This window comes from Lathyrus oleraceus, chromosome 5 (assembly GCF_024323335.1).
Source record: "Lathyrus oleraceus cultivar Zhongwan6 chromosome 5, CAAS_Psat_ZW6_1.0, whole genome shotgun sequence".
Classification (NCBI taxonomy): Eukaryota; Viridiplantae; Streptophyta; class Magnoliopsida; order Fabales; family Fabaceae; genus Lathyrus; species Lathyrus oleraceus.
In genome coordinates, this window is record NC_066583.1 from 635,360,820 (window position 1) to 635,431,350 (window position 70,531).

Sequence of the window (70,531 nt, forward strand, 5' to 3'; positions counted from 1 at the left end):
AAACTTTCGTCGTCGATCAACTTTTTTGTTATCAAACCTGCAGAACAAATGTCTTTCCCCATCTTTTGGTGTGAGGACTCATCAAAAGCAACATGAATAGATTCTTCTAATGCAAAAAAACTTTTAACGAAATGAGAATTTAATGAAAAAAATACTTTAATGCAACTAAAGTATTAGTTTGTTGCAAATGAAAATTAACTTTAATGCATTTGCAAAATTATTTTAATGCATGTGAAAATTTGTTTTGATGCTAATAAAAAATATTTGAATGATTACGATGCAATGAAAATAATTATATATATATATATATATATATATATATATATATATATATATATATATATATATATATATATATATATATATATATATAATGCAATTACACGAGGATAAAGGAGAATGAAACAATCATACCAATTACAACGATCTAGGACTAATATGATTTGATACTTCTTCCTTCACTTGTCTTGAGAATCCATAGAGATTCTTAGACACTCCTGCATAAAACAAAAATAGATAGAACTAGGTATCTAGTTTTAGTTGGGTCCTTTGGGGTTAGTTGAGGTACACTTAGAAATCCATGTCATTTTTGTATTGGGAACTAGAACATTCCTAACATGACAAAGAGGCCTAATGTCGCTCTTATCTCCACAATAATGGCAAATAGCTTTAGATGAAATGTTTATTCTATTTGTTTTAGTGACATAAGGGTTTTTCTTAAAAATCTTCCCTCTTTCACTCGAAGAACTAGAACAAGTACAAGATAGTAAAGTAGCATGTGTTAGTTGTCCTTTAAGAGTTTCAATTTCAATTTTTAAAATTGGAAATTCAACACATTCCGCAACTTCTATCTTTTCAATCAAAGTATCTGAAATATTACAACGCTCATCCATTACAGATGTATGTGTTTCCTTAAGAGATTCTAAAGCACGATTAAGATGATTTATCTCCTATTCAAGTTTTAAAATCATTTCTTTTTGGAGAAAATGTCTCTTAAAAACTTTTAAAGAATATGCATACATGTCATTGAATGCATTCGACAATTCACTATAAGAATACTAATTTTTGGAATCAGACTTATATACCTCTGAAGTGTCACCTTTCTTACATGTCATCAAGCAAAATTTGGCACACTCATCATCTGAACTCGAGCAAGAATTTAAGGAGGAGACCTCATCCTCTTCTTCCTACGTAATGTAGGCTCTAAAATCTTTGAAACTTTTCCCTTTCATCTTGTAGAAATCCTTGTCTTTACTTTTATGATATTTGGTGAGACTTGGACATGTGGTTCTATAGTGTCTCAATTTCCCACATTTGTAACACGTGATATCATCATCACCTTTCTTGTGATATTGGTGGATGAGTATTTCTGAAATTTACTAGACCTTCGTCGGTATGCTTGAGCTTGTTTGTCTTTAGGTATTTATTGTAGCGTCTGACAAATAAACATATTTCTTCCTTTTAGTAGACTTCTTCATCAGAGTTTTCATTTTCTTCCTTTGATTTATTACCTTTAGAAGATGAAGCTTTCAAATAAAGATCTTGTTTCTCTTCTTTACTTTTCTCTTTCTTTTCGACTTTATTTCGCTATCAGCGAGTCGTTTCAGCTTATTCCCATGCTCAGCTAGCTTTCAAAAAAGTTTTGTAATATTGAAAGTACTAAGATCATTTGATTCTTTTATAGTAGTGACCTTTGGTTGTCACTCCCTGCACATAGATCTCAATATTTTGTTAGTACAATCTTTACTAGAAAAGGTTTTACCCAAATTATGCAGTTTGTCGATTAAATAGAGCAATCTAGTTTGCATAGAATCCACGGATTCTCTGGGTTCCATACGAAATAGTTAAAACTCATTTGTAAACATATTGATTTTTATAATCTTTGATGTCATCCGTTCACCCATAGAGAGTTTATAGATTGTTCCACATACGCACTCATATGATTGAAATCGAATAGAACACTTTAGCGCTTAAAGCATAAATAAGTATGTCCCTCCCTTTCAAATCATATTAACCATTTTTGGTTTCAACATCATCCCAATATTTTAGATGTTTAGCAACGTTGTCATCGTCCTTGGGAATAAATGGTCCCTCAGTGACGGCACGCCACTGGCTTTTGTCAACCGATAAAAAGTGTACATACATATTCACTTTCCAATAAGTATAATTTTTGCCTTTGAAAACATGTTATATATTATAGGCTCTCTTAGGATCGCCATCTTCTGCCATATTCACAACTTTTGGATGTCGATTACACACAATAAAAAAAACCAGGCTCTAATACCAATTGTTGGATGTGAATATGGGAGTAGAAAAACGGTTTATAGGGGGTGAATAGATCCAAATAAAATGCAATCGTCATTTTAAAAAGTTATCAGAGTGTTTTCAAAAAATTGCGAGCAGAAGGTTCGATATGAAAATTATACTATTAAAATTTTTGATCATGTTAACACTAGATCGCTTCACAAACACCAAAGGTAAATATGAAAAAAATATTAGGTATTCAATTTATTCGATTGTGTAACCACGAGGTGTGTTTACATAGTGATTCAATGTAAATATTTCTAACATCAATTGTTTATCGGAATTTTAATCACCAATTCAACTTAACAAGGTATGCAATTCCAACAAAACCTAATGTTTATGTAATAAATCGCTATCAATTGAATCAACAATAAACTACACTAGAATTGAAAAATCAAAGCATGCAAATATTGTGAAAATAAATGCAAGAGTAAGAGAGAGAGAGAGAGAGAGAGAGAGAGAGAGAGAGAGAGAGAGAGAGAGATGTGTCATACCCTAAATTTTACCCTAAGTTTTTTCACTTGCATCAGCATAGCATAATCTATCCATTTTATCGTGTATTTCATCAGTTAAAAGCACTCATCATGATTTAGATGAAAATTCAGGAGCTCTGACACTTTATCTGGTTTTGATGACATTCATTGAGTCATCTGTTGATTAAGAAGTCAAAAGATTTGATTTCTCAGTCTCAGTGCACGGTTTAGATCCATTGCATCGTGTTTCAGGGGTTTAGAAGGTGACAATCAAGAGTATTATCGTCATCTGAATCTTCATAGGTTTTTGTTCGTATTTGAGAATCAGAAGTAAATGGTCCAAGAGAGATTCATTTGCATTTGATTGTCTGATCATGGTTATTCAGTCGGCGATTCAGTTTATTCACAAGACACTTGCATTTTATACTTATTACAACATGTATTTTGTTTCGTATAAGACTTAAAATGACGCTCGAAATAATTTTTCGAATCTACAAACAGATCAATTGAATCATTTCTCAATTGTACATCAAATTAGCGTGGGGAAATTTTAAAATTGAACTTGGAGACGTCTGTTTTATTAATCTACGTTCCGCGTAGTTTAACGTAGTTTGCTTGTTTTAATTTTTCGACTACTTTTTCAGTCACATTTTACTCAATCTGAGCCTTTAACCAAACAATTTTTATTTCAAAATTTTATCAAAACCTGTATATTTCCGAGAAGTTTATTTTGTGTCGATCATTTAAGTGAATTCAATTTATTTTTTGGACATTTTACGCCCGATTTTTGTTATTATTATTTTTTTTCCGATTATTTTTATGTTTTAGCCAATTTAGTTAGTAAAACTAATTAAAATTATTTGTGTGTTAAATTCAATTTTATTTTTATTATTTTTATTTTAATTAGTGAAGTTTAATTTTTATTATCATTTAATTTAAGAATTAGAAAGAATATAAAATATCTTCAAATTTCTCCTTTAAGAAGGAGTCACTTGGCGCATGGTTGTGGAAGGTTCGTGGCATGTGATCGACCCACATGAATCAGACAGAACTTCTTTAAGTATCATTTCTTCTTCTTCTTTAAATTACATGATACTTGATGTAAAAAAGAACAGAACAAAACACATTCTTCCTCCTCAAGAAAGACTAAGATTATTTTCTCCAAAACTTCATCCATTCATCACTTACCACATAAACCTCTTATCTCTCTTTCACTCAACTCCACTCATGACAACCATAACCTCCGTTTAATACCAACAACACAAAGCCATCATTTAAAAAAAAAAGAACACACAACAACCCCTGATTCAATAACCAAAGAAGAAGAAATTCAGCTGGAGCATGTCATCGAATACTTGGTGTGCGACGGCAAAGCGGAAATACTGAAAACAATTTTCCGTCAATTTTCGACCCAATACGGAGCATCATCAATAACAGTATGACAACAACAATACAAAAAAAGGAAATCAAAGGAGAAGAAATGGAACATCAGGTTCGCTTAAGACGTATAACTGTTATTGCTCAGATCATCACCATCACCGGCGAACAACATAACTATCTGCGACCGGATACCACGGCTCTGCTTCGCACTGTGGCGCTCACATCCAAATCGAGCCAAAATGCAAGAGAAGGGTTAACCTGACACATAGGTTGTGGTCTCCGCCGCAGTTAGTCGTGCGCTTATTGAAGAAGAAGAAGAACCGTATTTTTCTTGACGAGAACACGAAACTATTTTTGCAAGAAGCACGGTCCCGAGCCACAAGAACTGTAATCATCACCGTATTCACTTTGATTTTCTTTTCCATCGCGTTTGCGGAGCTTTCAGATGGGGTCGTAGTCGTGCACGGTATTGAAAAAAGAAGAACGTTACACTGCAGTACGTTGGTTTTTCTTTTCCATATTTTACTGTTACTGTAGCTTTCCATTTCATGTGCAATGGTTTTCTTTGTTTTGCTTTCATTTCATACAGTTTTTTATAATTTAGTTTTATATTAAAAGAATTAATATAATATATAATATAAAATTAATATTTTAGAAAACTAGTACTAATTAAAAGCAAATCTAAAATTAACAAAATAATTAATGACTAATTAGGATTTTAGGAAGTAATTAGAAAGTTTTAGATTTTTAATGTTTTTCTTAAAATTTAGCTTCGTTTTCTTTCTTTTTAGAATTAGAATTTAAAAAGGGATTAAAAAAAATTAGGGACTAATTAGAAAATTAGAAATTAATTAGAAAATTATAACATAAAAAAAATATCAAAAATAAAATCTTGTAAATAAAACTAGGTATTTCATCCTTGTACAAAACTATCAATTTGTAAATAAATCGATTTTACACAAAACAAACTTTTTCATCAACCCTCGTACATAATCAAACATTTCACATATCACATCAAAAAAAATTCAAGATCAATTTTAAAATCAAAATTGAATTAAACACTTGATCCAACGTTAAGTTGCTTTGCATTTTCAAAAGTTTCTTTTCCATAATAAATTGGAATGAAAAAGAAGGTGATTGGGTTTAGACCTCTTCCCTTACCGAGTGTTTGGATACTGTTGTAGAGCTCTATATCTGAACATTTGTTTTCCATTATAAAAAACATGTTAATTATTAGAATTAAGTTTGGTTCTCCTATAGAAGAAAAAGGTTGGTTGGGTATCGACCTTCTCTTTTCCGATTATTTGGACATTGTTGTAGAGCTCCCTGTCTAAATAATCGTCTTTCGTTAATAAACCATGACTTTATTCGTCACACATTCTTTCATAATACTTGAGAAGAAAAATGAATGATTGGGTTTAGACCTTCCTCGGTTTCCGATTATTTGAACATTGTTGTAGAGTTTCCTGTTTGAATAATCGTCTTCAATTCTAAAACATATTCAAACAAATCAAACTTGTATTTTCTCGCCCCCGCCACATCCAAATTATTTTCATAAGTCAGCTTCTGACACTTGATCCAACGTCAAGTCGTCCCCCTGTTTTTTAAATCTTTTCAGAATAAAAATGGAAGAAACTGATTAAATTTAGACTTTCTCTGCTTCGAATGTTAGGATACTGCTGTAGAGCTCAATGTTCAAACATTCGTCTTCCATATTAACATACAGTAATTACCAGAATTAGGTCATTTCTCTTATAGAAGAAAAAGATTGATTAGGTATCGACCTTCTCTTTCCCGATTATTTGGACACTGCTGTAGAGCTCTTTGTCTGATTAATCGTCTTCCGTTAATAAACTTTGATCTAATTTGCCACACATTTTCATAAACAAACTTTAGGATGAAAAAAGAGTGATTGGGCTTAGGCCACTTCCTTTTCGAGCATCTGAGTACTGCGGTAGAGCTCTCTGCTTGGATGCTTGTCTCCTCTTAAAATCAACTCAAACTCATCAAACTTGTTTTCCGCCCTTGTGCGACTCCGAAAACGTTTTCAGAAAAGAGTATGCAATATCCATTTTGACGCGAAACAAACAAAGACTTCAGCCTCCAAGAGCGAGCAACAAGTAAAGGTTTAATCGCTCAAATGTGATCCAAGCATCACTCTCTTTAAAAGCAATCCACCCAATAGTTCTCTTTGAGTAGAACTACGTATGCCTTGAGTTCTTCATAGCACCTGAAGATACGTAGGAGCAGGATTGCGAAATCTTGTCAGGCACATTAATATTAAAAACCCTAAGTCTTTCCTTTCTTTCTTTCTCTTTACTTACCCGATAAGTAGAAGATCGCAAACGATATCAGTCAGTGTGCTCATGAACATGTCCACTAATTCTCGATCAGTCATAGGGGGTTTGACTCTGCCAGCCAAATCTCTCCATTTTTGAGCATATTCTTTGAAGCCTTCTTTAGATCCCATAGTCATATTCTGCAACTGTAGCCGAGTAGGCGCTAGTTCAGAATTATACTGGTAATGCCTGTAGAAAGTTGTCGCCAAATCAGTCCAGGTGCGGATGTTAGAGCTCTCGAGCTGATAATATCATTCTATCTGTGTGCCAGACAGACTCTCTTGGAAGAAATGGACCCATAGTTTCCTATCAGTGGTATACGGCTGAATCTTTCTCACATAAGCTCTCAGATGCATCTGAGGACAAGACGCACCATCGTACTTAGTGAAAGCGGGGACCTTGAATTTGCGCGGAATGACCACATCAGAGACCAGACCTAAGCTTTTGAAATCCAGATCGGGCGCCTTCTGACCCTCCATAGCTAGCATGCGTTCTTCCAGCAACTTATACTTGTCATCTTTTGGAGAGTACTGTTCATTCTCATAATCTTCATCGTCGCCCTCAGGGTTGAAGGGATCAGCATTCTCCTCTTCCGAATCATTCTCTGTCTCCTCCTCTTGATCCTTCGGAATTCTAATCTTGACTCCTGCGGCCTGTCCTTTAAGCCTTCTTCCCGGGTTAATGTAACTCACAGCTTTCTTGTCTTTTTTCTTCTCGAGCAAGAGAGCCTTCAGTTCCTCCTGCCCCTTGGATAGGTTCAAGAACATCTCCTGGAATTGAGCATTCTGAGCTTGGAGATCTTTGACAGTTTGTTCGAGGGCATTTTTCTGTTTACAGGAAAACCGTGAGAACATTGATCCCTTTAGAGTACCTGTTATGCGATGTTATGTTATGCTATGCAATGTAGGAAATGTTTTCAATGTTCAAAGTCCTTGAAATGGTTAGTACAATGCCATGATGTTATGATGTTATGATGTTATGATGTTATGATGTTATGATGTTATGATGTTATGATGTTAAGTAAATAACAAGCACAACAGGCGCTTCTCTTTTAGTCATTTCTTCTCCTTAGACTTACTCTTCTTCAACCCTAGATGGGGTTCATGGTTTTTAGGTCTATCACCTTTCACAACAGGCGCTTCAAAACTTTGGTTAGTGCGAATGGAACTATTGTCCAAAACTTCTCCATAAACCTTAGCTTTGGTGTTATCTTTCTCAACTTTGGCGCTATCAAGTAAGCGCTCTTCCAACTTATTGGCCGGAGGTGGCTTTGATGTGTTCTCTTGAACACAACTGGTGATCAAGTTAACCAAACAACAAGAATCCCTCAATGAATGATTTTTCAAACATTTTGCTAGTATAAACTTGATCTTCTCTTCTCCTTCATCAAAAGTCAACTTCCCTCTCTTGACATCTATGATGGACCATGTCGTAGATAATAATGGCCTACCTAAGATTATCAGGATTTGGAAATCCTCATTAATGTCCAATATCACAAAGTCTACTGACACATAGTACTCTCCAACTTAATCGATCTATCTGCAAGTTGCAAATATAAATTATTCGGTTTCATCTCCGCCATGTCTAACTTCTTACACACAGATAAAGGCATCAAGCTAACGCTAGCCCCTAAATCACAAAGTGCTCTCTCAAAGTCCACGATGCTTATTTGACAAGGGATAAAGAAACTTCTGGGATCTTTAAGCTTGGGTATTACCATATTTTGAATCACAACACTACTATCAAGAGTCATAGCCATAATTTCATGATCCTCTAACTTACTTTTATTGGAAAGAATCTATTTTAAGAACCTAGCATAAGAGGGAATTTGAGTCAGTGCCTCGGTGAAAGACACATTGAGGCAAATCTTTTTAATAAGTTCAACAAACCTTTTGAGTTGGGACTCCACTTTGCCTTTTACAAGCCTTTGTGGGAAATGGACGATAGGTTTGTAGGGAGGATGAGCAACATAGGGTGCTTCCTTCTCAACCTCTTCAACAACCTCATTTTCAGGTGGTATTGGAACTATCTCTTCAACCTATTCTTCTTCTCTATCACTAGAACTACCCACTTGTTTACCACTACGAGTTATCACAATATTCAAATGTCCCTTGGGATTTTGCTCGGGTTTCCCCAGAAATGACTCGGAAGGGACAAAGGTAGAAGCTTGTTATAGAGAAAATTGGGAGATTTGAGTCTCCAACATTTTGTTATGGGTGTCAACATTGTCAATCTTAGTGGTCAACTGCCTAAGCGTCTCACTGGTGAGGTGGTTTTGATTTCTAAATTCATCGTTTTGATGAGTTTGCATTATCACTAAGTTTTCCATCAAAATTTCTAAGTTGGATTTATTAGGCTCAATTGGCGTAACTTTTTGAAAACCCAGTGGTCCCATAGATTACCGAGGGTTATTGTTCCTATAAGAGAAATTAGGATGGTCTCACCATCCTGAGTTATAGGTGTTAGAATACAGATTATTCCACTGGTTGTTGTTCACAAAATTGGAATTTTATTGGGTGGATCCTCCGGCAAGGATCATATGGCAATCTCTATTAGCATGCCCATTAATTCCACATATCTCACAGTAGAGAGTGATGGGGGCAACAGAAGCAACAAGGGAAGGAGTAACAAGTGTGGAAGGTGTTAAATTATCTATCTTTTGGTAAATGACGTCCACTTTTGTGTTCATATAATCAAACACATTATTCTCATAAACACCAACGGTCTTAGGGGTATATTTAGCGGCGACTTATTGCACACTTCCCCATAAGTGGTAATTTTTAGCCATATCTTCTATCAATCTATAGGCTACATCTTGAGGACTATTCATGAGAGTTCCGCCAGAAGTCGCGTCTAAGGTCATCCTTATGGAGTAAAGGATATCGTTATAAAAAGTGTAGATAATCATCCACTTCTCAAGCCCATAAAAATACCATTGTCTTAACAAATCTTTATAACGCTCCCACGAGTAAAACTATCATTCCCCCTCTTCTTGCCTAAAATTATTAATCGCATTCCTAACTTGAGTCGTTATTCTTGGTGAAAGTACCGCGCAAGAAAGGCCGCTTTCAACTGAGTCCAAAAAGTAATTGAATTGGCGGGAAAAGATTGGAGCCAAACCCACGCACAATCTTTCATAGAAAAAGGGAATAAATAGAGGCGGATAGCATTTTGGTCAACACCATTAGACTTAACAGTAGCACAATAATCAACAAATATATAAAGATGAAGGTTCGGGTTTTCATACGGTAACCCGGAAAATTGATTTTCTTGCACCATACCAATCAAATAAGGTTTCAATTCAAAATTATTTATCGCAATTGGCGGGTGCACAATACTAAAATGTGGTTCCTTTTCAGTAGGAATCGCATAATACTTAAAAGGTTTGGTGTCAACTATTGGAACAACCATGGCTTGCTGTCTAAGATTTCGGCGTCTCTCATATAAGAAATGCTCAATTTTATTCACAGGTTCAACTAAATTCCTAGCATAACGAGTTCTTCGCATAGATGAGCAACGAGAACTACAACAAAATAAATAGGAAATAAATCTCTAGTATATATGGTGAATAAATGGTAATTCAATATCAAACACAACTCGTCCCCGACAACAGCGCCAAAAACTTGACACACCGCAAGTGCACGGCTATGCAAAGTAGTACAAGATTATCGGACCACAAGGACCAATGGTTTAAGTATCGAACTTTATTCTATCGATGTATATCTAGAGGAATCAATAATTTGAGATTTAGTAAAAACAACTTAAATAAAAAGCACTTATAGAAAAACAACTTAATTAAAAATCACTTAAATCACAATGGAGACAAACAGGACTTAGGGTCATGGTTCTCACTCTGACACATTTGTACGATCTGAGTCACTTCTATTATGTGAGTCTTGACACAATTTATAGAAAATAGATAAATATGGACAACACCTGCTTTCATCAATGTGTTGCCCTATCAATGATGAATAATTTGTTGGCGTTCGCTCGAATGTATTATTTGTCAGAGATTCGTTATTTTTTCTCAGCTATAAAAATTAGAACTTTCTCAAATTCATCCAAGCGCTTTCGCTGTATTTGACTTGTTTGTTTTAAAATATGCGCTCCGATACCGATACATATCCTTTCAGATTACGACCGGTATTTGAGAATACTTTACTTTCGTACAATGGTTCGAGTGCATGAACTCAGGTATTAAAATAAATTTGGACAAAAAACTCTCATAATCGACTTGGACAAAAAACTCTCATAATCGACTTATGGCAGATAATACAAACGGTCATAAGATGATCCCCATAACCCCTAGTCCCTGATGGACTATTCACTCATGGTGAGGAAAAACACACTCAACTCGATATTCATAATCAAGTTCATGATAAACAATTGAGTTAAACAAGCAACTGTAATGAAAACAAATAAGAAAACCTGAATTGATAAACTTTAATCTAATGCTCCAATGGAGACTTGAGTATAAAGAAAAATAGAATACGTAGAAACTTAACTTAAATCCCCTAAACACACAACTAACTGTGAGTTTTATAGAAAAACCCAAATTGGGATCAATATCTCATTGTTCAGTAGCCATTACATCAGAATATCTCACATCTAAACATGCTAAATTCCAAAAACATGTGAAATCGGTCTAAAAATGAAAGAATCAAAACATGTCTTGCCCTCTTGCTACGGGTGGCTGTAACAAGCCTATGCTTTTTGTACTGGACCATCAAAGGGAGAAAGCCCTATGGCATTGCTATTATGGCCCGTAGAAGCCCTCTATATTTTGTATGAGGAAACTTTTGAGGTTTTTTCGCACTTTGCTCGTTTTCAATCTTTTTTCACCTTGAACACTTATTGAATCCTGAAAACAGTAAAAACACACAACCAAAGCATAAAATACGATAAACGAAAACAAATTGGAGAAAAAGTGATAAAAATGCTAAGGTAAAACGATTAGTAAAGACGGTACGAAAACCACTTATCAAACTCCTTCAAACTTAGATTGTTGCTTGTCGTCAAGCAACAAAGCTTGCTTATACAAAATTTCAGATAAAGCGGTTCACTACATGAAAAAACATACAAAAATGAAGCTAACGGTACTCGTACGTGAGTTTTTGTTCCGATCGACTAAGTCTAGTTCTATGGATAATCACTTGACACCAAAGGTATTCGCAAGAATACTAACCGCAGTAAGACCACAAACATAAGTCCTCCTTTTCAGACACCTCTCCAGCTATACTTTGTGCTTAAATTTCTTTTTCTATTTTTCCTCCCATTTCATTCGGACAATTAAATTAAGGCAATTGGAATTATTTTTGTCGTCACATGCAAAAGACCGGTCGGGAATTTTTGTTTAGACATCATTTTTTATTTTTTTATTTTTTTTGATGAAATTAGACACTTTTGTGCGTTTATTTGTCTACTTTGACACAACGTTTGAGATTCAACCACCGTTAAACTAAATAGTTGAATGAAGATTATCCAACTTAAAAGGTGTTGTTTTCTTTTACCGTATTTTCATCATTTTCATGTTAAAATTATTTATTTTTCAACCAATTATAAATATATGCGAGTCTAAATTATGTTATTAAGCTAAATTATTTATTTCAATTAAAATTAGAGTATTTTATTTTGTTATGCTGATTATATTTTTTATATTATAGAACTTTTATAATAATAATATCTACCATAAAATCTTATTATTTCAAAGACTTGTTTTTATAAGTTGTCTTATTCTAATTTTTTTATTGTTTATGCAGTTAAGTACTAGTCAGTTTTTAGTGTTGAAAAATGGGATTACTTTAAATGCGACACAAAGCGAACAAATCACTACTTTTAGCAATGGAAAGAGCACTCTTAATCTTACGGATCTGGACTTTTCTACTTTATCAGTGGAACTGATCATCATTGCAACAATGGCCAAAAACTGCTTGTTGAAGTTATGGCGCCGCATACAATTCCAGCATTGCGGTTCCGCCTGAAGGCTCGTCATCGCCGATGATTACAATAAACCTGATTCTGATTCTGGATAATTTGTCTGCAGAATCTGTGCTGGATGCAATGCTGAGATTGGCCATGGGTGATTTTTAAGGTTCATGGGAGGTGTCTGCCATCCACAATTTCTGCTGCCATGCTTGCCGATTGCCAATCACTGATTATGAGGTTAGAGTTTCTTTATGTTTTCTTGCTAGACAAAACTGAGTTTAATCAAAACAAGTTGAAGCTTTTGTATTGTATTGAAATATTCATGATCTAATCTTGTCTTTCCCTTTTATTTACATTTGTTTCTGTGTTGAAGCATTGCATTAGTCTATATATTATGCACTCCAAAGACGGAACCTTTGGATGTTTCTACTTAATCGCAGAATTTTCCATTAATTCCATGACGCATAAGCAACCAGAAACAATTCAGCATTCAAACTATAATTAATGCTAAACATTTCGCCCAAAATTTCGTTTGCAAAATGACTTTGATATTAATGAACAAATTTTCTACACATAGTACCTAATTTTTTTCAGTTTAGGAGCCGAAAAATTAATCAATATGAATGATAACCTTGTAAATAAGAGCTTTGAAAATCTGAATTCTCGCTTTCCTTATCTGAGTCTGCATTTTCATTTCCACTTTCCTTTTTTCCCTTTCTCAACTTAAATTTCCTTAGCCAGTGTTCAACCAACATCACCGTAAGACCGATGAAGATTGTTCCTAAAGAGCCGCCACCAAGTGCTAATAGCACAACAGATAGCCATTGCATCCCATGATTATGTGGCAAAATCACCCATGTTGCTGCGACATAGCCAGTTGCCATAAATGCCACAGCAATCCACATAACTTTGTGAGCAATGATCAATAGTATTGTTTGTGGTTTTCTTCGAAACGGAATGATACTAACAAGAACAATGACTACAGATAAAGAGGTGAAGAGTGCTATGTTATTGCTTATTGCAAATACTTTAAAAGCTGTTGTTTTACCCACCATTGATTTTCCTTTCATTGGTCCTTCTTGGTACACACCACCAGGTGGAGTAATACCAGCAGCAAAAGTTACAGTAGCAATCAAAATAGCCACTAATACTATGGTGTTTCTTGCATTAAGTAATGCCTCTTTGTGCATCTCGTGGTAGTTTTTCCTCTTAGTATGGTTCATGTTTTCCATTTTTCCTTTGTTATTATGATGATGTTTGTGTTTCACTAAATTAGTTGGTGAAAAGTAATATGGATTGTAGGTGTCATTTATTGGAAGCTGAGGTGACCTAGGTTCAGTGCTTTTGCTAACTGGTGGAGGGCTTAGACAATCATAAGATACCATTTCATTTAGTATTTCCATTTCGGTTGGTATATAACGTCGCGATGGAGAAAACCTAGATGGAGGTGAGGGAGAATAGGCCTTGTCAAGTTCAAGTGAAAAAGAGGAAGATTGAATGCTTCTTCTACCACCAGCTCTGATGAATGTTGCTTGTATTTGCCTATTTTCTGCACTGTCCATAGCTTGATCAAGAATGTCAAGAGCTGTGATCCCTTCACTATTTCTAGTATTTATATCCAGCTTTGTCTTGTTGATCAAGAAATCTGCCATCTACAATTAACATAAAACCGTAAACTTTCGGAAAAATCTTTATCATTACTTTTCGTTAGTTACATCGATCCAGTTTAATGCAACCTCCTGAAACTGCAAAATATATTCATAACTCAGGTCAATTTCTTACCTTATGGCGACCGCCTGAAACTGCAAGATGTAAGGCAGTGTTGCCATATCTATCTTGACAGTGCAACAGATTTGTGCCATTGGCAATTTGGACCAAGAAAACCAAAGCATCATAGCATCCATATCTCACAGCTATATGAAACACTGTCTCTTCTTCTCTTGTGAGACAGTGAAATGAAGCAGAACTTCCCGACACAAAATCATTGAGGACTGAGACTTTCCCATTCATCACTGCAAGATGCAATGGTGTATAACCATTGTTGTTGTATTGTAAAGCAAGATTTGAATCGCGTTTTAGTAGGATCCATACAATCTCTCTGTGTCCTTTATTACAAGCATGATGCAATGCCGAATTCCCATTCTCGTCGATAAGTTGAGTAAGATCTGGCCACTTGTTCAACAACTCTCTAACAACATCTGCATACACAATCAACAGTTTAGGTAGGTGATAGCTTACGTCAACCATATATAGATACACAGACAAACAGATAGATAGATAGACCGACATAGTAAACATAGTGAAGAAAAGTCTTTATGCGTACCTGAGTGCCCTCTTGATGCAGCAATATGAAAACAAGCTTGATCAAAACCTGCTACTTCTAGCCCCACATTCTCATATAGATTCACCAAGAGATTCACCAAGTCAAGATGACCATGGAAGCAAGCTACAAAGAAAGCACTTTTGCCACTAGGATTAACCTTGCAAGCAGCCATGGGATTGACTTCAAGCAGCAACATTAAAACCTGAACATTCTCTTGTGTACAAGCCTCATGAATTGGAGTCTCCATATTTTTATTCTCAGCAGAAACCATGTCAGGGCATAATCTAATAATCTCAGACACAATTTCAATGCAACCATACTTGGAAGCAAGGTGTAATGGAGTGCTTAAGGTATCATCTGTTCTCTGGTTGAGGATTCCTTCTCTCTCTTTAACTAAGTTTGAAAATGTTGTCATGTCATTTTTCTTAATAGCATCAAAAAACTCTTGATCCATATTGAATTAAAAGGCTTTTTAGAGAGTGAGGGAATAATTAGTTAAGCTTTGTGAATGTGATCCATAATTATAGTACTAAAGTTTTGAGGAAATGTTTGAGAAATTATAGTAGTGACAAAGATCATGGTATTGACTTTTGAACGTGTGTTTTGGAGTTCAGATGAAATTGTTATGTATCAACGCCTTAACTTTCAAGGAAAATTCCTCAAGAGTTTTCTATATATCAAAAGTCAATCTGTATCCACATCATCATTTTCAGTGTTGCTAAGAAGCTTCCTAGTACCAACATAGATTGGTTTGAAAGATAGATGATCATGCATCTTAATCAAGTGGTCCAAGGGTTCAATTTCTAGATCCTATACACGTACAAAATATAGTTGGAAAGGGACTATCCACCTTCACTCTTTTTAGATTTTTATGCAAAAATTATTCAATGTGAACAATAATAATATTTCATCAGGATCAGACTCATCTCACATCGACGACCAGAATTCAACACAACCTTTTAGCATATAAGTCAACTCTTTATTAACATAGTCAACCTTCATTGACTAAAAATAGAAATTTCATGTTCTACGGATCAAGTCAATCAATCATTTTAGCCTTCAAAAATATAAAACTTTTAAGAATTAAAAATATTTTATATTTTAATATTTTTTTAAATTACAATTAATAAAATATTATTTAACGTTTCAATAAAATAACCCGAGATAAATCTTCTTGTATCCGGACATAGATAGATCTTCTTGTTTCCGAACATTAAACATAATTTTTCTCTAAGGAAGAGATGAGTTTGTTGATGGATGAATAATATAGATGGAGGTCAAAGTCAATGATACCATGAACATATTGAATAATCAGTTTCAAGGTAATGTGAATTGTGTTTTTGGATCAGGCATAAATAAAAACGTATATTAAACGATATAGAAAATATCGGGTCTAGTATATGTGAAGTATTGCAATGCTCCAACAAGACTACGATATTCAGTTGGATCATGATAGGGATTGCCTAAAGAACCATTGATTCCCACATTTATGTCCACCAGTGTTGATGATGGCTTGCAAGAGAACATACTAGTGCATTCTATAGTTTATGCTACATATTTCTTTTGAGCAAGAAAAAATTCTCTGGAATGTCTAGCAAAATATATATCCAAAAAATAATTGATAGGAGTCATATTCTACAGGGAGAGTTTGAAACTAAGTTGTGCCATAATAAACTCACGAAGAGTGTCGGATGAGGCAGCAAGAATAATGTCATCCACGTATAAAAGATTATAGGTGATGGCATGATCATGATGATATATAAATAAAGCTTGATTAGAAAGCATTGTACGAGAATCTCATTGTAGCTACATAATTAGTAAAACATTGGTACTAGGTATGATGTGTTTGTTTGAGTCTAGAGAGATATTTCTTCAGATAATACATCTGATATATTCATAAAATCAGTTACCGGTGACAAATTCAAATATTATTTGAATTTGTTACATGTTTCTCAATGTTAAGTAGGATGTATATCTCCCCAGTTTTTAGGATGAATCGTTATGCATGGAGTCTTCATAGGGGTTTGATATTCGTCAATGTGGAGATTGTTGAATATGACTCGTATTAGTGAGATATTTGTGGATTGTTGAGATACTTATGGGTTGTTGAAAGTATAACTCATATTGTTTAGATAATTATGGGTTGTTGAGATAAATGTAGGTTGTTGAGAGTATAACTCATATTGTTGAGATCATTATGGTTATATATAATGGTTTATTGAGGGAAATAATGGATTAGGGTTTTAGATACTTTTGTGTGTTTCTCTATAGTCTGATATGTATTTGCGTTATTGTTCTAACAATTGTTGACATGAGCCTTGATCCATACTAGGTTCCTCCACCGAGCCAATCAGGACTCTGATACAATTTGTTGGAGAATCCAGGGAGCGAGGCCCGGAAGTGTCAATGAGACAAACGTTCATGGTTATAAAATATTTTGACACCGGATATCTACCCAAAATCTTAAGATAATGGGATATGAGTCACCTTTCTTATAAACTTAATATTTCCTCCATTTCTGATTGATGTGAGACCTTACCACTCACATTTGAAATCCAACAATATGGGTGGTTTGACATCCAAGAAGAGAGGAATGTATTGTTCTGATAATTGCTTTCAAACTTCTAGAAGTGGAGCTAAATGGTGATTGTATCTGGGTTTTAGTAGTTTTATAGGCAATGCTAATAACACTCATGTTGAGTTATTGGCTATTTTTCTTGGTGTTAAGCTTGCTAAGTCTATTGGTCGTCGTGTTGTGTGTTGCTAGCACAAAGTTAAATTTAAAATATTAAAGTTAACACAAAGTTAAAGTATCAAACACAACAATTCATGATTGTCTTTTTTTTCTTCTTCCAAAAAAAGATTAAATTATTATAGTGTATTTATTGCTACATAAGGTGCTTCAAAACATTGAGAATTAGAGTAAAAAAACACAATCTCAACTAAAGCCATAAGCAAAAGTTGATTATATTGCAATATGACGTGTGTTGTGAGGAAGAGTAAGATGACCCTCCTCCACAAACGAAGCAACGCAATCATCAAACATTTCTTCAACAGATTTAAACTTGAATCCAAGACTCTCAATCTTTCCTGTGTTTAATTCATAATGTGGCCTATCTAGTTTCTTGAACCTGAAAACCAAATAAATTATACTAAGATACTCACATTATTTTCTTAGTAATACTATATTAAAACCGATTCAAACTGCACCGGGAATATGAGTAGCATTAACCAACCTTTTAGGAATCGGAAAACCGGGATAACGAGTTGCTAGCATGGAAACCAATTCATCATTTTCCATTATTGTAGAACTACAAAGATATCTACCATGAGAGGCTTTGTTCTCATAAAGAAGGATGTGGCAAAGTGCAACATCATCAATATGAACATATCCCATTCTTCCATGCCATTGAAATTTCTCAGTTTCTCCTGTATTACTTAATTAGCAATACTAATCATAATTAAAGAAATACTAATCAAATTAAGAGGTTTGTGTATGTATATGTATGTACCTTTGAACAAGCCTAGAACATCAGAAGCAGTGGAACATAAATCTTGTGGCAAACTAGGTCCAATGATGAATGATGGAAGAATAGTGACCAAGTCTATTCCATTCTCTTTGCAATATTCCCAAGCTGCTTTTTCTGCCATTATCTTCGACATCGGGTACCATGCCTTAATTCAATACATGTATGTCACAATAAGTTCGATAATAACTTAATATTACATTCTGTCTATATGTAGATCAGATGCATCACTAAATATGTACCTTGAGTTTCTCGCATAATTCCAAGGAGCTCCAAGAAGACTCGTCAAGTGGTATGTTTGAATCAAAACCATCTCTTACTCTAACAGCAGAAGACGATGAAGCCAACACCACTCGAACTAGGGTTGGATTCTTCCGACAAGAACGCAACACATTTAGCGTTCCTTGGACCGCAGGTTCCAAGATTTCCGACTGTTTTTTTTTACAAAATCGATAGCCATATTAGACCTTATCTAATTCGTATGATTCTAATATTTTAAAAATCACTCATAGTATGGAATTTGAGAACTTGCAAGACGGACTATCGCAGTGTCTAAAATTTATCAAGTTAAACTGAGATGATGGCTCTGATTGCCATATTTTTCATGCAAATAACATACCTTGGGATCATCTGATATATGATTGAGTACAGGAGAAGCAATGTGGAAGACACCTTTGCATCCCATGATAGCATTGTCAAAACTGTTTTCTTCCATTAAATCAGCTTGGACTAGTTTGAGTCTTTCTGTTGCTCCTTCCAACTTCCATAGATGTTCAACTTTCTTCTTCTTCCCTGCACATACTCACACATGTTAATCTACTTAAATGCAACATGATATAAATAATCAGTTTGTAGCTCAAAAAAAAGTTCCAATAATTGAAATGATATGTGATGAAAATAAACCCAAATCTCTAACTGTTCCAATGACATGATATCCAGACAAAAGAAGTCTCTTAATAAGCCAAGAAGCCAAGAATCCTGAAGCTCCTGTGACACATACTTTGTCTCCACTTTTATGTTCCATGTCAAAAGTTTATGTGATTAAGGCAAGAACAATGGCTTTGTTTATTTATATACAAATTTTTGCATGGTTCCTCTTCAATCCTCACAAGGATGAGATGATGAAACTAACATAACTTAAAGTTATGGTGTAGGAGACATGACCTACTTACCTCTTCTTGCAATAGTTCCATTTCATCAATGTCAGTTTTTGGGTAGAGATAATTATACATCAAAAGCATTTTCACATGTTGTCATCAGATGCGCCCATGGCCTAATGGATAAGGCGCTTGACTTCTAATCAAGCGATTGTGGGTTCGAGTCCCACTGGGCGTGTTTTTGTTTCTTTTTTGGAGAAAAGAATATTTCACTCTGCATTTAAAAAGTTATATACGAGAGACAGATTATTAATTTTGTTTTATATTAATATTTTATTTAGATGGACAGACTAGACAAATCAATAAAGTAGGATTATTTTAACTTTCGCATGTAAAATAATATCTTATTATTTTTCTTATCTTATGGAAATTATTTATTATATTTATTTAGAATTTTATTTTTATTCTTTTCTTTTTATTATAAAGAAAGCAACAACGAGAAAAATTAAATTCTTGGAAATTGAATTTTTATAAGGTATGCTAAACAAATATTAAATAAAGAATAAGAACAAATAGAAAAAAATACTTTAAGTTTATGAATAAGCAAGACTCTTAATTTAGTAAATTAATCAACACTAGCATTCCTATCTACAATCACATTGTTTGTGGGAGGGTGTCAAGACACAAGTCTAGGGGTTGATATCTAATTAGAATCATAAAAAGTCTGATTGGTAGAGTGTAAAAGAGTAGTTATTTGGATAAGAATATTTCAGAGAGCAAATGTTGTCTTTGAAGGATTCTTCGTTATGAGATTTCCAAATCATCCAACAACAAATGACAAACAAAAGGTCATGATTGGTGATCACATTAATTTTCGTCCAATTATATATTTCATCCTCATAAAAATATATGTAAGATGGAAAGCTCAAAATTATTCTAAACTTGTATGGTCTTAAGGCAATCTCTAAAAGTGTATAAAATGGTTTCATTAGTTGCGTCACATCTATAATAATAGATTTTTCAATCTGAGTCGTATTTTTCATGGTTTCCTTCACATTTCCACCGCCACCTCTCTTAACAGCTTTAGTTATTTTCTCATCTTCCTTAACAATTTTCATAATATCTTTTTCTTTTTTCAAAGGTGGAATTACGACCTCAACATCATTGGCAACTTCAACGATATTGACGGTTTTATTAACAACTGTATTACCATTGTCAGCTTTCTTAGCAGCTTTTTTTACAAAAGTTTCAGCAACCTCTATCACCATACCCTTAATCGTCTCGTTTGCAGTTTCCTCACTAAAATAACAACAATTACTGATTATTTTTAGCCATAGATTAAAAATGAATTAATGGTCAAGATGCGGAGTAAATTTTAATAACTTACTCGTGGATTAAGAATAATCTTCCAAACAAACACAATTGTTTCAAACCATAATTTGTAAATAAAGACTATAGTGAAAAGAAAAAAAGCGTTCCTTTTCAATGAAACACTTATGATGTTAAGTTTCAATTGCATTAATAGAGCGGAAAATAACATAAATTGGCAATTGGAATACTCATTACAAATGTTAATCTCAAATAAAATACAATTTCTTATCATAAAACTGAAGGAGAAGGGCGATCCAAAACGCAACGGAATTTAAAATTTCTCATTTAGTGATCCTCACGAATGGGCATGATCAGTGATAGAATTGTTACCTCTTGTGGAGATTGTAACCTTTGATGCAGATCTACGGAGCGATCACGAACGTTGAACGATGACAACGCCTCTACTCAATCCACACGAACGGATTCCTTCAATCTCAATGTTAGCTGCTACGCATGAAGGCTTTGAGTGAGTGAGAGAGAGAGAGAGAAATGAAATTGCAACTGCACAAATGCTTCTACACAAGGGTTCTATTTATAGAACCACTTGTGTGGACTGCAAGCTAAAAAGCCCACTCAAGTGTATGTGGCTCATATCTTATAATATGCCAAAATCACTTAAGCGCGTGATACCTTATCATATTTCGTATTCTACTTAAGTACACCGTACCTTATGATGTTCTACAATTCACTTAAGGGCACCGTACATTACGGTATTCCTTAGTTACTCTATCTCTCATCAATCCGTCCTTTTGTGTGTGACCTTGTAGGTTTTCGCGGCATTGACAATTATATTAAATCACGTATTTAACATAATAAACAGTGAGCGGTATCTAGCAACACATCACTGCTACCCAAGACACGAAAATGTCATGTGATCTGACAAATCCTTTTGTGATAATACTTATATGTACAATTACCCTTTTTCCCTTATGTCTATATTGAACACAAGGCATAGACCGTGTCATCCTTGTCCAGTTCAATATTGGGCCCATAGACATTTATCCTGTTACGCAGGATGGGCAAATTCCATCTAGGTCACTCATGTCCCTTAGCACGCTTCGTGGAGTACCCATCAACTGTCTTTATGGTCATCCAGTTACGGACAATGTTTGATCAGCAATAAGGCATTCGACTCCACATCTAGGGTCCATAGTGGTTTCAGGTCGAAGGGTGGTATACACCATTATCACCATGAGAATAACTTATGACACTTTGCATAACATTCTATATAGTATTCTCATAGCGGGTCAATCTAGTATAAATATTACTCTTAATATTCATACCTATGTTTAAGACTTGATAACTCCTTATCCATGATCCATGAGATGTGATCATCAGTCTATATACATAATAGTCTTAATGCTTTAATGTTATCTCACTTCAAAATAAAGCTCGACTATGGATACTTTAAGAATAATGTCCTTATGTTTAATGTGATCTCAGGATTAAGTCACACTTGATACATTAAACGGACTATCTATTCTAGGGACTTTATTAGACAAACATAATAAAGAAAAAGCCTTTTATTATTAATAAATAATTCGATACAAGTACCAAAAGTATTGACCTCTAGGGCTTACACCAACAAAAACAACATAAACTAGGAAATCATAATACTCATTACAAATGTTAATATGAAATAAAACTCATTCTTACCTCATGCTTGACAAAGAATCATCTGAAATATATTCATAGCAACGCTTTCTCGGACCGCACGTGCTTATATTCCCTTGAGTGTGTACTTTCTTCTAAGCGGTAAAAATTTGTGAACGAGAAACAAGAAACCCTAATTTATTGCTACATATATATCGTTTCAGTTGTTTTATGCTGGGGAAATGGTACAAATCAGTATATTAAGTGGACACAAAAACAATTATTTAAGAGGATTTCTTAATGCACCATATATGCTTCTATTAGTTGGAAGTTTCGACGTCAGGCTTGAGTCAATGAGCGAAAGAAGAGAAAATATCTTTGAAGACGCTCTGGACTTCGACATAAAAACATTGTTTGAGAAATCCAATCGAAGTGATCCTTGTGTAAAAGGGAATTATTGTATGAGACTTAGAAATACTTCTAAGTTTAGAATGGTAATTCGACTGAGACAACATTAAGGTTGCGTTCGACATAAATGTTTGAATTTAAAGAAAGAGAGAGATGATCAATTTACTCAAAGAGTAAGTTATTTAACTTACACCAAATAACAACATCTAAATTGAATCTAATCTAATGGTTAATTAAGTAAAATTAAAGGTTTTGTTAAAATTTTGTAAGACGTTAAATTAGCTGCATCTCGTTGACATATCAAATAATTTTTTATTAATGTTAAATTTTATATAGATGATTTGTGTGATAATAGTTTTCAATCCAATGATGGATTTTGTTATACGGATGCGTGGTGAAGAGTTATCGGATGTGTCATATTACTAATTTTGACACTTTGGTGTCATTTGATCCTGATATATATATATATATATATATATATATATATATATATATATATATAAGAAAATTCTATGTTCTGGAAAACAATCTTGAACAATCATGTCGCAAGACCCCCAAATCAACAATGGATCTTGGAGGAAAATCCCTAACAAAGAGTTTTTCCGGATGAAGCCCCCTATAATTCTCAACCCGATATTATCGGTTACCGACAACCTAATCGGAATTATTAAAACCTCGTCTATATGGCACCCCGATAAAAGATGATTATGTGTGATTTATCAATGTGTATGCATAGGTTAGAGGTTGAAGGTGAAGAGCAATCAAAGTATGAGTTTATAGTTTCGTCGACTTGGAATGATGCATGAATGATGTATTTATAGTTGTGAAAGTTTGGTGGCAAAAGAAAGAAATTCGGAATAACAGGAATTTAAAATTTGACCCAAGATTAACTGAATGTGTCGACACAAAGCACGAGTGTGTCGATACATAGGCGTAAGTTTTACAGCACGTTCTTACCTATGCAAGTTACGTGTCGACCTCTGGATGACAGAAAAATTCAAGGAGCAAAAATACTGACATGTGTCGACCTGAACTGGTATGTGTCGACACATATACTAAAAGTTTCAGTATGTGCCGATCTGTAAGGTGTATGTGTCGACCTGTGAGTAACAAAAAATATTTCCTTGATTTCTGGTACTTTATGTGTCGACCTGAGTCATGCATGTGTCGACACATACACATGACTTTTGTGCAAAAACTGCGTTTTCATGGTTTGGTCAATTTCAAAGTGGTTTTTGATGATTCCTAAGACCTCTAATGCAAGGGAGTGCCACAAGACATAAGGATGTCATCCAATATACCGAAATGTTGAGCTTTCTTAGTTTTGACATCATGCAAAACAAACATCTGATGAAGAGGTTGCACTCACACTGCTTTCTCCTCTCCTTACCTCTGTCCCTCCCTCTCTCTACGAGCTTTTTGTGATGCAGATTGGGCGTCTGGTCCAGATGACAGAAGAAACACCTCAGGTACTGCCATTTTCTTTAGTTCTAACTTGAATAGTTGGTGGTCCAAAAAACAACCTGCTGTTATAAAGTAGACTTAGATACAATAAAATCTATTAATACTGACAAGCGACATAAGAGTAATATAAATGCACCATTCAAGCCTCTTAGTACAAATAAGTGATTAATAGAAAATAATCAAGAACAAACATAGCAAGGTCGTCGCCGTTGTTGTTCTCAATCCCCCATCAATCTTCATTTCTTCCTTAAATCAAGTAAGTTTCCTTCTTCTCCAGGCTTGCATGCTGAAAATGTTGTTTTTAGAATACTGATTTACCTTCGTTTTGTATTTTGTTCCGGTGAGTGTTGGTGTTTGGCGGTGGCTTGGCCATTCCCAAACGCCGGTTGTTAGGGTTTTCTTTGTTGGACTTGTGTTTTTGAATAAGAAAGTTAGTGTTTTGCATTTTATCCTTTCTGACAACCACTCTGGCGCCATCGTTCAGGCGGTGAATATACTCTATAAATAGAGGACTTTTGGGCTTCTCATCAGCAAAAGAAAAACATGATTAAAAAGTTAAAATGGCCAATAAATGTACAGTAGGTATCACTTTTAGACTCTTTATCTTGGTAGTCGTTCCAATTCCTCGGGAACTAGATCGTTCTGCTGCTTTTTAGATACGCAACACTAAAAAAAATATAGCTAAATCTCTATAAGTAGTTGTGCAAGGCAGCCTGTATTTATTTATGTGTGACGGGTAAGGGACTCATACTAAGCATCTAACTCCTATTAAGCATTTAACCCCTTACTAAGTGTTGAAAGTATTTTTGGTGAGTATTTTGTTTATCGTTTCCACAGGGATTGAAGAGATATTACCGCCGTTATACATTTTATATTGTCTTAAGCGAGAGTTTTGTTTGGTCTTGGTTTGGTAAAACTAACATCCACAATTGTTTGTAGCAAAGAGTAAAGTTTATGAAAGATTAAGGTTTTAAAGGACATATCAAGACTAGATTTCATCAACCTATTTTACATGTATTCGATTAATCAAGCTTGTGAATTCATTAATAATCAACATAACCACGTATCGCTCATCTATACCGCTAGTATCCAAGACGGTGTTGCGATTTTTACTGTGTTGTTTAATCGATGATTTCTCAACCTATTAAATGGATTCGTGACGTATGTCTTGTAGTTCGAGTAATCGTCACTCTGAACTAATTTAATGCAAAAAACAGTAAAATGCTCAAATCTGTCAGTATCAATGTTGGTAAAACAAATAAATAGATCAGTCGGTTTCAATCGAACGATTCAAATTTGTCTAGGCCCAACATAGACCTAACATGAGCAATAATTTTTTTTAAGTTTAGAGTATCATTCTTGTATGCCGTGTTGAATCATTTGATATCCTCAAATCCAAATACCATCACATCACACACATATATCAAAAATCCCCTTTAATCACCTTTTGCCTCCTAACTCTCCCTCTCTCCCTCAAAACCCATGATGACTACTGACCCTTTCACAATCTTCCTCTATCTCCACCAACATCACTATTTCACCAAAATTCATTCCATTCTCATTCCCATCACATAGCAACCACACGCTTCTAACCTAAATCCAAATGCTCAACCCTTCTATCCACAAAACACAAACAACTCGCATTACCAATAACAACACAAGTTTGTATCGAAAAGCACAAAGAAAATTTATTATATTAGCATGTAAGTATTGATTATTTTAAGATTTTTTTCCATCCTCTTTTTTATTTTTTTATTTCACATGTAAAAGATTATGTGTACCATTGATCAAGAAAAGACAAGTATAGACATACACTGCATCATGCAGAAGACCATAATACCTTGGGAACTTCACAATAGATGTCTAAATTGCAAGACTCTGAATATCATGAGAGAATTCACTCACATCTATATAGAAGAAAACATGTGGCAGATAAACTAGCCCTTCTGTGCCATGAGGTGATGGACATTCATTGGTTGTTCCTCATTTCATTAAAAAAGGGTTACTTAGAGATATCTTGAAATCAATAAACTATATATTGCTTGACTTATTTAAGGATTTGGGAATAAGTTAGTAATGATGAGAGGTATGTTTTCTTTTAACTTATTTATTTTCTATCTTGTCTATTTTGGTTTGCTAATTTTTTTTGGGTTAGGTATATTTTAGATTTTTTTTAAAAATAATCATATTTTTAAATTAAATACTAAAATAATTATTTTTTAAAAAAAATGCGAAAATAACTACCTTTTCAAACAGATGTGTCAATTGATTTGACGCGTCCATTTAATATTAAGAGGAGACTTCAGTTCCCTTGGCGCATGCTCCTAAAGCATTGCATGGAGACGCCAGGGTTGCTGGCGCATGTGTCTATGCATTGGTGTATGCGCCAATGCATCTAGCAGATACACCTTAGTTCTTTTTTTAGTTCATATATATATATATATAATAGGGATGTCGTCATTGGGAAAATTTTATTAAGACTTTTTGCTGCAAATGCCCCTTTCCTGAAATCTTTTTCCCAATATACCCTAGTCTGAAAAAAATTCTCAATCTACCCCCTTTTTCCTAGTAAACTCGTCACTCCAATGGACGAGGGCCTGAAGGCCCAATTCGTGTAGTTAGGGCTCGGCCAATGAATGACCGAGGGCATGAAGAAGCAATTTTTTTTATTTTTTAATATTATAAATAATTTATTAAATAGTAATAATAATTAATATAATTGATTTTTAATTATTAATTCTATATTTAGATAATATAATTGATTTATTTAAAAATAATAATAATTTTTTTATAAAAAAATATTTAAAATAAAATGTAAATAATAATAGTTTTTCATGATAATAAAAAAATTGTGATATTATTATTTTTAAAATATTAATAATAAAAATGATTAACTTTTAGAATATTAATAATAGAAATAATTGGTTTTTTTAAGAATTACAATGGAAGAAATACATTTTATTGATATAATGGAAGCAATACATTTTATTTATAGTGACCGTCTGTTCCACATCTTGTGCCAACTTTTTTGCGTTTTCCCTTGCCCAAGTCTTCTTGTCTTTGTCTTGCGGGAGACGGAGATGAGTCGGAACACAATTCATCAAGGGCGTCTTGTTATTGTTGATGTTGTTGACTTTGATGTTGTTGTGATGTGTTTGGAGGCATATCCATAACGTCAAGTTCTTGAACGCCAAAAGAAGGCATACTCATTAAATGGTCATCGGTGAGATCAAAGTTGGATAGTGAATGTGTGGTTTGTGTGTAGGTTTCGGGTCGGGTGTGTTGGATAAGAGGATAATACACATCATTAGGGTTGTATGTGGGAGTGGGATGTGCGTATGTGGTGTTAGAAGGTTGGGGTTGAGAATGAGGGTTTGAGTATTCAAAGTTGGGTTGAGGAATTAGAGTGTATTGTATGGGTAGGCGTATGATGGTTTGTTGTTGATATTGTTGGTTGTAAAAGTAGTTTGTTTGAGGGAATGGAGTTTGAGGATTATGGTGTTGGGTTGAGGTGAAATAAATGGTGTGTTGTTGGATGGTCTGGATGTGTTGGTATGTTTGTTGAGCTGAGGATGATGGTTGGTTATGTTGTTGTGGGGGTGATGTTGTGTGTTGGGTTGAAGAAGCTACACGTTGACGGGGATCATTCAAAAATTATGTTGGAGCAACGTGCATAAAAGGAATTGATAAAAACCAATTCATGTATTCTCTACCCGGCTTAGAAGGAATTCTTGATTCTTCATGCTCTCGGCCATTCATTGGCCGAGCCCTAACTACACGATTTGGGCCTTCAGCCCTCGTCCATTGGAGTGACGAGTTTACTAGAAAAAATGGGTAGATTGGAAAAAAAAATTCAGACTAGGATATATTGGGAAAAAGATTTCAGGAAAAGGGTATATTGGAAAAAAGATTTCAGAAAAGGGGCAGGGCAGGAAAAAAAGTCTTTTAATTGGTTGGAATCCACCTCAAAATGGATATGTCAAGTTGGATAGTTATGGATACTGTAAGGAGAATGAGATAGTCAATTGTGGTGGTACCGTTTGACAGACCAGTACTATCCTACCCCTAACTACATGACTTCTCCAACACTCTTCTTATAATATATCCTATTACTATATATTATCTATTACTTGTAGGGTTCTGTGCTTATTTTATACTTCTTTGTTTTATAAATTATTTCTTCATTCTTCTTGGATACACAACTTGAGATCAACTTCCATTATGGGTATGTCTACAATTTCTTGTTCCTTTTTTTCCTACACTTCATATCATTTTGTATCGCTTTCTTCAACATTCTTTTAATCATTCTTATACGTTTTTGGTCAATAACTTTTGAGTTTCTTTACTCAACTGTTTTACATGAATGAAATATTTGAGTTAATAAAATGTGTGGATGCAACCAGGTAATGAAGATCACTGCAAAAAGATGGTAGAATCTTATATACTCATTAGTGATGATGAACTTGATATTTCTTACAATGTTTCGCCAGATAGACAGCATAGTGGAAACATCTCTCTTGCAAAATATTTTGCAGGACAAAAAGGAAAGGACTTAGACCACAATCCTGCACAAAACAATAAAAATTTGGATTTTTGTAAAGATGTGTTATTTCATTCAAATACCAAGAGGAAACGGAGTTATAATGTTGTTATGAGTGAGTCTGAAAGTGTTCATAATGATGATGAGGTTGGTAAGGTCACTGACAGTCAAATGCCAAGGCACCACGGTTTAAAGAGAATAAGAAAAAATGATAGTATAATAGAAGTTGGACATAAGAAGGAAGAAATAAGAGGCAAAAGGGTGAGCATCATGCCAAAATATCTAGAAGATTACATCATAACAAATTATGTTAAGAGGAGCTGAGTTGGCATGCCCTTATTAGCAAACAGTAGTACATTAGAAATGGAGTCATGTTCATATATATTTTGCTGTCTTTGTTGATGTGTATTTTGAAATTATTTGGTCCACTGTGGTAAACTGTTGATTATATTTATCATTGTCGTTGGATATGTAGGTTATACAGTATGGAATGCATTTCATAAGGTGTCTGTTTTTTTTTTGTCAAAATAAAAGCTCTCTCATTTTTTTGTTCTTAATGTCTAGCTATGTACAAAATATTTTGACATAACCAAATCTATAAACTGACACCGGTGGCTTCATAGTGGTTTGGTTGGACTCTTTAACACTAGATGTCGGTGTTTTTTAGTAGTCTAGTGAAAAAATTGTACAGGTTATATACTTAGATGTCGGTGCTTCTAATAGCTTGTTAGTGTTAAAAATTTAAACTTAATTAGATTGATAATCCCAAGACTTAATAATTGGTTTCACGATGATCTTTTTTTAGTTGTTTTAGTTTCACGATGATCTTTTTAGTTTCACGTTGATCTTTTATTTAATAATTGTTTGTATTTAATCCTTAAATTAAGGTAGGTAAAATTCGAAGACTCATTTCTTTAAAATAGAAAAGTAAAATTTAAAAAAAACCGAGATGCATTTTCTTAAAACTGGAGAGGCCAAATCTAAAGATGTATCTCCGTAAAAATATACAGAAAAATGCATAAAATACATAAAAGCTCCTAAACACCAACAAATGTGTATGCGTGTCTATACAAACTATCTATTTTTAATGTAACTACAAACTAATGCATTTTAAACAACTTGTGTTACCTAATACATGCATCACAATTCAAAAATAAAAATAAAATGAAAAAACTTACCAATTAAGAGTTGTTGTACGGAAGCTTGAATGAAGTGAATGAAATGCGTTCGGATTGATTAGAATGAGATATAAGTAGTGATGAAGCTTGAGAAATGGCCTATTCGATTCTTGCCCATAAGCTCTTTGAAGTGTTTTTGAAAGTGTAGCAAATGAAGAAGGAAGAGAAAAAGTTCTAGCGCGAGGTATATGAATTAAAACTCCTCCGAAGACGCATCTCTGTAAAACTCACTGAGCGTAAAATAGTGAGTTTTGAAATAAGAGTTATTACAGAGATGCATCTCCAGACATACTTTCGAGAAAAATGTGGTGGCTCATTCACTGAAGCGTTTGGTATGTGTAATTTGAGTGCGTCCGGAGATGCATCTCCATAATTTAGGGGATTTGTGACTTTTCACGGTTGTGAACTAGCATCTCATGTGGTGGATAAAGTAATTCCCTTATTACAATTGATTTTTTTTATCTAAGTTCACTTTAATGTTCAAACAAGGACTTTGGATTGATTGGGTTGTTCCTATCAAAAAGTGGTAATACCACAATTGTCCATAAAATTTGGAGATGCATCTCCGGACACACCATTTCTGCACACGTCAACTCAAATTTCCGAGACACCCTTATTTTATTAAAATTTAGTCCATAAATGCATCTTAGTATCTGTTGCACCCCAAAATTTGCCATATTAATTTCAATCACATATGACTTATGCTTCACATTCATCTATTAGGTCAATAACCTCACAATCATGCATACAAGGTATGGGATCACATATTTTCTTGTGATTTGGGGTTTCCATTCAAAATAAGAAGAGTTGTCATCATCATGATGATCATCTTCATCAAAGCACAAGGATCAACATGTCCTCAGTGTTAGGGTTTCACCAATTGGTTCATCAGGTGATTCTATGGAACTATATTTTGACTTCATCAAGGCATCAAGCCATTTTTTATTGAAGTTATAGTCTTCAATCACCTTTTTGTATTCATCTTACCTTTTATGCATCACTAATCCCTTTGAAAATGCAAAGATATGTCTTGTTGTTTGATTTCTTGTACAAGTTAGGAGTGTTGGATCAAGGAGTTCAAGTGGTTGATTGATTAGGCTTCTGTGGATTCCTCAGTACCTCAAGATTTCTATTCACTCAAAGTGGTTAAAGAGTTTCCCCATCATCAAGGATCAATTTCAAGATTGCATCAATTTGAGTTCGTCAAGTTCCATTTTGTCAGGATCCCTAAATTAGGGTTTTGGTCAAAGTTGACTGAATGTTGACTTTTGACCTAAAACATGATCTCATGGCTTGAAAAATGATTCAAGGGTCTCAAATACTTCTTTGTGGTCCATTCATATGCCTCATTTAGTCAAATAAGTTTGATCAATTGATGGTGGAAGGATTGTGATTCAATTGCTAAAAAGTCAACAGGTGCTCAAAGTCAAAACTTGACTTTTGAGATTTTTGGTCAACCAAGATCTTCTCAAGTCAAATATCATGAAAATATGGATGATGGATGGATTTGATCAAAATTAATCATGAAAATCAAGAAGTTTATGGAAAAATTAGTCATTTTGAGAAACTTAGAATTTTTCAAAGTACTAAAAATCATGTTAAAGTAGCCAACTTTCCAAGATTGTAACTTCTTCCTCAAGTCTCCAAAATTGTCAAACAAGCCCTACAAGTCAAGATAATATATGGAACAACAATATATTAATAGGGTGGAACTTGTAATCATAGCTTAAATGGTTGAAAATTGATGATAAAGTGAGACACTAATTAGGGAAATTGCCAAATACTTAGAAAATTTTCTAAGTGTTTTGACCTTACCAAGTGCATGACTCTATGGCCAGTTTGTGACCAATTCAAGCAACCATTTTTCATGACCAAGATGTACTTAAATAGGGAATTTCCTACTTCAACATTATAGAAGTAATTGAATCAAAAGCTCATAAGAATGAAGAGATATGAAGTGTTAAATTTGATGCCTCGAAGTTGTTAGAATTACAAAATACATAGAAATTTTCCAAGTGTTTTTCAGTCACAATATTCAATTTTATGAGGATTTTTTCTCCATGATCCAATTTGATTCAAACCAAATTCCAAACATGAAACTTGTATAAAATGATCTCATCTTTCTAAAGAGTCCAAGAACATGAATTTCTCTTGCTTGAGATGCAAGTTTTGAAAAGGGGAAGTTGCTATGTCATAACTATTTTTGAGGTTCAAAACCATGTCACTTTCCATGCCCAACACCTACGCCAACCATGTGATCTTCATTTGCAGGCTATGTTACTTCTAAATCTTAGCATAATTAACGAATTACACAAGTCCATGATGCATTACCCAAGTGTTCCAAGCATTGTTCAAGTTTCATTCCTCTTTTGAACAAAAGTTGCCACTTCCATTTTGAAAAAAGTCCACTTTAAACATGAACATTGCTTGGAGCCTTGTAAAAGAGGATTATGGCCTGATTACACTCCATCTCAAGGCTGCTAAACATGTTTACTTGCTACCTAATCTCTGCAGCCACTCTAGAAATACACCATGCTCATTCTTGAAACCATACATTTCATGTACTTCACACTTGAAATCCAACCAAACTTTTTTTGATAGGAAGCTCAATTCAAACTGATTCCTTCACACACAAACCATAAATCATGCCTATAAATAGCAGACCATGCCTCTGAAATGAAACACACAAGAATTCCCAAACTCACCATTGCAGAAAAACTCACTTTCTACTTCAAAGTCCAAATCTTCAAAATCATCATTTCCCCCAAGTTTCTTGTAAACTATCCATTCAAACACCTTCCATATAACATATAGAAGCTACTGTAGACAGAAAATCGCATCTGTAATCACCAAATCATCATATCCAAATCTCACATTTTCACGCTTGCAACTAGAGTTGGCCAGAACAGTTGAGGAGGTTTTAAGGCAAACTCTCAATTGCATTACATTCCTGGATCATCAAGGGTGCTAAAGGGATCATTTACCACCATTAAAAGTGCTTGAAATGGAATCTCCATCTTCACCTACAAGGTACATTCTTTGCAACTTCGAATTCACTCATACATGCATTATTTTGAATGGTTCTTGAAACAAACATGTAGTCCATAATGTGAGGAGTGAAATCCTTCATCCGATTGATCAAATCCATCCATCATCATATTTTAATTATATTTGACTTGAGAAGATCATGGTTGACCAATCCAGATTTTTTGTCAACCTCTTGTTTCCACAAATTCTAACGATATCATAATAGAGATGAGTGCCACGTGGAGCATAGTTCTATGACCTAGATAATTAGATAGAGTACCTAGGAAGCCTCCCTGATTGTCCCTGGTGATGCCTCCCTCAACTCCTAAATTATTTTGAATAGACTCGTTTGTGTTTATTTTCATTCATCCCAAATTTGGTTTTCTCCAATTCATTGTAACGACATCTCTATTAAAAATAACAACATGATTATAATCTTTAAATAACTATAAGGTCTTATGATTAGAATAGATAAACCTCTAGAAAGGTTTATCATGTGAATCCATGTTCTTCCAAGACCACAAACAATGAAGAGCAATAACCCAACAACTTTTTCAAATCATGCCATTATTCCAACCCATGTGAAGTTGTATATTCTTAGGGGGAGATTGTTACATGTCCCTGACACACGGAGGAATAGCATCTCCAAAATGTATAAAAATGATTATTTAATGTAAAACGTAAAACATGAATAAAAGAATGTTGAAGAATGCGATACATGGTGATATGAAGTAGAGAAAAAAAGGAAGTTGTAGATATACGCATAATGGAAGTTGATCTCAAATCGTGTATCCAAGAAGAATGAAGAAATTATTTATAAAACAAAGAAAAAATAAATAAGGACAAAACCCATTATTGAGACTGTAATTCCTTGTGCCAAAACAGGTTGCTCGATAAAAAGAAGGTTGTGTCGAAATAGTCTAGTATAGAGTAGTTGTCGAAACTTCGAAGTAGGTTGCTCGACAGTATTTTCGACTTAGATTTATTTTTGTAATTTTTGGGCTTTTTTATTTTGGATTTTGGCTTAAAGAGAAAGAAAACTAAAATATAAATAGGGAGTAACCCCTATTGTTGAATACACTTCTACTTGCAGTTGCAAATAAACAAATCACAGTTTGTGAGCAGAGAAAAATTCGACAGAAAATCGTTTCAGGGCAGAGGTGGATGAGTTAAAGCCAAGATAGCTCAACTTGAAAAAGAGAAGACAAATTTTCAAGATAACCTCGATTCAACAAACGGGGAGAATATGAGGCTTAAAAGAAAAATTGAAGAAAATAAAAAGGCCTCGGAGAAAAGTAACAAGAAGGCTAAAAGAGAAAAAAAAAGTTTAAAAGAGGTGTTCCAACAAGGTTTAACTAGTGCCAACTGAATTCTTGCTTCACTTTGTAACCAGTTGAGAAAGAAAGAGGATAGGTGTATCACCTGAGAAAGTTTTCCTTCCAACAAAAGGGAGAAGAACGAAGAGTATTTGAGGCTAAAATTCAAAGGCTGGAAGGATGCTTGAGAGATGTTGTGACTAGGCTTGAGCAATAACGTCATCTAAAAGAGGAAGCCCTTAGTGCTTGTAGTGTCGATCCTGAGGTCATACGTGAAAGAAGTGAAGAGCTATCTGATGCTAGAGGGCCAGTGGGTCATTGGAGGACTCGGTATGATGATCTGAGGATTCAGTATGATGAATTGATGGCTCATATTGGAGAGTTGAATGAGAAGATTGACAAGCATGAAGATGCTATCCATACTCAAGAAGCAGGAAGTAGGAGCATCCATGCAAAGTTCACTAGTCTTGTTGAGTTCTATAACTATCTGATCGTTGGCATCCCCTAGAAACTGAGGTTAGTCGTGGATGACATGAAGGAGGATAACACTCCTACTGCAGTGCGTCATTTTGTCCTCCTGTGTGACAAAGTGGTGCAAAAGTTTAAGACGGAGCTAAAGGCACTCAAACCCTTAGAGTAAAACCCACTTAAGTCTTGTTGGATTTCTTGCTTTTGATTATTGTATTTGAAACAGATATTAGTACTCGTACCAGACTTGATTATGTTTCTTTTAAAGGCTTTGTATTTAACCTTATGACCTAATGAAAGCAATTATTATTCATATACTTGTCTTTCAATTTCTTATACAAATTTATAAAAATTATAAGAGAAAAGGGGTGATGCATTGACAATGTAAATTTATTTTACACTGTCAACCAATGATGACCATGCATCCCGCCAAGTCAGACTGAAAATTTTAAAATACTGGTATGACATGGCGAAATGATATATTTTTATTGGATGACAGTGTAAAACTATTTTACACTGTCAGTGCATCACCATTAAACCCAAATTATAATCCCTTAAAACAAAAGAAAACATAAAATATTTTTGCATCCCACATGCATTGCAATCATCTCTAAAGCATAAACTCATATTCATCTCTCATGATCTTTATAAGCAAGTTGTTTCCTTGACACTCGTATGCAACACGATCCAACACTCGCCGAAAGATGGAGCAATTGGAACAGAGTTAGACTATGATGAATGAAGAGATTGATTCCATTAATAGCAAGATGGATCACATATTGGAGTTAATGATGGCTCATAATAGAAGAGAAGAGGAATGTCGTGTCTCTATACCTATCAGTACTATTAAGGGTCATCCATATACTCTCCCAAAGGTGCCAACGCCAAATCCTATGATCTGAGAAATGCCTGTTGATTTTACTTCGCAAATTGATGGAGCTATTGGTCAACCTTCCATGGTGCATATCACTGCAATAACTGATGGAGATAATGTTTCAGTTTAACCTATTGCTCAAGATGACAAAGAGTTACAGAATGAGTATGAGATGCAAAACCATCCTGAAGCTCTCCCTGTATTCAATCTTGCTGCTCAGGAATCTGAGGCCTTGAAGATGTGTCATGAACTATCTGAGTAGATAAAGAACATGCGAGTACCTAATGCTACTAGCCTGAGCGCTTTTGAAATTTGTCTTGTGCCTGATGTGATCATCCCTACTAAATTCAAAGTCCTTGAATTTTATAAGTATAAGGGTTCGACTTGCCCTAATAACCACCTGAAGATGTATTGTCGTAAAATGGAGGCTCATATACGTGATGACAAGCTGATGATGTACTGCTTTCAGGATAGCCTTACTGAAGCATCCTTAGATTGCTACATGTAGTTGGAAATGGGTAGTGTTGAATCTTGGGATGATTTGGCTGCAGCTTTTGTCAAGCAATATAAGTATAACGCTGATCTTGCTCCCAATCGTACTTAACTTCAAAGTGTGAGCGAAAAATAAGGAGAGAATTTTAAAGAGTATGCACAAAGGTGGAGGGAATTGGCTACTAGAGTGCAACCACCACTAATGGATAAGGAGCTTAATGATATTTTTGTGGGTACCTTGTCGTCTAAATACTATAAAAGTCTTCCAAGGTATAGTGTATTTTTAAGAATCCTCTATTTTCTGTTGTCCGCGATTTGATAACATTGTGGTATTATTTAGAGGTATATCTATTTAAAGAAAATTATCGATTGTATAGACATTATTGGCATACTTATTTGGCACATTTCTTTTTCATGATGAAAACTGCATAAACCATAATCTAAAATATGTTTGAAATATTATGCAGGAAATTTACATGTGTCTCAATTGGCTAAAGAAGCTTGATCCATTGATAATTGAAGATTTGGAATTCATCTGATGAAAAGTCAACTACTCAAAGTCAAAGTTTGACTTTTGAGATTTTTGGTCAATTATGGACTTCTTAAGTCAAGAATTATGAAAATATGATGGATGAATGCATTTGATCAAGCCTAATCAAGAAAACCAATGAAAGATCCAAATTAGGGTTTTGAAAATATTTCTAAGTACTAAATTCTCAAGTTCATGGAGGTGACTTTTCAAGGTCATATCTTCCTCCTAAAGTATCCTAAAATTATAAACAAGGACTCTTTTGAAAGATCACATGGAATACTTCGATGTGATGAAAATATTTGAGGTGAAAAAGGATCCTTAAAGTGTTTGAAATTGATGGCGAAAGTTAGTGTTTCAAGTTGTTGAAAAATCTCAATACTTAGAAAAATTTCTAAGTGTTTTGACCTTACCAAGTGCATGACTTTATGACCAATTTGTGATCAATTCAAGCCATCATTTTTCATGCCCAAGGGACGTATTTAAATATGAAATTACATACTTAGTTATTGTAGAAAGAATGATCCAAAAATCTCATGGAAATTGGAAGATATGAAGTGTTAAAGTTGAGGTCTCAAAGTTGTGAAAATGGCCAAACACTTGAATTTTTTTTCGAAGTGTCAAACAATCTCAACATCCAATTTCATTAGCAAAGTATACACAAGTAATCATGTCATGTACTCAAGCAAGATCAAGACAAAAGATGTAACAAGCAATCAAGTATAAGCACGTCTTTAACAAAGTCGAGCATCAAAACCAAACCAATATCAAGTGTATGTCAGAAGAACATGAATCCAAACAATCAAAAGTATGAAAAATCAACATAGGAGATGTATGTGAACATGTATGTGTGATCATGTGAACATAATGAATATGTGAACATATATATGAGTGTGTGATCATGTGAACATAGTGAATATGTCAAATATGTGAACATATATGAGTGTCTGATCATGTGAACATAATGAATATGTCAAGTATGTGAAAGTGAACATGTATATGTGTATATGTGTAAATGTATGATCATGTATGTCATGTTAACATATTAAATATGTCAAGTATGTGTATATGTGTAAGTGTATGATCATGTATGTGATGTGAACATAATGAACATGTCAAGTATGTGAAAGTGAACATGTATATGTGTACATGTGTGTAAAAAAGAAGTAATGACAAGGGAAGATAAAAACATGGACCATTTAGACATGGTGAGATCAAGATTAAACCCTAATGTGGATCAATATGCATACAAGTCAAGGATGAACAAAGAGATCATGTCAAAACAAGTTTCAATCTTAAACCCTAAAAAGGAAGTCAAGCATGCATCAAAGAGTCAATGATCAAAGTCCACGAAATAAGCATAAAAACATGCCAATCTCAATAACCCTAAGGTCACTACATCCATCAAGACAAATCAACAAGGTATTTAGAAATGGTTTATCAATTAACACAACTTTCAAAGAACATATCTCAATTAAATTCAAGTTGATACCCTAATTTAAACATCAAAGGTAATCAATCACCAAACACACTTAAGTCAACCATTCATTAAGGTAAAAGGCATCAAAGACAAGGTAAGACATGACACTAGACATCACAAGAGGAAACATTAGTTTGGCTTGAGATGGTCTAAAATGTTCTGACCAAGTCAATGTGCAAGTGATAAAAATGGAGATTTTCAACCACTTAAGCCATGCTTATAAATTCCAACCAATTACTATAGTGTTGTTCCATAAATTATCTTGAATTTTAGCCATTGTTTGGCAATTTTGGAGGCTTGAGGAAGAAGTTACAATCTTGGAAAGTTGGTAGCTTGAACATGAAACCTTGATACTTAGAAAATTTTCAAATTCTTCAAAATGACTAATTTTCCAAGTTTTTCTTGATTTTCATGATTCTACTTGATCAACCCCATCCAAATTCCATATTTTCTTGAAAATTGACTTGACATGACCATTGTAACAACCCATTTTTTTAGTATTTATTTCTTATATTATTATTTTAATTTATTTTAATTTATTTTATTTATTTTATTTATTTGGGGTGTTAATTAATTAATTGGTTGTTAGGTAGTATAATAATTGATTGAATTAATTGACTTGGTGTCTATATTGTGTTGGTTTAATTTATTTGAACTAAATAGAGATATTATAATACTATGTCTTATTGGGCCTAATTATTAAATTAGAAGTATCATTTCTTAAGCCCAAATATAATACTAGGATAGTAAGAGGTGAGGAGAGTGGGAGGTAACACTCATTTGGTCATTTCAAGGCAACAGAGAAAGAAAAGAGGAAAAGTAAGGAGAAGAGAGGAAGAACAAGGGAGAAACTAGGGTTTCCAGAAAATTGAAGAGGTAAGGGGGAGAATAATTAGCCTATATATGTGAATAGTATATTTGTTATGAATGTGTATATGTACCATTGGTGGATAATTCATAGAGTTGAATTATGGTGATATGTGGAATGTTAAGATGGTAGAGATGATCTTAATTGTATATATTATTGGTATTTGTACATTCATTCATGGCATGGTCGGCTTTATGGTGGAAGCGGTGAAACTGTGGGTTCACATGGTAATAGACGTTGATCCTTGAATGGAAATAGACGTAGAAGACGTTGATCCTTAATTGGAAATAGGCGTAGTGACTTTGATCTTGTCCGGATCGGAAGCGTGGCTTTGATTCTAGATATTGAATCGGAAAGCGGTGAAACATTGGGTTCACATTGCGGTACCACATGCATAGAGTCACATGTCTTGCATTGAGTCACATTAGAGTTATGTGATAATTGAATGTATGCATTGATGTGATTGTGATGCGTGTATGAGATATGGAAATGGAGTTTGGTGATGTTTGGATACATAACTTGGTAAAATATGTGATTATGTGATAATTATAGTTACGTGTATATTTGGGAATATAGCATTGGATTTTAATATTATACTCCTTGAGTTTTGATGTATGTTTGAAACATGTGAAATAAATATTAGTTAGTATTATTTACATGGTTATACAAGGTGTGATGAATTCCTTTAATTGTTGATTTAATCATTGTGCTTTATTATACTTCTTCATAATGATTCGAATTCTCACCCTTCTGTTTGAATGTTGCCTTTACATGGGCATCGTGCAGATACTCAAGAATAGTATTGCTGAAATAAGTGGAAGGTAGCTCACTCGAGATTTAGCCGGAGAGTTTCCGTGTTTTGATTTAGAGACTAGGTAGCGAGTCAATGCTCTGGTCATGTAACACTGGGTAGATTAGTAGTATTAAACTCATATCTTATTTGGATATGTATTATGTTATTACTTGTGAACATGTTTAATTGCAATTTGCTGTTTTGAGAGCCCATAGTGCTAAATATTTTGGATATGGTTTTATTTTATCTTAAGGAGATTATTGAGAGATGATCATGGTATGAGACATGAATCATTTTATGAAATACATGAGTATTCATTATTTTCCGCTGCGAACGCATATTCTTGTATACTCGTGATATTTGAAATGTGTTATTTTAAATGACCAGGGATATTGTATATTGATGATGAATGATGTTGGTTTTTGAAAGCTTTTAGTATTCGAAAACGTCGATGTGACGCCCTTTTGTTTATATGCGTGCTTATTTACTCTAATTATATGTTAAGTATTTTGGGTAGAAAAAGGGGTGTTACAACCATGGTTGATCAAAAATCCTAAAAGTCAAACTTTCACTTTTGGTTAATCAGTTGACTTTTTGCAGTTGAATCAAGTGGCTTATAACCAGTTGAAATCTTGTGATCATGGAGTGATGATGAACATTTTGAGACACCTTAGAGACCATGAAATGATATCCTTAAGTTGTTGTGTTATATATACATACAAGGGTGAAGCTTAACCTAAAAATAACTGAGTTTGACGATTATCCTTCTGAGCGTGTAGACACTTGACCACACACATGACGTTTATCCCCCTTGAAGTGCCTCCGCGTTGTCGAATTTGGTAACGCTAGAAATCTATTATCCCACGTTCGCAATTGGTCCTGGTAACCCACTGCCTATTCACAACTGATTAAAAAACACGTTGACACTTCCTCTAGTTGATTTAGGAAATATTCTAAGTTTCTAGTTGATTGGTGACCTTGTCAAAGCTTAGTGAGCCTTGTCGAAGTCAGCTATATTGTCGAACCCTTTTCGAGACTTTTGACGTGTTTATAGGAAATAATTATTCTTCTCTTGCAAATATGTTCTTGTGATACTTCTAAATAACTCCTTGATATTGCAAATATGTTCTTGTGATTCTTCTAAACAACCCCTTTATATGTCAATTGAAGCTCCTTTTGCTTTACTTGGTTATTCTTATTTGGGATAATAAATGTTTTTCAACACTTATTTATTTATCTCAACGTAAGTGCACGTTGACTTTTTCTTAGCTGGAATTTCGATGCTAACAACTTCTTAAAAAATTATTTAAAATCAATTAAATGATAATTAAAAACTATCCGGTGACAACTACAATGATTCACCACTACACTACTTATGACTTATTATTCCAGAGTCACCAATCAACTCGACACATATTAGGTTTATGGAACCTCTTCCTTTCTTCCTCTTCTCTTTTATATATATATATATATATATATATATATATATATATATATATATATATATATATATATATATATATATAACCTAATTTTAAAAATAATATTATAATTTCATTATTATTATTCATTATTTTTTATTTCGTAATAATTTATATTAGATTTTATCACATTTCAAACTAGTAATATTGAATAATAAAAATAAAATAATAATATAATTTTAATAATATAAAAGTATTTATGAATTGAATGAGATGGTAAAATAAAATATTTTAATGTTTTAAGATTTTTTAATTATAAATATACATTTTTTAGTATAATTTTAAAAAAAATATATTAGAAAGTTTGATTGCAGATTATTTTAATAGAGAAAATAGAATAAATAGCTGATTGATTAATACATTAGAAAAATTTAAAATTCTATATAAGTTAATAATCCTCCTTAATTGATTAGTAGGCGTTACATTTTTGTTTAATTGATTAAAAAGACACTTTGTTTCATTTGGATATAGATGATTGATCTAAAGTAAGGTTTGTTTTTGCACGCTGACATAGAAAAAATGAATAAGAAGTAAATTAATGTTTAGAAAAGTGGCTTTGCATTTGAGTGGAGTAAGGGAATGATAGGTTGCAGGTTTCTCTTCAGGTTCCTAACCCTAATTTCAATTTCACTCTCTTCATTCTCCTACATGTTTTGTTATCTTTAAATCATAAACTATTTCTCATACTCTTTTGATTTCTTGCAGAGTCGATCGAGTTCTCAGGCTCACCAACGCACATGTTTCATCAAACCCTAAATCACACTTTCAGGTTCCCACCTTTTTATTGCATCAACTCATTTCATTTTCAACCCCTTTCTAATCACTCTTGTCAAATTAAATACTAGTTCACAATTGTGAAAATGCAACTAATGATGAAAATTGGATATTCACTACTTTTTTTGTATTACTTGTAATAAATTTGCTTATTTGTTTTTGAGTCTTGAAGTGATTTATCTGTTTTAGAACTTTTTTTTTTTTTGGAACAGGGACATAGAACTTATTATAGCTTAAGCTGTGATTTTATAATGGGTAGTAGGAAAAAGAAAGTTTGTATTCATGACAATAGCAATCAGCAGAAAACCATGAAATCTATCTGGAGACCTATTGCCAATAATGCTAGTTCTTGTGAAGGTTTGTCTTTTTGTCTCATGCAGTATTAGCGAACCCATTTCTGGGTGGTGCTAATAACTTCGCTTTGTGTTCATCATGTTATACAGTTGAGTCGGTAGATGGAGTTCAAGAAGTGGGTTGTGGCACATCTAGCGCTATCTCAAATGAGCATCTCCTGAACAAGGTAGCTGCCAATGAAAATACAGAATCAGGTACTGGTTCCGACCAATTGCAGGGTAATGTTGAAAACAAAGTGCTAGAAGAAGGTTTATCTCTCTCCACTGAAAAGCATTCAATTTCTGTAAAGGCAAGATTGTATATTTTCACTTCCTCCTTTTTTTTTTATCTTTATCAATTGATAATTTATATTTTATGAAGTTATCAATCTATTTGTCCTTTTATGTGCTGGTGATCACCACATATGTTTTATTTCGTCCATTTTCTTTATGTTTAAGTTTCTTGAATTGTTAGTTGTTCAATCTATATTGAATATTACTATAGTCTGTTGGTTTGTTGTTAGATGGCAGGACTCTATAGAAAATAAATTAGACTTGAGGGCTTCTAAGAATTCTCGCATGAAACACCATGCTGCAGATTGTTTTCTCGTTTTTTCTTTCTTTCTGATTCTGATAATAGCTTTTATTGTTTATTGTCTGAATTCTTCTTCCATTTTCTCCACAGTTTAGGATGGAAATAATTGATATCACCTGTTGATTTTTAGAAAGCTTTGACTGTACCATCTATCTGTCTCGGTTCTGAAATCTAGTTCTTCCTTTTTTTTCCTTAAAAAAAACTATATGTTCATTTGGTTCTCTTTCTGATAATGCATTGAACGGACATCAGCTTCAGCTCTTTCATTTTGTATTTGTTGTGCAGGTTGGTGCTTCTCTATTTCGTTTTATTAAAGGAAAAGGGTAAAAACTAGTTTTTGATTTGTTTGGCATTGATAACAATACTGCTTAGCCAACTGGAATTAGATAAATTTCATTTAAAAGAGTGGATAAGAGTGAATGAGTACGACACGGGTGAAAGTGACAGAGAATTGTAACTAGGGATGCACAATAATCGTTATAGGTAGGCAGAGAAGGAAAAATAGTAATGCCTATCAGGAATAGTACATAATTTAGGCTTGAGATTCACATTGTCAACATCATATCGATACAATAACACAAAATCTTGTTGCTATTATTATCATCAAAGAGAGTTAGAAAATAGTTCTTAATTCTTATGATATAAGATTATATACTTGTCACTCATACTTAATGATGTTTCAGGGGATACACACAAAAGAAGATAGAAGAGGAAACAAAGGTTAAGATAATATTTCCTTCTTCAAAAGAAGATGAGTTTGTTAGTAAGTTTTTGGGTTCACCTAATCTACCGTTTATCTTCAATGTGTCAGCTTTGAAATAATTATTTTCTATTTTTATAGATTGACTTATTTCTAGGCAATGTATGACTAAATCCATCCCTTCACACCCAACACAATGAAAGTGTCGGCAGCTAGGGGCAGACCGCAATGATAGCATATTAAAATTCTGATTGAGCCTAACTCAACTTTACAAAACTGACTTGTAAGGTGAGGGCTCCTCAAACTTCATAAACACTACACATTCATATCTCTAGGCAATCTGAGACTAGATTCACCCTTTCACATCCAACACAATTAAAGTGTTGGAGGCTGCAATGAAGACAACCCAAATGCCACAATGCGGTGGCTAGGGGTGGACCGCAATGAAGGTGGAACTTCCAACAATTATAGAACATAGATTAGGCTGACTCTTATATTGGCCGAGCAAGAGAAGCAGAACTTCCATATAAAGTAAAAGCTCTCCCCTCTCAACAGCTTGGCAATTTAGAGCAAGATCTTTTTCTTCATCATTATGACTCTCGTAAGAGTGGATAACGAAATCCAATATCTAATTGATTAATGTTGAAGTTTAGAGTTTTAGATAAAGGCGGGAAAAGAAAAAAAAAAGAATCTGAATTGCTTTTGATGGTTTAATGTGATTTGATACAAAAGACCAAGTTAGTCTAGAATAAGAGCAAGATATGACATTTTTCATATCATCTAACTGGTATAATTTTCTTTTGCAGCCATTGAAGGCATTTCAATAGGTAGTGTGACTTCAGCTTCAGAAAAGATTCAGGCTATAATTGATGAGGTCAGTTGTCTGTCCATGCAATCTCTCGATCTCAAGAAATTTATGGCTATAATGACCTTTTTCCAATTTGTTTCTTTTATAGTGTATTATGTTGGTGGTGGTGACTTGGGTTGATATTACTTTACATTCACAAACTAAGGTTAACATGTTTTCTTGTGTTTGATATCAGACAGTTAGGAGTCGAAATCTTGATTATTCCCACTTCATATCCCTTCCACTGGCCATCCATCCCGAGTTAGTTTCTAAACTAATCAATTTTCAAAACACTATTTTGGGAAATGACGATTCTTGCATAAATGAGAATGTTGATGCTGACTCCAATGAGGGTGAGGATACTACTGATAACAAAGAAGGGGATCAACTGTCAAAAGAAATTGCCGATGTTGCAGTTGAACTTAAAGTTGCTGATGACAGTAAATCAGTTAAAGTTAATCATACTAGCATACCACTAGTCAGTTACGCACCCAAAGCATCCAAGGCTTCCCCTTCATCTGGTATGGGAACAATCTGTTTTTCAATGTTTTAAATGCGTAAAAGATTGTGAAATGATCTCCATTGTGCAATCAACTCAGCAGTATTATACTCTTCAGTGAGTGTTGGTCTGTGTTTCATTACATTTTTCTGTTCATTAAAATTTATCATTTTGTGTGCCTAAACTAAGAATCCTAGTTAATCATTTTTGAAAGCAATGTATATTACGAAGACATGCTTATATTACTCGTTAACTAGTCATATTTGCATAGCTTACGAGATTGCCTTTTCCTGTTGAAACCCATCAAGGATTATAGATATTAATTCTTCTTGTTGTAATCTCATTCTTCTATGTGCTATTTTTTAATATGAAATATGACTGTTTTTTTTCCACTCTTACAGACTTGGGGATTGACAAATCTATATTCATTAAGCCCAAGACATTTCACCTTACAGTACTAATGCTTAAGCTGTGGAATAAAGACAGAGTTAAGACAGCAACAGAGGTCTTGCAGGTAAGTTTTATTAAATTCAACATAATAATAGAGTTTGTAAGTTAAATTCTTTCTTCATAATTATGTTTATATCCGTGCAGAGTATTTCCTCAAAAGTTATGGAAGCATTGGATAATCGTCCTGTGTCAATTGGATTAAAGGGACTGGTAAGAATCTATTTTTGAACTCCACTAGATCAAAACAGGACTCAAGTATAAGACGTTTTAAGTCTGGTGCATTCATTAAATGTATGGAATGAAATGACTAAATACATGTTGATTTCTGCCAAGTGTTTTTTTTGTTGCATTTAAAATTGTAATATATTCGGTCTCAAAGTCCTAGCTCAACTGACAAAAACCAATGTTGTTGCTGGACACCTTGTCCCGGGTCCGAACCCGAGATCTCGGAGTTGTGTGTGTGAGTTTATAGTGGTTATTAGTTATTACCACTTCGTCTACTAATATATTCACAATTCAAAAGTTTTCCCTTTTCAAACTCGCAGACAAAATGTTACATTAACTTCTGCATTGCATTGTGAGATGTTGTTCATCACTTCATCCTAATAATTATATTAGAGTGGGATGTCACTGAAAGATTCACACTAGTGGTGTATGTTGGATAAAAACTTGCGTTCTTATACCATCAAATTCGACCTTATGCAATTTGTTTGATATTTTTAATAAGGCTAACATATGTTTAATCTTGCAGGAATGCATGAAAGGTTCAATGGCCAAAGCTCGTGTCTTGTATGCTCCGGTGGAAGAAATTGGCAGCGAGGGTCGTCTTTTACGTGCCTGTCGTATCCATATATGAATAGTTCCTTGTGGTTTAATAAAATTTGTTTTTTTGTTCTATAAATCAAAATAATTATGGATCAGTGACCAGGCCTGGTTTTAATTATACATTAGGCTCAAAATATTGTTTTTTTCTGAACTTATTCAGAAGTCATAACTGATGCATATATTGAAGCTGGACTAGTCTTGGAGAATGACGCCAAACAAACACTGAAGGTAAATTATATTTAGCCGATTCATTGGGCTTATATGCGTATTTTGGAAAAAAGATAATTGAGAGTAACCTACCTTCGATATTGTCTTCTTTGAGGCCCTGATAGGAAACCTTACCAGTTACCACCAAAATATAGCCATAGTCTCTCTGCTGTGTAATTTATTCGTAGGCTTGGTAGTTTCAGGGATCAACGGGTTTTTTCTTGTGTTGCAGATGCACGCCACTGTGATGAATTCAAGGCATAGGAAAAGGTTCTGCTACCCTTTTTATCTTTTCTTGTAGACTTCAAGTACTCCTTAATTTTTGCAGCTCAACAATCTCCCTTGCTCTTTGAAACTTTGTTAGATTATTTCAGTTTAAATAGCTGATATAAGCTGCCGGTGTTCAGGACAAAGTGGAAGAGAAATAATGTTGACTCTTTCGATGCACGGGGCATATTCGAGAAGTATGGAACAGAGGACTGGGGGCAGTATCTTATTCGTGAAGCTCATCTTTCGAAGAGATTTTCATTTGATGAAAAGGGATACTATCATTGCTGTGCTTCGATACCTTTTCCTGAAAGTATGCACAGGTAGAGTGATTGATATCTTGCTCATTATTGCCTCCATTTCTCCTCTGTGGAATAAGGAATTACAGGAGTTGCTTCTCAGAATCTTTCTTGTCTAAAAGCTAGTGTAAATGCTTGTCGACGCCAACTTGGATGGCATAACTAGAAAAAAGTGGTGCATGGGATTTTGGTCGATATTCTGTGTATAATGCTTTGCTTGACATTTGACATGGTTTCTTGTAGAGCTCGGCCCGACTTGCCAATTGTTGTCCATGCCTGTCTATTTTTTTCTTCATAAATGTGGTTAACTAGTTATTCTAATGTGTGAAATGTCAAATGTTATTTTTCATCGAACTTCACTGATATGGCACGATTTGGTGATATTTTATTGATTGGTCTGAGTTCTTTGTCGTCGCCAAATCTCTGTTATCGCGATACAAATTTTCGGCCATTGGATGGAGACCAAATAACTTCTATTTGATTTCACTGGATTATGTTTAAATTATGAACTCAAAATGAGTTGTTTGATCTTCACCCAACAGCTGGATTATGTTTAAATAGAAAATGTATAGGTTTTTTTATAAGTCTATTTAGTCTAAAGAAAACTTTATCTCGTACCCATATAATTGTACCCACACCCCTACAAATAATTTTTTTTGACCAAAATACCCTCATATAAATAGGGTATATTTTTCAGAAATAGAAATTTTTTTCATTTGCGCTTGAAGACTTTCGGAACACACATTTTTGGATTTTTTGTCATTGTAAATCGGAATACTAAGAGTAAGTCTTCCGATTCACATATTGTATATCGGAACACTTATCTAAAGTTTTCTGTTTCGCTACATTTTGGGGGCATTGAACCGAAAGTCTTTTAGAAAGTCTTCCGGTTTGGTTGGCTGTATACAAAAACTCTTTTTTAAAGACTTCCGATTTGGATGAATTAAATCGGAATCAGGTTTTTTTATTTATTTAATTTTTTTTTTTAATTTTTAATAATTTTTTTATAATATTTTTTTATAGTGGTTCGAAGACGAGGTGTAGATGGTAGGATTCCAGACCGCACTTTATGCCAGGGCGCATCTTCATCTGCAGCTGAGCCGGTTGGATATCCAGGAGGATCATACGATACGTCTCTTTTGGTGAAGTATGAGCATCATGTTGCTCGACATTTATGGTTTGGTAAGGTAAATAAACGGGATATATTTGAAAATGAATAATAGTTGAATATTTTATATTGTGTTTTATAATATGTGTTTTAATTGTTTTTAGAAAAGAGGTCCAAAGAAAGAGTTAAAGGTTGCTGGACATGGACTGAAGCTGACATCTAGGGTTCCATTGACTCTTCCACCATAGATGAAGAGTTGGGTATCTAGATCTGATTTATCTTCACTTCAGAGAACTAGTCTGAACAAGATAGACACAAATCTTGTCTCTGCATTTGTGGAAACATGACATCTAGAAACATCTTCATTTCATATGCCGTTTGGTGAAATGATCATTATTTTGGATGGTGTCTCATGTCTGCTTCACTTGCCCATCAAGGGTATCTTCTGGAGTCCTCAGGATGTCACGGAAGAGATAGCTGTTGAATTTGATGTTGACTACTTAGGAGTGTCACAGGGTGAGACACAATCACATGTTCGTAGCTGCAGGGGTTCGTATTATAAATTGGAGTGGTTATACGATTTATTTGGACAACAGAGCTGCTTCCAGCTGGGCATATGCGACCAGAGCATATCTGTTGATGTTGGTGGGTTACACCATTTTTGCTGATAAGACCTTTACACTTGTAGAGGCACGATACCTCCTACTGTAGAGGCACGATACCTCCTACTGTAGAGGCACGATACCTCCTACTGTTTACAGATATAGATAGATGTTCAGGATATAGTTGGGGAGCAGCTGCACTAGTTACCCTATATAGATATCTTGGAGATGCGTCCATGTTTAGTTGCAAACAGTCGGTGAATATCTTACTCTCCTACAAGTATATAATTTAATTTTGTTTATTAAGTGTTGGATTCATTTTATAAAATATGTTAACTTAATTTATTTTATTTACTATGTTTGTATTTTGTAACAGTGTTGGATTCACGAGTACTTTTCAATTGTTGGAAAAAGAGGGGAGAATTGGAAACCAACTGATAATTGTGGTCTTCCTCGAGCGATGAGATAATCGTATAGGTAAGGAGTCCTGAATGTTGATGATTTACGATCTATTTTGGACGAGCTGATACCTGTCGACGTCATATGGCGTCTATTTGAGGATCATATAACTGATGCCATGCTCTATGATCCTCAAATGGACGCCATATGACGTCGACAGGTGTCAACTCGTCCAAAATAGGTCGTAAATCATCAACCTTCAGGACTTCTTGCCTATACGACCATCTCATCGCTCGAGGAAGACCACAATTATCAGCTGGTTTCCAATTCTCCCCTCTTTTTCCAACAGTTGGAAAGTACTCGTGAATCCAACACTGTTACAAAATGCAAAATAAAATAAGTTAAGTTAACATATTTTATAAAATGAATTCAACACTTAATAAATTAAATTATATATCTGTAGGAGAATAGGATAACCACCGAGTTGTTTGCAACTGAACATGGACGCATTTCCAAGATATCTGTATAGAGTAACTAGTGCAGCTGCTCCCCAATTTTATCCTAAACATCTATCTAAGTCCGTAAACAGTAGGAGGTATCGTGCCTCTACAAGTGTAAAGGTCTTATCGACAAAAATGGTGGAACCCACCAACATCAACAGATATGCTCTGGTTGCATATGCCCAGCTGGAAGCAGCTCTATGCTGTACGAATAAATCGTATAACCACTCCAACTTTTAATACGAACCCCTGCAGCTACGAACATGTGATTGTGCCTCATCCTGTGACACTCCTAAGTAGTTAACAACTACATCTTCCGTGACATCCTGAGGACTCTGGAAGATACCCCTGATGGACAAGTGAAGTAGACATGAGACATCATCCAAAGTAATGCTCATTTCACCAAACGGCATGTGAAATGAAGATGTCTTTAGATGCCATCTTTCCACAAATGCAAAGACAAGATTTGTGTCTATCTTGTTTAGACTAGTTCTCTGAAGTGAAGATAAACCAGATCTAGATACCCAACTCTCCATCTGTGGTGGAAGAGTCAATGTCAGCTTCAGTCCATGTCCAGCAATCTTTAACTCTTTCTTTGGACCTCTTTCCTAAAACACAATATAAAATATTCAGTTATTATTCATTTTTAAATATATCCCGTTTATTTAGCTCACCAAACCATAAATGCCGAGCAATATGATGCTCGTATTTCACCAAAAGAGACGTATCGTACGGCCCTCATGGATATCCAATCGGCTCAGCTGCAGATGAAGATGCGCCCCGGTCTAAAGTGCGATTTGGAATCCTACCATCTGCACCTCGTCTTCGAACCACTACAAAAAAATATTATAAAAAAATTATTAAAAGTTAAAAATAAAAAAAATCAGCACGAAACACTTCAAAGAAGAGTTCCGGTGTGGAAAAAATAAAAGGTTGATTACCGGAACACTTCTTAAAAGAGTTTCGATTTAGTTCATCCAAACCGGAAGTCTTTAAGAAAGACTTTCGGTATACAGCCAACCAAACCGGAAGACTTTCTAAAAGATTTCCGATTCAATGCCCCCAAAATGCAGCGAACCGGAAGACTTTAAATAAGTGTTCCGGTATACAATATGCGAACTATAAGACTTACTCTTAGTGTTCCGGTTTACAATGCCAAAAAATTTAAAAATGTGTGTTCCGGAAGTCTTCAAGCGTAAATGGGAAAAACTTTCATTTTTGAAAAATATACCCTATTTATATAAGGGTATTTTGGTTCAAAAAAATTGTTTGTAGGGGTACGAGGTAAAGTTTTCAAATCATGGTGGTCTATTTAAAAAAATATAATATAATTATGTTATGTTTTGTAATTTATATTAAAATTCATAATTAAAATTTGATTATCTTGAAATTTTATAAAAATAAGATGAAAATGATTTGTTAAATGTCATAAGTTGTTTTCATAAGATCTTTTAAGTAAATAATCACTAAATTTATGTTAATAGTTAAGTTAAAATAAGTCAATCGATCTTTAGTTTGGTAGTCAATTTAAATATTATTTGAATTGTTTATTTATATATATTTAAAATAAATAATTTTTTATATAGGCTAACAAGTTAATTATGTAATGAAAAATGTCAGATTCAAATCTAAAAATAAATTTATGAGAGATTACAGGTTAGAATTAAACTTTAGTTTTTTTGGCAGACTTAGATTTATTAAAGTCTAATTCGACCTAATTTATTTTGATCCCCATTGGAGACTTATGAGAGATTACATGTTAGAATTAAACTTTAGTTTTTTTTTGGACTTAGACTTATTAAAGTCTAATTCGACCTATTATGCTTAACTTTATATAAAATAGAGGTGACTCATTCATTAAAATATTGGATGAGTGTAATTTAAATGTGTTTGAAAATACATCTCTAAAATTTAGGGATAATTATAACTTTTCACAATAATAAAAAAACACTATGTGAGATTTAGAGAGCAATCCCCCCTTTCTTTTTGTCTAGTAGAATAATTTTTTTTTTTTTATGATTCTATTTTTTTTTAAAGTGAGGGTCAAAATTCAAAGAAACAAAAATTATAAGAGCATAAGTTTAGGAACAAAATTTTATCTAATATCCTACCCTTATAATTTATTAAAAATATCAATTTTATCTTGGTATATTCTTAATTAATTTGCCATTTTATTTTTTACTTTTTATTTGAGACTTCTGAAAAATTGCACACATACATATGTGTATCGAAAAACTTTAAAAATGAGTTATGGTAAGTATTATTAATTGTTTACCAGGTCACTTTTAATAAAATATTTATTTTGTATTTTATTTACCGTTCAAAGAACTTGGAAAAAGTGTTTCGGTTTCGGTTTAAATTTTAGTGTACCAGAACACTTGTCAAATGTATTCTGGTTTGCATGTTGTTGTGTATCAGAGGCTTTGTGCCGAGATATCCAATATTCAATTTTTGTGTACCAGAACACTTGATGTGAAAATATGTTTGCATTTTTACATTTTTTATTGCAGGCATGAAAATTCTTCTACAAATATACGATAAAAACTAAATATGTGTAAATATCTCTGATGCATTCTCAACTACACGAAGATTCGATACATGAGAAGAAGTGATAAGGTGGATTAAAGAGGTTGAAATTATAAATAAAGTACTACCTTTGTTTCTTTATATAAGAGACAACTAACTTTTTGGGTTCATTGAATAATCAATATATCTAGTCTATAAACCGATCAAATGCATTGGTTATTCAATGAACCTAAAAAATGAGTTATCTCTTATATAAAGGAACAAATGTAGTAACTCTTATTATCACTCCTTCAGATACCGAAACAGACAAGAAATGGTGATGCAAGAAAGTAATACTTGATTGTGATAAAAGTGGAAAATGCACGGATAGAGATAGTCGAACACAAAATGTGATTAAGAAATGTGGATGTCCATTCAAAATTAGGTTGACTCCGGGAAAGATGGGTCTTGATGGAAGGTTAATGTAAAATGTGGACCTCATAATCATAGTTGATCTGATAGATTAGAAAGTCATTTCTTTTGTTGCTAGGTTGAGTACATATGAGAAACATCATGCTGTTAATTTGACAAAGAGACATGTTCCACCTAAACACATATTGTTTTCTTTGCAAGAGCGATATCCATAGAATGTTACTCGGATCACGCAAATATATAAGCAAGAGTCAGTTACAAAAAGAGATAAAGGGTCCTAGAAGTGAGATACAACATTTATTTAAGCTATAGAGGGTGAAAATCATGTTTAATGGAGTAGAAAAAGAGATGATTCAGAAGTTGTGAGAGATATTTTTTGGGCCCGTCCAGATTCAGTTAAGTTGATGAGTATTTTTCCTATTGTGTTAGTTATGGGCAACACTTACAAGACAAACAAATATAGACAACCTCTGTTTGAAACTATTGATATGACATCAATCGAGCTGATATTTGGTGTTGCATTTACTTATATGGAATATGAGCAGACAAAGAACTTTTGTTGGATGTTGGATAAGCTGAAACAATTATTTGTGAAGAAAGATTTGTGTCCACAAGTGATTTTGACTGATAGAGACTTTGCTTTGATGAAAACAATTAAAGTTTTGTTTCCTAGAATAATTAATTTTCTATGTCGATGTCACATAAACAAAAGTGTGTTGAATTGTAATCCATTGTGTCGAAGCAAGTTGCTCGATAGAAACAAGGATGTGTCGAAACATCTAATTGTCGAAGTGTTGAGGAGTTAACCTTGACATGAATCTTTACTTAGGCCCAAATTTGTAGTATTAACAGAATTAGATATTTTGAACTTTGCTTGAGGAGTAAGCAAACCCAACTCTATAAATATAGAGTAACCCTTATTGATTGTAACACAACACACACTTGTAATTACAAAGAATAAAATTCTCAATTTGAGAGCAAAGAGAAACGATGTAGAAATTTATTCTTCTTCTTCCTTGTTCGAAAACCCTAATCTATCTTTCTTTCCCAATTCAGTTTTGTTTCTTTTCATTACCATTGTGCATCGAAATCTTGCAACCAAGATTGGTTGACTCACTCGAGTGAAGAGTGAAGAACAAGAGAAGTAATCAATCAGAAAGATTAATTCTTGTTCATCAAGATTTGACTCAGAATTCTCCATAGGTTTTGGTGAATTTCTTGAAGCGAAATAGGTGAATTTCCAACGAAATATTGGCTCAGAATGCAAACAATACGCGATGAATGACATGCAAAAGCCAATAGACAGATTATAGATGAAAGTTGTATTAGCTAGTGATGAGGTTGAGTATGATCAACTGTTACAACAACTTATGCATGTGTACATTGTATTAAATTTTTTGATTAAGTGAAAGACACATAATTGACTCCTCATAAACATAGATTTGTTGGAGCTTGAATTAATCGAGTGCTACATTTGGTTAACACCACGACTAATATGTATGTTTATTAGTATTTTAACTTTGTATTTTTATATGTGACCGATATGATTTAATTTTTTGTTTATTTTAGGATTGAGTTTGCTCATTAGAAGTTAAAGCAGATGTTGGGGAACAATATATGTGACATGATCAAATGTTTGGAGGCTATGAATAATAACTTGGAGTTATAATTAGGAAACATTAGAGATTCTTTTCAAAAAAGTTTTTATGAAGTTGAGCACGCGCACACAAGTCCATTTTATGGTAATATGTATGAATCAATGTCTCAAGTTGCATTGAGACACATTGCTGAAGAGTTACTGAGGGTTGATTATGTGGGAAACAATTGGAAAATATGTGGTTATACTCTTAAATCCTCTTATAGGTTACGTTGTACTTATGAGTTATGAAGATACACACTTGGTGGTATATCCATACTAATAGACACTATTCATGTTTATTGGACGAAACTAAACAAAAAAGTTGAGTCGGAGGTAAATGTTGATGATTGATCTGAGGTGGATATGACTAATACAATATATGGATTGTGGATAAGATTTAGATCACTAGATACAGTAGGAAAAAGAATATTAAAAAGTAGAGTTTGTGAACATATTTATCGTCCCATGACTTAAAAAGTAGAGTTTATGAAATTATATGATATAAATATTGGATTTAATTGAAATACACTGACAGTGTAAAAAGATTTTACACTGTCAGTTAATCATATCCGTTGGATGTTGAAACAAGTTTGACTTTTATTTTAAAAATCTATAAAGTAATGCAAACGGATGAAATGATAAATCGATTATTTAAAATATTTTATAATGATAGTGCATAGTAATTAATCTCATAAATAAAATAGAAATATTAATCTTTAAATTTAATATATTATATAGATTATAGAATGACTATTAAATTAATCTGAACCCGAAATTTAGAAAAATAGGGCTGAACAAGAATCGAAAGTAGTAGTAGAAGTAATAACTAACGCGGGATAAGGATAGGGTTTTGAACACAACAACAACAACGTACTTCAAACTCTGATGTTGTTTGTTAACGAAAATTTGATTAATTAATGAACTGCGATGTTGCGTGGAAGCGCTGCGATGGCGAAACTCACCCCCCTTTTCTCCATTCTCACCCATCGCCCATTTCTCTCTTTTTCCAATTCTCATTCTTACTCTCTCAAACACACCATAAACCACCGTCCTATTCCCTTCACTACCTCCGCCATCAACACTTCACCTCCAACACCCAATGGAGGAACTATCAAGCTTTCAACCAAAGAAAGACGAAAGGCCGCTAGAGAATCACCCGAGGGAATTTTGCAAAAAAAGCTCAACGATTGCTCTAAATCCGGTGATGTTCTTCAAGCACTTCATCTCTACGACGAAGCTCGTAAATCAGGTGTTCTCTTCAATCTCGAGCATTACAATAAATTATTATACCTTTGTACTGTCCAAACTAGTGATGGTGCTGCTGATTTGGGTCTTCAAAGAGGGTTTGAGATTTTTCAGCAGATGTTGAATGATAAAATTAAACCGAATGAAGCTACTTTCACTAATGCTGCTAGGGTTGCTGCTGCTAAGGAAGATCCTGAAATGGCTTTTGAGTTGTTGAGGCAAATGAAGAGTGTTGAGATTGCGCCTAAGTTGAGATCTTATGGTCCTGCTCTTTATGGATTTTGTAAGAGAGGGGATGCGGCGAAAGCTTATGAAGTTGATGCTGATATGATTGAGTCGGGTGTTATGGCGGAGGAGCCTGAGCTTTGTGCGCTTTTGGAAGTTAGCGTTAAAACGGGGAATGAAGATAAGGTGTATGAGATATTGCATCGGTTGCGTGCGGTGGTTAGACAGGTGTCTGAGTCGACTTTGAAGGTTGTGGAGGATTGGTTTAAGTCTGAGTATGCGGAGAAGATTGGGAAGAGGGAATGGGATGATGAGAAAATAAGAGAAGGGTTTGTGAGGGGAGGTGGGGGATGGCATGGTGAGGGGTGGCTTGGAAGTGGGCAATGGAAGGTTGTTCACACTCATGTGGATGAGGATGGAATGTGTCTTTCATGTAATGAGAAGCTCGTGAGCATTGATATTGATACAAAAGAGACCAAAAACTTTGCTGCCTCATTGACTAAATTGGCTTGCGAAAAAGAACATAAGGCCAACTTTAATCATTTTCAGGTAAATTTGGTTATGGAGGACTCTTGTCTTATTTGCGGACTTCATTTGACTAGTGGTTATACTTTCGATTTCAAGTTTCTGTTTTCAGTTAGGTTATATATAGAAGAGTTAGTATAGGTATATGATGAACTGATGTAGAAGTTTACCTTTTGCAGAAATGGCTTGAGAAGAATGGTCCATTCGATGCCGTTGTTGATGGTGCAAATGTAGGACTTGCCAACGTTCCCGATTTCAACTTTTCTCAGGTGAGTCTGAAATTTGTTGACTTTATTAGCGCATACAGAAGCAGCTACTTAATGGTTCTTTTCCCTTTGCTGTAGCTTAATAATGTCGTTCGACAGTTGCGTCAACTGAGTCCTTCAAAGAGGTTGCCACTTATAATTTTGCATGTAAATCGAGTAACTAGTGGTCCTGCTCGGAATGCAACTTACAAGAGACTTATAGAAAATTGGAAAAGTAGTGGTGTTCTTTATGCTACTCCCCATGGTTCCAATGATGACTGGTAATGAAGTGCTTCCATGATATAAGTTAGATTGAGTTTCCTAATGCAATTTTTTTCCTTCTTATTTTTACATTTCGAACATCGATAGGAATATAGATTCTTCATTATGTGTATATCTGTGTACTGCACATCCCTCCAGCAACTTAGCTGTACTAAAACGTTGAATTGTTTATTGCAGGTACTGGTTATATGCTGCTGTTAGTTGTAACTGCTTACTTTTGACAAATGATGAGATGAGGGATCACTTGTTCCAACTATTGGGTTCTAGTTTTTTCCCAAGGTGGAAAGAAAAGCACCAGGTATTCTTAATTATAGCACATTACTTAGAATCAGTTCTCAAGAATATTTAGCCTTTCTTGATACTGACGTACTGTTTTGCTTGTTGTCTTCTATTAATGATATTTAGATACTTGACTCCAATAAAGAAAGGTAGATGATGCCTTTTTTGATTTTGCAGGTTCGAGTATCAGCCTCAAGTCGTGGAGTTTCCCTTATTCTACCTCCTCGATATTCAATAGTTATTCAGGTTAGACGATAGCCCAACTGTTTTTATTTTGTTCCATTGGATTTAGAAGAGCACATTTCCTCTTTCAACCAAGCAAATGATATTGCGGTTACCCATTTTCCCTTCACATCAGCTTGCTCAATGAATTGAGTTCATATTTTTGTCCAATTCTGAGGGGTGAGGGGTTTGTATGTAAGATTTTGAAACTTTATTATATATGCTAAATATATTCACGAAAGATGAGTAAGTTTTTGGGAAATATATCTGCAGGAATCGGCCAATGGAAGTTGGCATGTGCCAACCGTATCCAGTGATGATCCTGATATCCAAAGGAAATGGCTGTGTGTCACTAGATCCAGTAAAAACTCATGACATAATCTATGGACAGCAACCTCCACGTCTGATGACGTTTGAGGAGGAAGAGGGAGTGTTTTGATCTTCTTGCTTTGTTTTCAGTAGTATCCAAAAAAATTCTCACCTGGAAACGCAGTTGCGTGCAGCTGCGATCATTGCAAGGTGAACACAAGTGCTGCCACCATTTCATTCTCTTATTTTTTTGAGTATATGTTTTTTTTAATAATTTTTTATGTTGCTCAGCTACCCTAAATAAAAACATTTTCCATCCTTTTTGATATATATAGATTTTGCTTAATAACTGATATGAGCTATCAATTAAGATTTTTCTTATTCTTTTGGCTCAGGCAAGTTTAAGCAAGATGAGGCAAAGGCCTAGGAGGGAGAGTATCTAAAATCAAACTATCTCGTATATATTGCCCGTGGTTGATTGCAGGTTCAAAACCCGCCGAGTCCAGTCCAATTTGTTATCGCTTCCGTCTACCTTCATAGACCTCCATTATTTCATTAAGAATAAAAAACGAATAATAGCATTTTTGTACTAAACTATGTAAAACGTGTTCACATATTAAATTCACAAATTTTTTCGGCCTATTTAAGTTTGTTGTTGAGCATCATGCATGACTACTAAACATTTCATTTGATCGTGGCGTGAAGCCATTTAATCATCGAAAATTTAGGACATCTTTTCTTGGCAGTTGTATTTGGATTTCGGTTTGAACTAAGCAAAAAAGCGGCGCATTATAAGCTTGGCATTATAGAAAGGATAATCTAATTAGTTAAGTTAGTTATATATATTCCTGCTTTAACCTTTCCTGTATAAAGAACCTTTGTATCATTCACAAATCAATTAATGAATTTATTCAGTATTTCTTGAAGATATATAAATTTTGAAAGAGAAAGAGATATATTATCTTCAAGATTACAACTTCTAGTTACAACTGTCAAATATTATTATCTTCAAGATTTGTAATAAAAGTTTTTCTCAGGAAGACTCTGCAGACTCATCATCGCCCTTTTCATATTTCCATTCATGTCCTTTCCATTCTGGTAATTGTTGAACCACAACCTACATTTAATGGAACGAAAAATCAATATATTGCTCAATACAACATAAAACAAACATAAAACTATCAGAACAAAAGATCAATATTACTAACCACCCCTGTGGAATCTGCTTCACCAACAACTGTTTGACATGCTAATCTCCAATTCTTTGGTTTCTAAGATGAAAACAAACAAAATATCAGAACTGTAATTTTACCTGTCACGAGTTAACATTCAGTCATTTATTTACCCTTTTTAATTTTTCCTTCTCTTTCTCGGTGCGAGGATTCAGAAGCTCCTTGCCTTCAAGAACCTAATAGCAATTCAAAAATACAATCAATATTGCACACACTTACAAGGTACCTTTTTGCTAGAAATGTTGAAGAAGTTTATAAGTCACAGCTAACCTCAACCATACATGTTGCACAAGTTCCACCTCCTCCACAGTTTAACAAAATTCTACCCTGAAAAACTTAACAAGAGAATAATTAGCATGTAATCATTAGTGATTAACATTGAAATTGTTAAAAGTTGTTGAGATTTACATAAGGGCCATAGAGTTCAATATTAGAATTCAACATTATGTTCCTAAGCTTCTGGCCACCGGTAGCAGAACGAAAATGCACATCTGGTGTTCCATCTGGTAGCAACACTGACTAACCCACAAAACATTGATTAGATTAGAGATATATTATTAACAACTCGGAAGATAAAAAGACGACAGAGACATTTCATATGCCGAGGCTGAGGCGCATAGTGTAGGTGATTTTTGCTGTAAAAATGAACTTACACTGACAAATGCAAAGCCGACAGAGGGTGGTTCTTTGTTAGATTCTGTGATTTCTGAATTCTTCTGATCAGGGACAGTGCCAACTGCTCTAATTTTGATTGTTCTGTTGGGTCTGAATCTATGAGAGGGATGAGAGAGAGGTGTGAATGCATTAGGGGCTAGTTTGAGTTGGAGGAGTGACATGTGTGAATATATCTTGTTCAACTTCAAATTAAGGTTGTTTGTAGTGAACTAATGTTGTTAAGGATGTTGTTGTATGGAATTTGAGTGTCTTGGTAGACTCAGCTGAAAACTAATGGACACAGTAAGGTTATCCTACGTGGAACATTCTCTATCTGATATTTGCAGGATAAGGTTATCTCTTGTAAGGTTATATACACTATATGCTTGCCGTAATATTTCTGTAATTTGGACCATTGTATTTATGAGTTGTGAACACTGTAAATTCTATTTTTTTCCACTACCAACAAGACAGGGAGGAATATATTGGTTTGTAGTCGGAAACATAAGCATACTTAACGAACTTCGTGATCAAACATCGTATTCTATTGTTTTCGATTATTATTTCTTTATACTTAATAACACAACCAATGTATGACCTATGATTCATGGGTTTCTGCTCACTCATTTTGAATTCCACAACCTTTGCTGTTTTTGTTTGAGAATGACTGGTGCTTTTTGTGGCTCATAGCTATTCATACCTACTCGTAGTACTTGTTTGTTTTACTTTTACGATTGTTTCTCCACATTCTACCCTGCCACTTGAGCCGTCTTCAAATTTTTGGAACTTTTTAACCCTAACAAGTTTGGAACAAGTTTAAAGCGGTGAGATCAACCCACCACCCTAATACCTTTCTTGGATATGCTATTTTATACCATATAACCACATTCCCATTTTCAAAACTCTAAGTACATTTCATCTACCCTTTTAATTTCTAAGTGTCTCTTTAATATAACTTTATCATCAATCAACGATTTTTTTTTCTTAAAATAACCACTATTTAAAAAAATAATACCAAAATAACACACTTTTTAAATTAATTATCAATATAATCACTTTTCAAACAAAAAAAAAAAATTATCCGCGTAAAGCAGTCGCCATATTAAATGATGCATGCGTGTAGTAATTGTACTAAGGCGTCATATTTAGTGGTTTCTGCATGCATGTCAAGTCAATGCAATTGACACATGCTTTGGGATGTTGCACTATGACGCCATTGCATGTGCCGCATGCATGCACGGATGCATGTGTCACTCCATGTGGCTACTGCTTTTGTTTTAACCTCTATAAATACAACATCACCTACCATTGTTTTTCACACATCTTCTTACCATCTCCTTCCATTTTCCTTCAAATTCCTTCATTTTTTCTTCAAAATATCTTCATATATGTGCCCTTATATTCACAAGAGAAATGTTGATTTAATTTATTCAGCAGTAAAGTCTCTGATGAAAATCCGACCTATGAAATATAGAGACGCTCGAACATCTTAACATGCCATTGATCAGTTGGTTAGATGGAAACATTGTAGAGAGTAAAAAGATCAGAAGAATTCAAAGACTTGATACCACGTTCAACCAAAATAGAGAAGTTCGTTTCTGGGTGAATGTTAAAACTGACAGAGATGTTCACATGATGATGTATAGTTCTCACAAAATTGTTTTGATGGTTGTAATCGCATAGTTATGTTGTTTAGTTGTTGTATTTGTTTGTGAGGTTGCTTAGTTATTGTAGTTGTTTGTGTTGTTGTTTAAATTATTGTTTTGTTGTTGTTTTCAAGTTACTGTAACTGAATGTTATGATATTTATGAAATGAAAGTCTTTTTAATATAAAGGAAAATGGTTACATTTAAAATTATGTTGATGTGCTTGGTCCAACACTGGGACAATTTGTACGATTATGTCCGAGCTGGTGACATGAACTACATAATCTCACTATTTTATTCGTCGTATCCATTTTGGTTAGAATACGAGTGTTGTTTGGATGGCCCTTTTCCTTTCTTCACATTATTTCATTGTGCCAGAGTACGTCCCCTTTATATGCTGACCAATAATTCTCTTTTGCTACCACCGAAAAAGTTAATATTGTAAATATTGCATAGGTTTATGACTTTGTAAACAGAGGATAGTAAGTTGGAAGGATCATGTTGAACCTTTGAACATGCCGCTATGACATGAAAGCAGGGCATACGAAAGGCTTGAAACTTTCTGCAGTCGCACCAACATCTATCTAGTTCCACTCAATAATGTCCCCTCGGCCTCCCTTCATTATAATCCATTGACTCAACAACATTGAACCAACCTTTAGTACGGTTAAACATTGTGACCACATGTGTGTTAGCTTTGGCAGATTTCTCCTTAATGAATTTCATTGAAGCATCATTGAACAACTGTCCTGATTGTAAAACTGAACTCCATTTGGAACTTTTGATCTTAAACAACGCCCCTAGCCTAAAATAGGTTGCTCGTACTAAAGAGGTTATTGGTAGATTTCAGATGCCTTTGAAGACAAAGATAATTAATTTCACGAGATTTGTTGTCATATGGCCCAATCGTTGACCGTTGTCGTATACCCTAGTCCATTTCTCAAATGGAATATTGTCGATCCACCTTACTGCATATGCATTTGACAATCTGATGTCTTCACGATAGCGTTTGAAGGAAGGTTCTGTTAATGCATACCCTACGTTGACAACCTTCTTCAGTAACGTTTTATCTTTGATCTCCCACATGAAATTTTGAGAGATATGTCTAATGCAGTAGACATGCGTCGAAGGAGGATCCTGCCAGCCATTATCAATATTTTTATAGGCACTCATAATTGATGGATATCTGTCTGAGATCAAAGATAAGTTAGACTGAGGAGCAACATGTAATCAGAGAGTTTTTAGGAAAAAACTCCATCCACCAGCAGTCTCCCCTTTAACCAGTGCAAAGGCGATTGGAAAAATGTTTTTGTTGCCATCTTGTGCCACTGCCATGAGCAGCGTTCCTTTATATTTCCCGTACAACCATGTTCGATCAATTTGTATAATAGGTTTACAGAAAGCAAAACCTTTGATGCATGGTTCATACGCCCAAAAGAGTCGGTGGAATATGCCATTTCCACTAACCCAAGTCCCGTCTAGGGTATATGCCGGCAAGGTTTCCAAATTGGCAATAGTCCCTAGAGCATAATGCTTAAGTGCCATCAAGTATTTTGAAAGTTCTTTGCACGACTCCTCTTAATTTCTGAACATTGTTTCAAATGCCTTAGTCCTAGCTATCCATGTCTTCCTGTATAATGGAGTATATTTGTATTGTGTAACGATATGCGAGATTATTGTACTCACCTTTAACGACGAATTGTCGTTAATGACAACCAAAATTCAAAACCTTTATCAAAGATTGATCAAGTCACCAACAATGCCGCTTCAATTCACCTGTTGTTGCTACTTCTTTGCACGACCTCCTTGTCTCAAGGCTCTCACCCAAATGAATTAATCCCAAGCGCACACTTGTTGAACCCAAGATTTTCCAACACAATCCACTGTTTCACGCTACTCCCTTGCACGACACACCTAGTCCCAATGCTTTCACTCGATCAGATCCGAATTGCACAATCTTGTCCAAAGCCTTCAAACCCTAAAGATATTGAAGGAAAACCCCACCTCGATTTTCTTATTTGAATCCCTCAAAGATCTCAACCCAATATTCTTGGTACAACAAACCTAATTGAATGCTATCTATTATAATCTAGATGACACCCAATAAAAAAATGATTATGTGTAGTTTGATTGTGTATATGCATAGATTGAATTGAAGATGATGAGATGCTTTAAAATTCTGGATTCATGTAGGTTTTACTCACTCTAGAAATCTTACTATATAATGATGCATGTATGAAGTATTTATATGCATGGGTGAATGAAGGCAAAAAGGAAAGCAAATAACTTGGAGAAAATATGAATTTTTCAAAATTTTATCGTATAGGTCGACCTGAAGATCTATGCGTCGACCTGTTCACGGTCATGAGTCGACCCATAACAACAATCGTTGATGACTATAGTCGATGGATATGAGTAAAGTTTTTGAAACACTAGGATGAGTCACATTCTGTGTTCTCTACTTTCTGCTCACCAGTGCTAACAGAAATAAACTGCAAAATAGTCAGAGTCAAAAGTGGTTATGGTGGTGAATTTGAAAATAAACATTTTGAAAATCTTTTTGATGTAAATGGAATTTCCCATGATTTATCATGTCCTAGAACTCCATAGCAAAATATGGTTGTAGAAAGGAAGAATAGGACTTTACGAGAAATGGCTCGCACCATGATCCAAGAAACTGACATGGCTAAGCATTTCTGAGCAGAAGTAGTTAACACAACATGTTATATTCAGAACAGGATTTCTATCAGACCTATTCTGGGTAAGACTCCTTATGAATTGTGGAAGAATAGAAAGCCCCACATTTCTTACTTTCACCCTTTTTGGATGTGAATGTTTTATGTTGAACACTAAAGAGAATCTTGACAAGTTTGACTCTAAATCACAAAAGTGTTTATTGTTAGGATATTATGAATGTTCTAAAGGCTATTTAATATTTAACACTAAAACAGGAATTATTGAATAATCAATTCATGCTAGATTCAATGATAAGCTTGACCCTGAAAAGTCAAAGCTAGTTGAGAAATTTGCAGATTTGAAGATCAATCTTTTAGAATCCAAGAAAAATGACTGGAGAAAAAGACTCAGAACGCAAAGCTAAGGAAACTGAAGTGACTCAACCAGAAGTTGTCGTTAGTCTAACTCATCAAAAGAAGAATAGACCAAGAACTTCTCATTCAAAAGAATTGATTCTGGGAGATAAAAATGCTCTAGTCAGAACTAGATCTTCATTCAAACCTTCTGAAGAGACTCTTAGGAAGACCATTGATGAGATAAAAGCTGATAATGCTTTGGTAAAAGAACGTCTGGACAAACAGGAAATGATGTTCCAGCTGATTTTATTCAGACTTCCTCCGCCTCCTCCTCAAAACCCTTAGCATTTTGTTAAAAATTCTTTTTTGCTTTAAGTGTTTTTTTTCTCTTTCTTTCTGACTGTACCTTTCTGCCTTTTGGCATTATTCAATGAAAATTCGTCTTTGTTTCTTTCTTATCCTTATTCTTATTTATTTTATTTGTCAATGTCTCTTTTATTTATGAAAAAGGGGGATAAACATATCTAAGGGGAAGATTCATAATTAAGTTTGATATACCTAAATTCCTAACTAAGAAGCCAAACATTGTTTTAATGTTTCGGCTAGCAACTTCTTCGAAGAATAGTTTGTTAACTATTTTGCAGGGTTAAGTTAAAAATCTAGAATGGTTAAGTTTAAACAGTCAGAAGCTCTTGTAAAGTTTCTAAGATCAGAATGTAAGTTACCAGTTTCTGAAGAAATGGTCTACTATTTGAGTTTGAAAAACTTTCATGCTGATGATTAAGAATCAGATGATTCTCTGAATTTGGAACATTGGGTACGTGGCTCAAGTTTTGAAGAATTGAAGATAAACAAATTTGAACCATTAGTTATTCAAATAGAATTTCAAAGGTAATAGATTTAAGTTGAAGATAAACAACTCTGATGCATTAAGTTGGATAATAGATTTAACAAAGGAGGTGGACCACCTACGTTGCAGATTCAAGGATAGTCTTGCCATCGGATTGGAAGTTTGTTACCCCTAGAAGGATACCCACCCAAGTTTGCACAACTTTATATTTTTGACACTGATAATGAAGTCCTAAACATAATGCAAGGTTTAAGGTAACCAATTATACACTTTATTTTTCGTTGCCCCTATACATGCTCCCCTTTAGGAAAAATATACATTTTAAATTACTTTCTATTGTCCATTATAGGAACGCAAAAGACTTTGATCCAAACATTGTACAACAGTTGTCACATATGCTCTACGAACATAACCCTCATGCTAAAAGCTTTCAAATGGCCAAACATTGGTTGTTTAATTCAGATACACAACACTTGAAGTTGCGTCCCATTTCGGATAGAAAAATTGATGGTAGAATTTACAATGTATCGACAGTTTCAGAAGTTGCTGCTTTAGTGGTTGGTGATCTGGACACCGCATGGCAAAGGGATATAATCATGCAAACTAAAGGAGGACAATTGTGGAGAATTAATGAGCTCCATGCAAGCTACATGGCATTTCAATATCCTTTAATTTTCCCCTACGGAGAATATGGTTATAGGCCTAACATTGCTCATAGAGACTTAGACATCTTCCAAGGCATCAAAAGAAATATACTTACAATAAGAGAGTGGCTTTCATTTCTCATTCAAAATAGATCATATGAGGCAAAGACTTTATTATCATCAAGAAGACTTTTTCAACAATTGTTGGTTGACGGCTACACGATGATTGAGTCGGAAAGATTACAATGGATTCGTCAAAATCAACTAAAGCTAAGGGTTTCCAAGTACAGAAGTCTCAATGAGGGGGGTGATCAAGGTAATACATCCGGATCAACCACATGAAAGAGAGTTGTCTTACCTTCTACCTATGTAGGTGGGAGGAGGTTTATGGATCAGTTGTACTATGATGGTATGGCTATTTGTGGCAATGTCGGGTTCCCTGATTTGTTTATAACTTTCACTTGCAATCCTAATTGGCCTGAAATCCAAAGATTACTAAGACCATTTTATCTAAAACCACAATATCGTCCTGATGTGATATCAAGGATATTTAAGATGAAGTTTGATCAGCTACTACCTGATTTGAATAAGAAGGGTGTCTTAGGAAAGGTGGTTGCATGTAAGTTCTTATTTCTCTACTTTACATTTTAATTTGTTTTCATTTACTTAAAGTAACTTAATATTTTCTTACACTTTTGTAGATATGTACACCATTGAGTTCCAAAAGAGGGGGTTGTCGCGTGCATATATATTGCTACTTTTGCATCCTTCTAACAAGTATCCAATACCAGAAGATATTGACAATATAATTAGTGTTGAAGTGCCCGGTCCTTTGAAGGATCCAAAATTGTACAACTCGGTTAAAATTCATATGGTTCATGGGCCTTGCAGTTTGGAAAATCGAAGTTCACCCTGCATGAAAGGTGGCAAATGCTCTAAGTACTACCCAAAGAAGTTTCAGGCTACAACTTTAGTTAATTAAGATGGTTATCCGGTGTATAGGAGAAGAGACAATGGACACAAAATTGAAAAAAATGGAATCATCATTCACATTGGTCATGTAGTTCCTCAGAATACAGGTTTACTGTTGAAGTATGAAACATACATCAACATGGAAAGTGCAATCAAAGTACTTTTATCAAATACTTATTCAAGTATATCAACGAAGGTTCTGATAGAATTTCAGCTATTATTCATTCTTCTAATGATAGTGTTATTGGTGAGAATAAGAACCTTGATGAAATCAAGCAATACCTAGATTATCGTTACATCTCCCCAAGTGAGGCATGTTGGAGGAGTTTTTCATATTCTATACACGGTAGGAAACCAGCCGTAGAGAGATTATTTTTTCACATGGAGGGAGAGAATTTTGTTTACTACAAAGACTTTGAGCAAATTGGAAATGCTTTACTCAAACCAAGTGTTACATAATCTATGTTTACAGCTTGGTTTGAGGCAAACAAAATCTATGATGAAGCTAATTTGTTGACATATGGTGACTTTGTCTCTAAATTTGTTTATCATAAATGAAGCAAAAGTTGGAGGTCTAGGAAAAGAGGTTATACTATTGGTCATCTAATTTGGGTGCCTCAAAGCACATGTGAACTATTTTATTTAAGAATGATGTTGACTGTCAAGAAAGGACCAATAAGTTATGAAGACATAAAGAAAATTGATGGTTTTCAACATCAAACTTTTAGAGAAGCGTGCTTTGTTATGGGTTTTCTACAAAATGATGGAGAATTTATTGAGGCTTTACAAGAGGCACATGTTTGGGGGTCTGGAGTTTATTTAAGAAAGTTATTTGTTACCATGTTGTTATCCTCATTAATGAATAGACCTGAGCATGTTTGGAATAAGACATGGCAGTACTTATCTGATGGCATCCTTTATGAAAAACGTGTTTTGACCAGAAATCAAGGTACAATTTTTATGCAAATTTATTTTCCCCGCAGGTTATATTATGGAACTCCTAATTTTTGTTACATTTGTTTTTCCTTTTTCTATCATAGGATTAACACTTACTGATGACTAAATAAAACAACTCACCCTAATTGCAATAGAAACACAGTTACAAAAGAATAACAAAAGTTTGAATGACTTCAAATCGATGACGTATCCAAAGGACTTTGTACTTCCTTTTGTTGGAAATAACTTGGTTTATAAAGAGAGGCAGTACAAACCAATTACTCAAGAAAAAATATTTCAATGATTTGTACTCCTCTCTAACAGGTAAATTTTCCATTTATCGACATATTTAAAGACATGTCTAATTTCAATAATGTCGACTGCAAAATATTTAAAACTGTATATATTTCACCATGCCCTTTTAATTTTATATTTCATCATCATTTATTGCCTGATGGATTGCTTCATATATTCTTATATACAATTGTGTATAAACTACTTACTTAATATTTTGTCACTACAACTATAATTGTAGGAGAACAGAAACACATTTATGCTGAAACCATTGAAGTTGTAGAAAGACAAAATGGTGGAGTGTTTTTTTTATATGGCTATGGTAGAACAGGTAAAACCTTTATGTGGAACACTTTGGCAGCATCAGTTCGTTCTAAAAAAAATTGTCTTGCCTGTTGCCTCGAGTGGGACTGTAAGTTTGTTGTTACCAGGTGGAAGAACAACTCATTCTATGTTTAAGATTATTGTCCCTACATTAGAATCTTTGATTTGCAACATAGACAAAAAGGAAGATCTTGCTGAGCTTTTAAAGTTGACAAATCCTATTATATGGGATGAGGCACCAATGGCAAACAAGTTTTGCTTTGAGGCTCTTGATAAATTTTTGAAAGACATTATTAGTGAAATCCCTCAAACTTCTAAGAAACTGTTTTGAGGCAAAGTAGTGGTTTTTGGTGGTGACTTTAGACAAATTCTACTTGTCGTCCCAAGAGGTAGTAGATCTGATATTATTCATACAAGAATCAATGCTTCTTACATTTGGGATGATTGTAGAGTCCTCAAGCTTATAAAAAACATGCGCCTTCAAAGTGGTACAAGTACTTCTAACAAAGAGGAAGTGCACCTTTTTCAAAGTGGATATTGAAAATTGGAGATGGTAAAATGAATGAGCCTAACGATGGTTATGTTGACCTTTCAATACCTGAAGAGTTTCTAATTGATAACTTTTCACATCCTATTGAGGCTATTATTGAGAGTATCTATCTCAATCTCATTCATAAATATCATGATCCAAATTATCTATAAAGTTGTGCTATATTAGCTTCAACTATTGAGGTTGTAGATGTCATTAATTAATACATCACAAATCTTCTATCGGGTACTAAACATGTTGTTTCCTTATTTAATTTATAATACTTCATTGTACTTTGCATTAATTTTGTTTTTACTTTCCTATGTTGTTTAAATTTTATAGGAGACGAAAATGAATACTTTAGTAGTGATTCTATTGATAGATCTGCAGCTACAGATTTTGATGCTTTTGAGCACTTGACTCCTGAATTTCTTAATGCTCTTAAAACTTCTGGTTTGCCAAATCATTCAATCAAGTTGAAGATCAGTGTCACTATTATGTTGATGCGGAACTTAGATCAATCTAAAGGCTTATGCAATGGTACAAGATTAACTGTAACAATGTTTGCTAATCATGTCATTGAGGCTAAGATCATTTCAGAAAAGAATTTAGGTAACATCATTTATATTTCTAAAATGTCTTTGTCCCCTTCACAATCACCATGGTCATTCAAATTGGTGAGAAGACAATTCTTCATTATTGTTTCTTTTGCTATGACAATTAACAAATCTCAAGGACAATCTTTAGACAATGTTGGTTTATACCTTCCAAATGATGTTTTTAGTCATAATTAATTGTATCTTGCAATGTCTAGAATTAAGACTAAAGAAAGTCTTAAAATATTGATTCAAGACAAAAACAAAATTACAACTTCAACTACCATTTCAAAGAGATTTTTCACAATATTTAATAGGTATAACATGTTAATTCTTCTATATCATATTTTTTTCTATGTAAATTTTGGTTGTTTATTTATTTGGGTCTGCAATACATGTTGATTTTGCACTATTTTTGTATCATAATTTTATCATATATTTAAAACAGAAGAATTGTTTTTCTTAAATGCAATGCTATTGTTTTGGCTATAAATTTTTATTTCATTTTTCTTATTTATACTTTCTATATTCATTTGAGCATTTTATAAACTAAATCATATTTACTAATCTCTATACTAAGTAGTTATTTTCACCCCGTGCTCCCCGCACGGGTATTTTATTAGTTTCCGCTCTCGGGTATTTTACTAGTTTATTTAGTAACCTTATTTTAAACTAATTACAGGGCAGAGCCATCTACAAGACTATAGAGCCAATACATAAATACAAGTCCAAAATTTGTGATATTTTTTCACTTCATGCATTGCACGTAGCAATTCTCTCGCGTACGCACAGCACGTCGGCATTTGCGTCCGTATGTTTGACTATTTTCTGTCTTATACAAATGTTCTTTGATAAAATTTATTAAAAAATAATAGTTACATTTTAAACCTGGTTCATACGTTTGAAACATATCAGCATATAAAAAATTCTCAAGAAAATCTATGCGTATATATTTGTTGGAAGAATTTTAAGCCCCACCATGACCATAATAATTTTAATCAATAATGATATAATAATGCAAGTGCACTACTTAGCAATTTCTAATATATATATATATATACAGCTCATAGTGCTATATTTCTCTTATCATTTCACTCACTAGAAACTTGTGGAGGTCATGGCTCGCATATTATTTGGAAGTTTTGTTGATTCTTTCAGTGTGACCTCCAGGAAGGCGTATATTGCTGAGTTCATCTCAACTTTGATCTTTGTTTATGCTGGTGTTGGTTCAGCCATAGCCTATGGTAATCCTTTTTTTTT

At 34.1% G+C, this 70,531-nt stretch overlaps 8 protein-coding genes, 1 long non-coding RNA gene and 1 other non-coding gene across 11 annotated transcripts in view; 7 read left to right on the forward strand and 3 right to left on the reverse strand.

Moving 5' to 3' along the window:
- Positions 1-12,229: 12,229 nt before the first annotated feature.
- On the forward strand, positions 12,230-17,548 carry LOC127087456 (uncharacterized). Its single transcript, XR_007789970.1, has 2 exons — positions 12,230-12,658; positions 17,077-17,548. It is a non-coding gene; the product is annotated as an uncharacterized LOC127087456 (long non-coding RNA).
- Positions 12,923-15,368, reverse strand: LOC127087454 (ankyrin repeat-containing protein At5g02620). Its single transcript, XM_051028337.1, has 3 exons — positions 14,745-15,368; positions 14,204-14,619; positions 12,923-14,073 (listed from the first exon to the last, which is right to left on the reverse strand). The coding sequence occupies exons 1-3, from the start codon at positions 15,196-15,198 to the stop codon at positions 13,036-13,038; spliced, it is 1,908 nt and encodes a 635-aa protein (XP_050884294.1). The 5' UTR covers positions 15,199-15,368; the 3' UTR covers positions 12,923-13,035.
- Positions 17,549-17,694: 146 nt separating the features above from the next.
- On the reverse strand, positions 17,695-19,308 carry LOC127087455 (tetraketide alpha-pyrone reductase 1). Its single transcript, XM_051028338.1, has 6 exons — positions 19,175-19,308; positions 18,891-19,063; positions 18,514-18,702; positions 18,257-18,419; positions 17,981-18,173; positions 17,695-17,875 (listed from the first exon to the last, which is right to left on the reverse strand). The coding sequence occupies exons 1-6, from the start codon at positions 19,293-19,295 to the stop codon at positions 17,710-17,712; spliced, it is 1,005 nt and encodes a 334-aa protein (XP_050884295.1). The 5' UTR covers positions 19,296-19,308; the 3' UTR covers positions 17,695-17,709.
- A 225-nt stretch (positions 19,309-19,533) lies between these two features.
- On the forward strand, positions 19,534-19,606 carry TRNAR-UCU (transfer RNA arginine (anticodon UCU)). The gene has a single exon. It is a non-coding gene; the product is annotated as a tRNA-Arg (tRNA).
- Positions 19,607-28,335: 8,729 nt separating this feature from the next.
- LOC127087457 (uncharacterized) lies at positions 28,336-29,301 on the forward strand. Its single transcript, XM_051028339.1, has 2 exons — positions 28,336-28,429; positions 28,608-29,301. Exons 1-2 carry the CDS (start codon positions 28,426-28,428, stop codon positions 29,066-29,068), a joined length of 465 nt encoding a protein of 154 aa, XP_050884296.1. The 5' UTR covers positions 28,336-28,425; the 3' UTR covers positions 29,069-29,301.
- A 12,386-nt stretch (positions 29,302-41,687) lies between these two features.
- Positions 41,688-47,399, forward strand: LOC127087459 (uncharacterized). 2 transcript variants are annotated; one of them, XM_051028341.1, is made up of 14 exons: positions 41,688-41,855; positions 41,956-42,019; positions 42,237-42,381; positions 42,468-42,667; positions 43,237-43,274; positions 43,635-43,714; positions 44,458-44,525; positions 44,695-45,019; positions 45,399-45,511; positions 45,592-45,657; positions 46,199-46,289; positions 46,433-46,500; positions 46,712-46,749; positions 46,887-47,399. In XM_051028341.1, the coding sequence occupies exons 1-14, from the start codon at positions 41,830-41,832 to the stop codon at positions 47,071-47,073; spliced, it is 1,509 nt and encodes a 502-aa protein (XP_050884298.1). In that variant the 5' UTR covers positions 41,688-41,829; the 3' UTR covers positions 47,074-47,399. The 2 variants fall into 2 exon arrangements, with proteins under 2 accessions (XP_050884298.1, XP_050884299.1); XM_051028342.1 differs by lacking the exons at positions 41,688-41,855; positions 41,956-42,019; positions 42,237-42,381; positions 42,468-42,667; positions 43,237-43,274 and adding an exon at positions 43,347-43,434.
- Positions 47,400-55,007: 7,608 nt separating this feature from the next.
- LOC127087458 (proteinaceous RNase P 1, chloroplastic/mitochondrial) lies at positions 55,008-58,204 on the forward strand. Its single transcript, XM_051028340.1, has 7 exons — positions 55,008-56,249; positions 56,405-56,494; positions 56,570-56,751; positions 56,930-57,050; positions 57,209-57,277; positions 57,527-57,772; positions 57,958-58,204. Exons 1-6 carry the CDS (start codon positions 55,158-55,160, stop codon positions 57,626-57,628), a joined length of 1,656 nt encoding a protein of 551 aa, XP_050884297.1. The 5' UTR covers positions 55,008-55,157; the 3' UTR covers positions 57,629-57,772; positions 57,958-58,204.
- A 224-nt stretch (positions 58,205-58,428) lies between these two features.
- LOC127087460 (photosynthetic NDH subunit of subcomplex B 3, chloroplastic) lies at positions 58,429-59,834 on the reverse strand. The gene is made up of 6 exons (XM_051028343.1): positions 59,448-59,834; positions 59,203-59,313; positions 59,065-59,121; positions 58,908-58,970; positions 58,771-58,833; positions 58,429-58,679 (listed from the first exon to the last, which is right to left on the reverse strand). The coding sequence occupies exons 1-6, from the start codon at positions 59,628-59,630 to the stop codon at positions 58,596-58,598; spliced, it is 561 nt and encodes a 186-aa protein (XP_050884300.1). The 5' UTR covers positions 59,631-59,834; the 3' UTR covers positions 58,429-58,595.
- Positions 59,835-68,704: 8,870 nt separating this feature from the next.
- LOC127082587 (uncharacterized) lies at positions 68,705-69,469 on the forward strand. Its single transcript, XM_051022819.1, has 2 exons — positions 68,705-68,798; positions 69,018-69,469. The coding sequence occupies exons 1-2, from the start codon at positions 68,705-68,707 to the stop codon at positions 69,467-69,469; spliced, it is 546 nt and encodes a 181-aa protein (XP_050878776.1).
- A 906-nt stretch (positions 69,470-70,375) lies between these two features.
- LOC127083632 (aquaporin TIP2-1) overlaps positions 70,376-70,531 on the forward strand; it is a 1,341-nt gene continuing 1,185 nt past the window's right edge. Inside the window, exon 1 of the mRNA XM_051023952.1 lies at positions 70,376-70,515. Within this exon, the coding sequence (XP_050879909.1) occupies positions 70,389-70,515 (127 nt within the window). The 5' untranslated portion in view covers positions 70,376-70,388. The remainder of the gene's footprint in view (positions 70,516-70,531) is intronic.

What these genes read in the sequence shown, in the direction of transcription:
- LOC127087454 (XM_051028337.1), bottom strand. Translation starts at nt 15,198, where the DNA reads ATGGATCAAGAGTTTTTTGATGCTATTAAGAAAAATGACATGACAACA. An exon ending in TGCATCAAGAGGGCACTCAG is followed by an intron (nt 14,620 to 14,744) that starts GTACGCATAAAG and finishes TTGTGTATGCAG; the next exon opens with ATGTTGTTAGAGAGTTGTTG. An exon ending in TTTCAGGCGGTCGCCATAAG is followed by an intron (nt 14,074 to 14,203) that starts GTAAGAAATTGA and finishes TGTTAATTGTAG; the next exon opens with ATGGCAGATTTCTTGATCAA.
- LOC127087455 (XM_051028338.1), bottom strand. Translation starts at nt 19,295, where the DNA reads ATGGAACATAAAAGTGGAGACAAAGTATGTGTCACAGGAGCTTCAGGA. An exon ending in AATTATGCGAGAAACTCAAG is followed by an intron (nt 18,420 to 18,513) that starts GTACATATTTAG and finishes TATTGAATTAAG; the next exon opens with GCATGGTACCCGATGTCGAA. An exon ending in GGTTTTCCGATTCCTAAAAG is followed by an intron (nt 17,876 to 17,980) that starts GTTGGTTAATGC and finishes TTTGGTTTTCAG; the next exon opens with GTTCAAGAAACTAGATAGGC.
- LOC127087459 (XM_051028341.1), top strand. Translation starts at nt 41,830, where the DNA reads ATGATAGGTTGCAGGTTTCTCTTCAG. An exon ending in CGTTTTATTAAAGGAAAAGG is followed by an intron (nt 43,275 to 43,634) that starts GTAAAAACTAGT and finishes ATGATGTTTCAG; the next exon opens with GGGATACACACAAAAGAAGA. An exon ending in CAATTGGATTAAAGGGACTG is followed by an intron (nt 45,658 to 46,198) that starts GTAAGAATCTAT and finishes TTAATCTTGCAG; the next exon opens with GAATGCATGAAAGGTTCAAT.
- LOC127087458 (XM_051028340.1), top strand. Translation starts at nt 55,158, where the DNA reads ATGTTGCGTGGAAGCGCTGCGATGGCGAAACTCACCCCCCTTTTCTCC. An exon ending in CCAACTTTAATCATTTTCAG is followed by an intron (nt 56,250 to 56,404) that starts GTAAATTTGGTT and finishes TACCTTTTGCAG; the next exon opens with AAATGGCTTGAGAAGAATGG. An exon ending in GATATTCAATAGTTATTCAG is followed by an intron (nt 57,278 to 57,526) that starts GTTAGACGATAG and finishes ATATATCTGCAG; the next exon opens with GAATCGGCCAATGGAAGTTG.
- LOC127087460 (XM_051028343.1), bottom strand. Translation starts at nt 59,630, where the DNA reads ATGTCACTCCTCCAACTCAAACTAGCCCCTAATGCATTCACACCTCTC. An exon ending in TCGGCTTTGCATTTGTCAGT is followed by an intron (nt 59,314 to 59,447) that starts GTAAGTTCATTT and finishes TTTGTGGGTTAG; the next exon opens with TCAGTGTTGCTACCAGATGG. An exon ending in GTGCAACATGTATGGTTGAG is followed by an intron (nt 58,971 to 59,064) that starts GTTAGCTGTGAC and finishes AATTGCTATTAG; the next exon opens with GTTCTTGAAGGCAAGGAGCT.
- LOC127082587 (XM_051022819.1), top strand. Translation starts at nt 68,705, where the DNA reads ATGAATGAGCCTAACGATGGTTATGTTGACCTTTCAATACCTGAAGAG. An exon ending in TATTGAGGCTATTATTGAGA is followed by an intron (nt 68,799 to 69,017) that starts GTATCTATCTCA and finishes TAAATTTTATAG; the next exon opens with GAGACGAAAATGAATACTTT.